General features: G+C 40.8%; 2 protein-coding genes across 2 annotated transcripts; both read left to right on the top strand.

Moving 5' to 3' along the window:
* Nucleotides 1-19,159: 19,159 nt before the first annotated feature.
* Nucleotides 19,160-39,043, top strand: LOC134482342 (uncharacterized). Its single transcript, XM_063275833.1, has 2 exons — nucleotides 19,160-20,405; nucleotides 31,285-39,043. The coding sequence occupies exon 2, from the start codon at nucleotides 31,573-31,575 to the stop codon at nucleotides 38,338-38,340; it is 6,768 nt and encodes a 2,255-aa protein (XP_063131903.1). The 5' UTR covers nucleotides 19,160-20,405; nucleotides 31,285-31,572; the 3' UTR covers nucleotides 38,341-39,043.
* Nucleotides 39,044-60,317: 21,274 nt separating this feature from the next.
* LOC134482341 (uncharacterized) lies at nucleotides 60,318-67,046 on the top strand. The gene is made up of 2 exons (XM_063275832.1): nucleotides 60,318-60,656; nucleotides 65,381-67,046. The coding sequence occupies exons 1-2, from the start codon at nucleotides 60,459-60,461 to the stop codon at nucleotides 66,716-66,718; spliced, it is 1,536 nt and encodes a 511-aa protein (XP_063131902.1). The 5' UTR covers nucleotides 60,318-60,458; the 3' UTR covers nucleotides 66,719-67,046.
* The last annotated feature ends 5,043 nt before the right edge of the window (nucleotides 67,047-72,089 follow it).

The raw sequence follows: 72,089 nt of genomic DNA, 5'->3' as shown, positions 1-72,089 counted from the left end.
TTGGGGTATATGCCCATGATTGACATAGTTGTGTCTTAAGGTAAAAACTATTTCAAATTTTTTGGAAAAAAAACCCGCCAAATTGCTTTTCAAAAGGGATTTTAGGGGTTGGGAATTTAGCTCAGTGGTAGAGCATTTGCCTAGCAAGCGCAAGGCCCTGGGTTCGGTCCCCAGCTCTGAAAAAAAGAAAAAAAAAAAGAAAAGGGATTTTAATGTCTCTCCCACCAACAATGGAGGAATATTCCCTTTGCTCAATATCCTTGTCAGCATGGCTGTCCCTTGAGGTTTTGATTCTGGCTGCTCTGACTGGTGTAGGATGGACTCAGGGTCCTTCTGATCTGCATTCAGTGATGACTGTAGATGAGCATTTGATGTCTCTCGGCCTCCTGAGCATCCTCGGCTGGGAATGCTTCGTTTACCACTGTACACCATATTCAGATTGGTTTATTGCTGTCTAACTTTTTGGGCTTTTTATATATTTTAACCATTATTTCTCTGTGAAGTGTAAGACTGATGACGATCTTTTCCCAAAATGTAGGCTTCTCTTTTGTCCTTTTGATGGTGTCCTTTGCTTTACAGAGGTTTTTAAGTTTTGTGAGTCCCCATTTATCAATCATTGATCTCAGAGGCTGGGACAGTGGTGTGCTGTTCAGGAAATTGTCTACTGTACCGATGTCCTCAGTATATTGAAGTTTCTGCTTCAATGTCAAGGTCTTTCATCCACATGAACTTGAGTTTTGTGCAGGTTGAGAAATACAGATCTATTTGCATTCTTCTTCATGCAGACATACAGTTACACCTGCACCATTTGTTGAAGAAACTTTCCTATTTTCCCCATTGTGTGGTTTTGCCTTTGTCAAAATCATGTGTTGGTAGGTATGTGTGTTTTTTCTTTGATTTGATTCCATCGGTCAACTTTTTGTTTCTATACTAATTCTATACAGCTTTTGTTATGATTGCTCTGTGATATGTCTTGATATCAGGGATGATGATACCTCCAAAAATTATTTAATTATTCAAGATATCTATCTATCTATCTATCTATCTATCTATCTATCTATCTATCTATCTATCTATCTATGTATCTATCATCTATGTATCTATCATCTATCTATCTATCATCTATGTATCTATCAGCTATCATGGGTTTTTTGTTTTTTAAAAAATTGCTCTTTCAAGGTCTGTAAATAATGGTCTTGCAATTTTGAAGAGAAATGCATTGACTGTGAAGATGCTTTTTGTAAGATGGCCATTTTCACCTTGTTAATCCTATCCATCTGTAGTATAGGAGACCTTTCCATCTTCAGATGTCCTGTTAATTCCTTTTTCAGAGACATAAAGTTTTTGACAGGCAGGTCTTTAAGTAGCTTGATTAGAGTTGTACTGGGCTATTTAATGTTATCTGTGGTTACTGTAAAGGGTTTTGCTTGACTAAATTTTTCTTATCCATTTTAACTGTTGCATGAGGAAGGGCTGCTGGTTATTTGAGTTAATCTTGCATTCAGACACTTTTCTGTAAGGGTTTATCACCTTTGGTGTAGGAGTTCTTTGGTAGATTTTGTGAGGTCTCTTTTGTATGTGGGCAGCTTTGCTTACTCTCTGGTTTTAAGTTTCTCTGCATATAAGTTGTTAGTGTTTATTGGCTGGTTCAGGTATGCAAATTTGATCACTGAGGTCTCTAAGACTTTTAACATGAAGGGGTGCTTGATTTTATCAACGGCTTTATCAGCATCTAATGTGATGACCAAGTGAATTTTTTTGACATCTCCACCCTTGCCAGCTGCAGCTATCCATTCATTTTCATGGCTGTCAAGCCATCTCCCCTGTATCTCCCCAGACCCGATCCTGAAACACTCAGTTGTCTCAAATTTACCCACTCCCACCTAGTTCCTTCCTTCCTCTGCCTCCTCTGAGTATTTTCCGGTATGTTCTAAGTTAGATTCAAAATCCTCTCTTGGTCCTTTCTTCTTCATCTTCTTTTGGTCCTGAGTATAGTATTGATATCCTGTACTTTATTGCTAATATCCACTTAGAAGTGAGTATACGCCATCCATGTCTTTTGGGTCTGGGTTATGTCACTCAGGAAGATATTCTCAAGTTCTATTCATTCACCTGCAAAGGTCATTATGTCTTTGTCTTTAGTAGGTGAATAGTATCCCACATTGTCTTTTTTCATTAAAAAAAAAAAACTTCACCCTTGTCAGTTGCAGATTTCCATTCACTTTCAAGACCATCCATCCATCTCTCCTCTTCCTTACCCACACCTGATTCCAAACCCATCCCATAGCCCTCCGTATCTCTTCTCTATTCAGTTCACTCCCTCCGTCTTCCTCTTAGGACTGCTTTATGCACTCCTTTAAGTGAGATTCAGGCATCCTCACTTGTGCATTCCTTCTTGTGTAGCTTTTCTGAGTCTGTGGATAATAGCATGGTGTCTGTATTTTTGGCCAATAACCATCTATAAGTGAGTACATAACACACATGTCCTGTTTGAACTCCGGAGGATATTCTCAAGTTCCATTGATTTACCTGCAAAATTCATTCTGCCTTTGTTTGTAATAGTGGGATAATATGCCATTTTGAAAGTATACATCACTTTCTTTTTTTTATTAACTTATGTATTTCTTATTTACATTTCAAGTGTTATTCCTTTCCCAGTTTCCAGGCCAAAATCTCCGTAGCCCCTCCCACTCCCCTTCTTTATGGGTGTTCCACTCCCATTCCTCCCCTATTGCCGCCCTCCCCCCAACAATCACGTTCACTGGGGGTTCAGTCTTCGCAGGACCCAGGGCTTCCCCTTCCACTGGTGCTCTTACTAGGCCATTCATTGCTACCTATGAGGTCGGAGTCCAGGGTCAGTCCATGTATAGTCTTTAGGTAGTGGCTTAGTCCCTGGAAGCTCTGGTTGCTTGGCATTGTTGTTCATATGGCATCTCATCCCCTTCAATCTCTTTCAGTCCTTTCTCTGATTCCTTCAACGGGGGTCCTGTTCTCAGTTCAGTGGTTTGCTGCTGGCATTCACCTCTGTATTTGTTGTATTCTGGCTGTGTCTCTCAGGAGAGATCTACATCCGGCTCCAGTCTGCCTACACTTCTTTGCTTCATCCATATTGTCTAATTGGGTGGCTGTATATGTATGGGCCACATGTGGGGCAGGCTCTGAATGGGTGTTACTTCAGTCTCTGTTTTAATCTTTGCCTCTCTATTCCCTGCCATGGGCATTCTTGTTCCCCTTTCAAAGAAGGAGTGAAGTATTCACATTTTGATCATCCATCTTGAGTTTCATGTGTTCTATGCATCTAGGGTAATTCAAGCATTTGGGCTAATATCCACTTATCAATGAGTGGATACCATATGTGTTTTTCTGTGATGGGTTAGCTCACTCAGGATGATATTTTCCAGTTCCAACCATTTCCCTATGAATTTCACAAAGGCATTGTTTTTGATAGCTGAGTAATATTCCATTGTGTAGATGTACCACATTTTCTGTATCCATTCCTCTGTTGAAGGGCATCTGGGTTCTTTCCAGCTTCTGGCTATTATAAATAAGGCTGCTATGAATGTAGTGGAGCACGTGTCTTTTTTATATGTTGGGGCATCTTTTGGGTATATGCCCAAGAGAGGTATAGCTGGATCCTCAGGCAGTTCAATGTCCAATTTTCTGAGGATCCTCCAGACTGATTTCCAGATTGGTTGTACCAGTCGGCAATCCCACCAACAATGGAGGAGTGTTCCTCTTTCTCTGCATCCTTGCCAGCATCTGCTGTCACCTGACTTTTTGATCTTAGCCATTCTCACTGGTGTGAGGTGAAATCTCAGGGTTGTTTTGATTTGCATTTCCATTATGACTAAAGATGTTGAGCATTTCTTTAGGTGTTTCTCAGCCATTCGGCATTCCTCAGCTGTGAATTCTTTGTTTAGCTCTGAACCCCATTTTTTAATAGGGTTATTTGTCTCCCTTCGGTCTAACTTCTTGAGTTCTTTGTTTATTTTGGATATAAGGCCTCTATCTGTTGTAGGATTGGTAAAGATCTTTTCCCAATCTGTTGGTTGCCGATTTGTCGAACCACAGTGTCCTTTGCCTTACAGAAGCTTTGCAGTTTTATGAGATCCCATTTGTCGATTCTTGATCTTAGAGCATAAGCCATTGGTGTTTTGTTCAGGAAATTTTTTCCAGTGCCCATGTGTTCCAGATGCTTCCCTAGTTTTTCTTCTATTAGTTTGAGTGTGTCTGGTTTGATGTGGAGGTCGTTGATCCACTTGGACTTAAACTTTGTACAGGGTGATAAGCATGGATCAATCTGCATTCTTCTACATGTTGACCTCCAGTTCAACCAGCACCATTTGCTGAAAATGCTATCTTTTTTCCATTGGATGGTTTTGGCTCCTTTGTCAAAAATCAAGTGACCATAGGTGTGTGGGTTCATTTCTGGGTCTTCAATTCTATTCCTTTGGTCTATCTGTCTGTCTGTGTACCAATACCATGCAGTTTTTATCAGTATTGCTCTGTAATACTGCTTGAGTTCAGGGATAGTGATTCCCCCTGAAGTCCTTTTATTGTTGAGGATAGCTTTAGCTATCCTGGGTTTTTGGTTATTCCAGATGAATTTGCAAATTGTTCTGTCTAACTCTTTGAAGAATTGGATTGTTATTTTGATGGGGATTGCATTGAATCTGTAGATCGCTTTTGGTAAGATGACCATTTTTACTATATTAATCCTGCCAATCCATGAGCATGGGAGATCTTTCCATCTTCTGAGGTCTTCTTCAATTTCTTTCTTCAGAGTCTTGAAGTTCTTATTGTACAGATCTTTTACTTGCTTGGTTAAAGTCACGCCGAGGTACTTTATATTATTTGGGTCTATTATGAAGGGTGTCGTTTCCCTAATTTCTTTCTCAGTTGTTTCTCTTTTGTGTAGAGGAAGGCTACTGATTTATTTGAGTTAATTTTATGTCCAGCCACTTTACTGAAGTTGTTTATTAGCTTTAGTAGTTCTCTGGTGGAACTTTTGGGATCACTTAAATGTACTATCATATCATCTGCAAATAGTGATATTTTGACTTCTTCTATTCCAATCTGTATCCCCTTGACCTCCTTTTTTTGTCTGATTGCTCTGGCTAGAACTTCAAGAACTGTATTGAATAAGTAGGGAGAGAGTGGGCAGCCTTGTCTAGTCCCTGATTTTAGTGGGATTGCTTCAAGTTTCTCTCCACTTATTTTAATGTTAGCAATTGGTTTGCTGTATATGGCTTTTACTATGTTTAGGTATGGGCCTTGAATACCTTTCTTTCCAGGACTTTTATCATGAAGGGGTGTTGAATTTTGTCAAATGCTTTCTCAGCATCTAATGAAATGATCATGTGGTTCTGTTCTTTCAGTTTGTTTATATGATGGATCACGTTGATGGTTTTCCGTATATTAAACCATCCCTGCATGCCTGGGATGAAGCCTACTTGATCATGGTGGATGATTGTTTTGATGTGCTCTTGGATTTGGTTTGCCAGAATTTTATTGAGTATTTTTGCGTCTATATTCATAAGGGAAATTGGTCTAAGTTCTCTTTCTGTGTTGGGTCTGTGTGTGGTTTGGGTATAAGAGTAATTGTGGCTTCATAGAAGGAATTTGGTAGTGCTCCATCTGTTTTAATTTTGTGGAATAGTTTGGATAGTATTGGTATGAGGCCTTGTATGAAGGTCTGATAGAATTCTGCACTGAACCCGTCTGGACCTGGGCTCTTTTTTGTTGGGAGACCTTTAATGACTGCTACTATTTCCTTAGGAGTTATGGGGTTGTTTAACTGGTTTATCTGTTCCTGATTTAACTTCGGTACCTGGTATCTGTCTAGCAAATTGTCCATTTCCTGCAGATTTTCAAGTTTTGTTGAACGTAGGCTTTTATAGTAAGATCTGATGATTTTTTGAATTTCGTCTGAATCTGTAGTTATGTCTCCCTTTTCATTTCTGATTTTGTTAATTTGGAAACACTCTCTGTGTCCTCTAGTTGGTCTGGCTAAGGGTTTATCTATCTTAATGATTGTCTCAAAGAACCATCTTTTGGTTCTGTTGATTCTTTCTATGGTCCATTTGTTTCTACTTGGCTGATTTCAGCTCTGAGTTTGATTATTTCCTGCCTTCTACTCCTCCTGGGTGTATTTGCTTCTTTTTGTTCTAGAGCTTTTAGGTGTGCTGTCAAGCTGGTGACATATGCTGTTTCCTGTTTCTTTCTGCAGGCACTCAGAGCTATGGGTTTTCCTCTTAGCACAGCTTTCATTGTGTCCCATAAGTTTGGGTATGTTGTACCTTCGATTTCATTAAATCTAAGAAGTCTCTATTTTCTTTCTTTATTTCTTCCTTAACTAGGTTATCATTGAGTAGAGCATTGTTCAACTTCCACGTATATGTGGGCATTCTTCCATTATTGTTATTGAAGACCAGATTTAGGCCGTGGTCGTCTGATAGCACCCATGGGATTATTTCTATCTTTCTGTACCTGTTGAGGCCTGTTTTTTGACCAAATATATGGTCAATTTTGGAGAAAGTACCATGAGGACCCGAGAAGAATGTATATCCTTTTGCTTTAGGATAGAATGTTCTATAAATATCTGTTAAGTCTATTTGGTTCATGATTTCTCTTAGTCTGTCTACGTCTCTGTTTAATTAGTGTTTCCATGATCTGTCCATTGATGAGAGTGGGGTGTGGAAATCTCCTACTATTATTGTGTGAGGTGCAATGTGTGTTTTGAGCTTTAGTAAGGTTTCCTTTACGTATGTAGGTGCCCTTGTATTTGGGGCATAGATATTTAGGATTGAGAGTTCATCTTGGTGGATTTTTCCTTTGATGAATATGAAGTGTCCTTCCTTATCTTTTTTGATGACGTTTAGTTGGAAATTGATTTTATTTGATATTAGAATGGCTACTCCAGCTTGCTTCTTCAGACCATTTGCTTGGAAAGTTGATTTCCAGCCTTTCACTCTGAGGTAGAGTCTGTCTTTGTCTCTGAGGTGTGTTTCCTGTAGGGAATGCAGGGTCCTCATTGCATATCCAGTGTGTTAATCTGTGTATTTTTATTGGGGAGTTGAGGCCATTGATGTTGAGAGATATTCAGGAATAGTGATTATTGCTTCCTGTTATGTTCATATTTGGATGTGAGGTTATGTTTGTGTGCTTTTCTTCTTTTTGTTTTGTTTCCAAGACGATTTGTTTCTTGCTTTTTCTAGGGTGTAGCTTGCCTTCTTATGTTGGGCTTTACCATTTATTATCCTTTGTAGTGCTGGATTTGTAGAAAGATATTGTGTAAATTTGGTTTTGTCCTGGAATATCTTGGTTTCTCCATCTATGTTAATTGAGAGTTTTGCAGGATAAAGTAACCTGGGCTGGCATTTGTGTTCTCTTAAGGTCTGTAGGCCATCTGTCCAGGACCTTTTGGCTTTCACAGTTTCTGGTGTGATTCTGATAGGTCTGCCTTTATGTTACTTGACCTTTTTCCCTTACTGCTTTTAATATTCTTTATTTTGTGTGTTTGGTCTTTTGACTATTATGTGACGGGAGCTGTTTCTTTTCTGGTCCAATCTATTTGGAGTTCTCTAGGCTTCGTGTATGCTTATGGGTATCTCTTCCTTTAGGTTAGGGAAGTTTTCTTCTATGATTTTGTTGAAGATATTTACTGGTCCTTTGAGCTGGGAGTCTTCACTCTCTTCTATACCTATATCCTTAGGTTTGATCTTCTCATTGAATCCTGGATTTCCTGTATGTTTTGGACCAGTAGCTTTTTCTGCTTTACATTATCTTTCACAGTTGAGTCGATAGTTTTCTATAGAATCTTCTGCTCCTGAGATTCTCTCTTCTATCTCTTGTATTCTGTTGGTGAAGCTCGTATCTACAGCTCCTTGTCTCTTCTTTTGGTTTTCTATATTCAGGGTTGTTTCCATGTGTTCTTTCTTGATTGATTCTATTTCCATTTTTAATTCCTTCAAGTGTTTGTGTTTTCCTGGAATCCTTTCAGGGATTTTTGTGATTCCTCTCTGTAGGCTTCTACTTGTTTATGTTTTCCTGCGTTTCTCTAAGGGAGTTCTTCATGTCTTTCTTGAAGTCCTCCAGCATCGATCAAATATGATTTTGAAACTAGATCTTGCTTTTCTGGTGTGTTTGGATATTCCGTGTTTGCTTTGGTTGGAGAATTGGGATCCGATGATGTCATGTAGTCTTGGTTTCTGTTGCTAGGGTTCCTGTGCTTGCCTCTCGCCATCAGATTATCTCTAGTGTTTCTTTGTTCTGCTATTTCTGACAGTGGCTAGACTGTCCTATAAGCCTGTGTGTCAGGAGTGCTGTAGACCTGTTTTCCTGTTTTCTTTCAGCCAGTTATGGGAACAGAGTGTTCTGCTTTGGGGCGTGTAGTTTTTCCTATCTACAGGTCTTCAGCTGTTCCTGTGGGCCTGTGCCCTGAATTCACCAGGCAGGTCACTTGGAGCAGAAAAGTTGGTCTTACCTGTGGTCCCAAGGCTCAAGATTGCTCGTGGGGTGTTGCTAATGATCTCTCCTCAGGGGCAGCAACCAGGCGGACCTGCGCTGCCCTTTCCGGGAGCCCTCCGTGCACCAGAGTCCCAGATGGCGTTTGGTGTTTTCCTCTGGAGTCAGAAATGTGGGCAGAGTGCAGTCTCTTCTGGTTTACCAGTCGTGTCTGCCTCTCTGACGGTTTAGCTCTCCCTCTCCCAGGATTTGGGTGCAGAGAACCGTTTATCTGGCTGGTCCCTTCAGGTTCCTGCGGTGTCTCAGACGCAGTGGACCTGCTGCTCCTGTGCCCTTATCTACGGGAACCCAGAGACCGTTTCCTCTTGGGCCAGGGATATGGGCAGGGGTGGGCAGTGTTGGTGGTCTCTTCTGCTCTGCAGTCTCAGGAGTGCCCACCTGTCCGGGCGGTGAGCTCTGTCTCCCACGGGGTTTGGGAGCAGTGAGCTGGAGGCAGGGAGCACGAGATTCGGACTCCCGCTAAAAACTGGAAGTGTCCGGTCCTCCCACGGGGTTTGGGAGCCATACATCACTTTCTTTATTCATTGTTCAGTAGAGGCACATCCAGGTTGTTTCCAGATTCTGGTTAGTATGAACAAAGCTACTATGAACATAGTTTGACAAGTGGTTCTTTGGTACAGTGTGACATCTTTATGACTACACACCCAGGAGCGTTATAGCTGGCCCTTGAGGTAGAACAGTTTTTTTCTCTCAGTTTTGTGAGAAACCACCCAATTGATTTCCAAAGTTGTTGTTCAAAGTTTCACGTCCATCAGTGATGGATTAGTGTTCCCTTTGCTCCACAACCTGCCAGCATTCACTCTCACTTGAGTTTTTCATCTTTGCTTTTGTGATGGGTGTCAAATGACATGTCAGAGTGGTTTTGAGTAAGCAGCTCTTGGTTTTGTTCATTCTTTGTATTGTTTCCCATGTTTCTATGTTTAATTTTCATACCATCTTCTCTTGAGCGTGTATGCTTCTGTTTTTATTTTTAATATTGCATATGTGCTGATTAGCTGCTATTATGAAATCTCTCCATTTCTTTTGAAGGGACATAGTGTTATGAACTTTCCTTTTGCACTGCTTTTATTGTGTTCCCTAAGTTTGTATGATTTGTGCCTTCACTTTCATTGAATTCTAGAAAGACTTTTCTTCTTTCAACAGTGGTCACTTAGCATAGAGTTGTTCAGTTTCCATGAGATTGTAGGCTTTCCATTGTTTTTGTTGTTGACATAGTCCAACTTTAGTCCATGGTGACCTTATCAGACACAAAAGCATTTTGGTGTTCTTTTGTTGTTGTTGTTTTTGTATTTTCTTGTATCTGTTGTAGATCTGTATCTGTACATGTTCAATTTTGGAGAAGGTTCCATGAGGTACTGAGAAGATACATATTTTTTTATTTGAGTGACAGCTTCTATAGATATATGTTGTTGTAAAAATATTAAAATAAAAAAGTAAAAGTTGTCTTTTACCCCGCTAGGTCCGCACCTCGGTGCCCCAAGATATCTGCTAGATATCTTGGCGGAAACACAGCCCAGCCGCACATTTTCCTACACTCAAACCCTCACATAAAAGAACACACAACACAATAATCTTTGATCCAATTGGTAAGGTATAGTTGCCACTTAAACATACAAGGCCTGGTACCATCCATCCCTTAGGAAGATTGATAACAACCTGTAAATACACAGAGCAGAATCTTAACATCACCTGCCATGGCTCCTCCCCCCTCTCTCTCCTCTTCTCTGTGTTAATCCCCTTCTCTTCCTTCAAGCTTCTCTCCTGCCCATCCTTGCTTCTCCTCCAGTGTCAGGTCTCCTACTATCCTGTACCTGCCCCTCACCTGTATTTTACAAATTCAATGGGGAGGTGGTTCTGGTGAAGTCATCTGAGTTCTGAGTATGTGACTAGGCAGCTGTCCTTGGGGCAGTGGAATTAGCATCAAAATACAGAAACTTCAGGGCAAACCACCACAGATATCTGTTAGGTCCATTTGATTCATGTCATCTACTAGTTGCATTACATTTCAGTTTAGTTTCTCTTTTGGTGACATGCCTGTTGGTCATTAACGTGATAATATGTAGGTGATGTCCCCTACTATTAATGTGTGGAATTGGAGGTGTGGTTTAAGCTTTAACAAAATTAGTAAATGTTTCTTTTGTAAAGGAGGATGCACTTGTATCGCAAGCATTGATGTTTAGAATTGAAGCACCATCTTGTTGGATTTTCCTTTGATTTATATGCAGTGTCCTTTCCCATCTCTTTTAATTATTTCTCATTGAAAGTCTATTTTACCAGATATTAGATTGGCTGCTGCAGCTTGACTCTTGGGTCCATTTGCTTTACAGACCTTTTGTCCAGTCCTTTATTCTGTGGCAGTGATTATCTTTGTGGCTGAGTTGCATTTCTATATGCAACAGAAGCATAGATTCTGTTTATGCATCTACTCTCTTAGACTATGTCTTTTTATTTGGTAAGTGAATCTGTTCCTGTTCAGAGATATTAATAATTAATGATTGCTTTTACTTGGTATTTTGATTTTGGTTTGCATGTGTTTCTCTTGGTTGGTTTTACTATGCGATTATTAGTTTCTCGTGTTTCATTGAGTTCAGTTACTCTCCTTGTCTTGGAGTTTTGCTTGTAGCATCCTGATTAGTGATGGGTTAGTAGAAAGATATAGTTTGCGTTTGGTTTTGTCACAGAATAGCTTTTTACTCCATCTTGAGTAAAATTGATTGAAAATTTTGCTAAGTATTGTAGTCTGGGCTGACAGCTATAGTCTCTTAGGGTCTGTAAGACATCTCTCTGGCTCTTCTGGCTTTTAATTCTCTGTTGAGAAGTTTGGTATAATTCTGATTGTTCTGTCTTTATATGTAATATGTTACTTGCCTCTTTCTCCTTGTGGCTTTTTAATTTTCTCTCTTTGTTTTGGGGATTTAATGTTTTGGTTATTATGTAGCTGGAGGATTTATTTTCTGACACAGTAAACTCTTATTTGTACTGTAAGCTTCTTGTGTGTATGTAGGCATCTTTTTCTTGAGGTTTGGGATGTTTTCTTCTATGATGTTGTTGAAGATATTTTCTGGGCCTTTCATCTGGGAATCTTCTTCTCCTGTTCCTATTTTTCTTAAGTTTGGCCCTGATTCCACATCCAGCCTATCAGGCTGTGCCTTTTTAATGGGGAAGATGAGTTCACTGATATTGAGAGATATTAACAACAAATGAGTGTTAATTCCTGCCATTCTCATTTTGTGAATGAGTGATTATTATTTATTTTTGTTAACACCAATCAATTTGGTGTTCTGTAAGGTTCCTCTAAGTTTATAGGCATTCTTCCTTTATGTTGTATAAATTTCCTTCTATGATTTTGTTGAACATGTGTTCTCATCTTTGGAGCTGGTACTCTCTTCACTTTTGAACAATTCCTATTATCCTTAGTACAAAATTTCACAGTGTCTCAGACTACCTGAATATTTTGAGTCAGTAACTTTTTAGGTGATATTTTCTTTGGTTGACGTATTAATTTCTTTGAGTATATCATGTATGCCTGAGATCATCTCTTCCAATTCTTTTATTGTGTTGGCTGTGCTTCTGTTCTTGTTCTCTTTTGGAGTATTTCTGTCTCCAAGGTTCCATCATTTTGGGTTGCCTTTATTGCTTCTTTAATCATTTGCAGGTGTTGACATATTTTATTCATTTTGCTCACCTGTTTGATTGTATTTTCCTGTATATTTTAAGGGATTTGATAATTTCTCCTTTAAATTCCTCTATCATATTCATAAGATTGGATTCAATGTCATTTTATTGTGTTTTGATTTTATTCGCATATCCAGGTCTTGATGTAGTAGGATAGCTGGGCTCCAGGTGTGTTATATTGTTTTGTTCTTGTTGAGTGTATTCTCATGCTGGCCTTTAGCCAACTCTTTATCCATGGGTGTTTACTGGTGCAAGAGTCATGAAGTGGGCTCTGGGTTTTTCTCTTTTTAGGGGTTAGGTTAAGATATGGTCTCACTAAATTGTAGCTTTCTTTGTCTAAGGAATCACAGTGATCCATATGCTTTTGCTTCCTCAGTGTTGGGATTCATGTTGTGCGCCACCAGACCCAATCTGTTATTCTTTCAAGAATCATTAGCCCAGAGTAAAAGGAATCACAGTTGATTGTTTTTATACTGGTAAGGATTGGGTTTTCTGTCATTCTGAGAGAGTTCAGTTAGGATCATCACAATTGTTCACGGGTATTTATTTCTAGACATTGATGTTTGATAAATTACTGCCATCTTTGATTTGAAATATACAGGGAATGGATTGGTTCTAAGTGACGTAATTGGCTACAAATGAATATTTACTCTAGAGTACTCAATAGATTGTTCTCATAGACATTGATACTAAAAATGAGTTTCATAATTTTATTTGTAATATTCTTCTATACTTGTAATAATACACATTTTGTTTTTATTTTCAGAAGTCTTGTTTTTTAAAGATGAAAGGCCTTTGTCCTGGTAAGGCTTAACAGTACATTAGTACTAGAGGAGTGCAAAGATAAAAAGCAAATTCTTTTTGGGTATACTTTGAGACTTGTGTCTTACAGGTCCCACAGTATTCTGAATATAATTTTAGCCTAAAATTTGTTCAGTGTACTTTATATGAATGTGAAAAGTATGCTCACAAGTATGCCATTTCCAAGAAAAAACTATGCAGTTTTTAAAAAGAGCCTGCTAGGATTAACTCTGCAAGTTAATGTCCACTTAAGATTCTTCAGCTTTTCAAAGCCTTACTAAATTGTATTTGTGGACTAAGACCCACACTCATAGTTATCATTTCAGGCATTCATCTCTCTGACACGGTACATAATGTGGGATGATTCTCAGTTGTCAGTCATTACTACAAGATGGCAAGCATTTCTTTCCTCCTTTGACACCAGCTATGAAGGCAAAGGAACTTTTTGTCAGGTGTAGCATATATCATATATCTTAGAAGAAACCCATGAGTTGCAGTCCATCCAATGAAAGGCTGAGATTCCATGAAGGTGGATATTAACATTTCTCACTTTACATTTATAGGTTGTTATGGCTATTCTTAAGGGATGGATATATACTGGTTTGTGTGTGTCTAGATGAACTAACTATATCTTACCTAAGTGGGTGGTTTATGTCCTTATCAATTGGTTGTAAGTTGATTGTGCAAATGTATTGTTCATTAAGTAATTAACATATGACTCTGGGTTACAGTTGCTGGGTTACAGTTTGTTGAGTCATGACTTCACTGGATTGTTGGGAGTGTGAGAAGAGTCTGTGACAGGAAGCGGTGCTAGGCTATGGAATGCTTGGGGCTAGCTTGGCATGTGGCCACACTAGCATGGCCCACAGAACAACCCGCTATGGAGACAGTGTGTGAAAATGGATGACAGAGAAACATCTAGAGCATGTGATTGCACCTGGCATGGGAACTCATGGGAACCAGTCATTCACCTTTTAATTATTCCACAAGACCCATGTCTTCCTGAAAGCTCCACCCATCAAATATCCATTCATATGATCAGTTTTCCACAGGAATGGATCCTTTGAATCTCAATAGATTAGCTGAATGTATAGAACTAAGTGACCATGTGACTATTATTTATCTCTCTATAAAGGAGGTTTTTGCCTTCCATATCAGTTGGACATGAACATACAGGTGAAGGCCCATCCATTCCTGTCCAGGATGCTAGGTTAGACACTGGTTTGGTAGAAAATTAAAAGGTGTATTTCAAGCTCATTCTGTGCTCATTAGGATTAATTACCTCCACAAGAGAGGACAATTATGTTGTTCTCTTTATTTGGGCTCTGCATCAGGAAATCATTTTATAAATACTATCACATGACTTATTCCCTCCATGTTTAAGATTCCCTAAATCATACAAGCTAATGTCAAAATCAAGATTCAAACTTTTCCATACTAAAACTGTTCAAAGACTCCTTGCAAAATACGCATGTTAACTTATACTTGGAAGTGCAAACAGTTTCACAGTCTCAATGCAATTAGTCTTATTGTTCTTTGTTTCTGTTATTACCTTATTATGTTCATAAAAATGGATAAATGGCACAGAAACAGGCAGATTGTGACTTCGGGATTCATTCATGCGTGTGTTAAGAAGGAGCAGCTTGAACATTACAAATGCAGTGGTGGGTTTTGAAGAGCTCTAGCAGCAACAGAAATCTATTTGATGTTCGACAAGCAAACCACTTGGGTGGTACCATCATAGATAGTGAAATATTCACAAAGTATCATGGGAATAGGTGCCTTACTGCATCAGGGGCAAAGACTGTTATGATTAATGTAGTCAGGGGACTAATTCCATTGCATCTATAGATTAAAAATATCACTCGGTATAGCTATGAGAGCAAAAGCTAGAGAGGTGGTTGTGTGTATATATGTATCTGTATAATGGTTTCATTGGGCTAATTTTTGGGCCTAATTTCCTTCCCTTTCTTCTACATGGGGAAAAGTTGGAAGTAAAGTATTCCCAGACATACTCAACTGGTTAAAGAACAAATGAATAGCTTTTTAAAACAATTTATAATGTAATATAAGTTAGAAAATCAAGCAAGAAGTAATCCAATGCATTGGATTAATGTTTAGTATGAATATTAACATAACATTCTTAAAATACACCACAGTGGAGTAAGACCACCAGGACAGCTAAAATCCATTTTGAAAAACTCTAACCGGCATAATTCAGGTAAGATTAAGTGTAAGTCCTCTACTGATTCTACCCTAACTATAGAAAGAACTTTGTTTGTGCTAGGAAAGTAAGGAAATCAAATATGAATATATTTATATCCATTCTTCACTTCCTGGCAACCATTTTTAGAATTCAGATTTACTTAAGATATTGTTTCTAAGAAATTTCTTTTTTTCTTTTAAAGTTGTTTTATGTATTTGCATTCTTTTTATTGAATTACAGTTTATTTCTTTACACAACTTTTCCATAGGCATTCTAGACATCAATCCAGTGGTTGGCTGTCTCTGCGTCTGTCTTAGTCAGCTTCTGGTAGAGCCTCTTAGCGGACAGCCATGCTAGGCTCCTGTTTGCCAGCACAACATGGCATCAGTAATAGTATCAGGGTTTGGTGCCTATGCATGGGATAGATCCCAAGTTGGGCCGGTCACTGGACAGCCTTTCCTTTCCTCTCTGCTCCATTTTTTACCCTGTATTTCTTTTTTTTTTCTTTTTTTTCCTTTTTTCTTTTATGGGATTTTTAAAAATTTATACAACCACCAAACTAGATAAGATGGATGAAGCAAAGAAGTGCAGGCCGACAGGAACCGGATGTAGATCTCTCCTGAGAGGCAAAGCCAGACTACAGCAAATACATAGGCAAATGCCATCATTAAACCACTGAACTGAGGACGGGACCCCCGTTGAAGGAATCAGAGAAAGGACTGAAGGAGCTTGAAGGGGCTTGAGACCCCATATGAACAACAATGCCAACCAACCAGAGCTTCTAAGAAATTTCAAATTCAAATTATATCATCTGCAATGCTACTATATTCAAATCGAACTACTGATGCATGTAGTGACCTTTGATAAAAAAAAAAAAACTATTCCATGATTTGTGTCCTCTCTAGACACATAGCAGCAAGTTGACTTTGATATAAAATACATTTTTATTTCAGGTTTTAGCTTATATACTATATATATGATTATTGCTACATGTCATAGGTGTCAGTGTGTGAAAATATGATCATATTAAAAAGCAAACCAAAAACAGTATTCAATTAATTTCATTATGTTTTGGAGACTAAATATCATTAGCATAATCTGGAATTTTTCCCTCCATAATATTTCAATCATACTTATTTTATAATTCACAGATTATCTTATAGTTATTTTTAGTTGTCTTCCATTTAATGTGAATATCTTGATATTATAAATATCTGGCTCACTCAGGAACCTTTGGAGAAGTGAATGGTGTGTGAGATTTGTAGGTAGTGCTGGGGAATGAAAACTGATATTCTTAGCATTCAATGAAAGCAGCCTCCATATGGGCTACTCTGACAGCACCTTTTCCCTGTAGTCCTATTAATTAGCAAAAGATATAGTGATACTTGATTTATATGCTGCAAGACATAATTTCCAGTAAAAACAACATTGACACAGTAGATGGAAGGTTGAAAAACCACATCATTCTCCAGTACACAGCACTGAATGATCCCTTGATTGAGTCTGAATAAGATTAGATTCCAACAGGGGGAGAAGCACCACAGAATTTATCCTTTCAGCAACCTACACCACAGCATCTCTCATACCTACTGTGCATTTGGAGAGAGCCAGCCAGAGAATAGTGTAGAGGAACCTAAATGACCCTCTTCACATAACCCTGAGAGAAACAGAATTATCATAATGTGGGTGTCTTTTTTTAAAATGTATTTCAGCACTGGAGTTTTGTTTCTGTTGTCGAGGACTGAAAGAGGCCCCACACATGCTGAGCATACGGTCCACCATAGAGACATTTTCTCAGCCCATTTGTTGATAGGACAAAAACTTGCTCTGGTCATGGGCAATGCCAAGGGGTGTGCAGTGGAGTTTTACATACTGTAAAGGAAATGAACTAGGGTTGTTCATTCTCTGAAGCATGTTTCGAGGGCAGGCTTTATCCAGAGAGTGAAACATGAGACACACTATGGTTTATATGTGGAAATATATTTTTAAAATGTTTTATGTAAGATTGCTGCTCTATCTGCAAGTTTCTTTCATGCTTCTCTCTGGAGTAATAATTCATGTTGCATAACTACTAAGGAAGTCTTTCCAGTTGCTCTTGCCATGGCCAGCAATGGAAGTTGATGTTGAACTTCTTTTTGCTGGAAATGAGCTAGGGGTCAATGCTAGATCTGAGGGCCCTTAACATCTTCTTCAGAAGATCTCGACTACAGTAACACACTGATCTCTCAAGAGCTTTGTCACACTTGCAGCTGGAAACACTTTGTAAAGGTCTTTGGGTCTCCTATATTTGACTATGCTGCAACGACAGTCACCAGAGACTGTGCTTCCCGGTGGTAGCAATGAATGTTCCCCTACAGTGAAGGAAGTTCAAGTCGACCTTTGTAGCAGCCCCTTTCACTGCTGTACGAGATGAGCATGCTCACCTAGAGCGCTGCAAACATCCCTAGTCCAGAGGCAGAAAGCAGCAGTGGCAACATGACGCTGTCCTTTTAACCCTTCACTATGGGACAACAGTTCAGGCTAAGATGATAATTTCTGTGTCTGATAGTGATCAGGATCATAGGTAATTTGCACAACAATTTTTATAAGTAGTAACTTTTGATGAAATTTTCTCTTTGTCTTTAAAATATACTAGGAAATGGGAAGAAAGGTTTTTGCATATATTTATTATTTACCAATAATTATTCACTTTAAAGGCTTTTCATAAATGGTGCCAAAGGATATAGGGTCACAAATATTAGCCTTTGTACTTATTGTCATGTTTCCTATAGTTGTTTTGTGACAAATTTTGCTTCCCTCTTTAGAAGCTGGTAAGAGACTTACAGGAACATCACCATGGTAAGAATGTGTGCATTTTACAATTAATCTGTAAAAAGTATAATGTTCAGAACCTGACATTCTCTTTGCCTCTGTGTACTCCGATTTCAGCTTCTTTATTTCTTCTATAATCACAAGCTGAACAATTATCTCCCACACAGCATGAGTTATGGACAAACATCCTTAGGAAGGGAGATGATTCAGTGGATAAAGTGCTTGCCATGAGTCTGTGAGAATGGAAGTTTGGATTCTCAGAATCCACATGAGGTCTTGAGGATCTCATGTGCATCTGAATCCTGGGGCACTTATGGTGAGGCAGGAGGTGGTGAGAGAGAATCCCCTGAAGTTTACTGGCTAGTTTGCCTGGGTTTCTTATTCATGAAGAAGGGATTGAGCCACAAAACCAAGGTTGGAAGAATGTTGCATGCTGTTATTCTAAAGGCTCCCTGACAAGCCCTCCTTTCTTGTTCCTAGGTGTGTGAATGTGGATAATGTCAGCTCTACCTCCTCTGTGAAGGTAAAATTCTTCTTTGTGAATTTAATTTTCTTATGAATTTTGTTACAATTCAGCAATAGTGTAACTATCCCAGTTTTATATGGAAAGATTGCTCAAGGGAGTCCACATTGTAGATGTGGAGATTTCTACAAACTGCAAGTGAGCAGTAAGTCCTTGTGGGTAGTGGTGGCCAATAAGAGAATGGACTCAAAAGACATAGTGAGTGGAAGACTGAGCGCAGTCCTCGTACAATAGAAGATGTCTGATGTTTGACAAGTATTGTTTGCAGAAATGAGTACATGTTCGACTGATTTTAAAATGTGACTGTTACTAGACCATAATATTTCTTTTTTAAAAAATTTTTATTAGATATATTTCTTTACTTACTTTTCCAATGTTTTTCCCCTTCCTGGTTTCCGGTCCATGAGCCCCCATCCCTTCCCCCTCACCCTCTCCCATATCGGTTTTCCTGGGCTGGAGAGATGGCTCAGTGGTTAAGAGCACTGACTGAAAGAACCAAAAAAAAAAAAAAACCAAAAAAAAAGGAGCACTGATTGCTCTTCCAGAGGTCTTGATGAATCCAATTCACAGCAACCACATGTTGACTGACGACCATCTATAATGAGATATGATGATCTCTCCTGGTGTGTCTGATGATAACTACTGTATACTTATATATAATAAGTACTTCTTAGTAAGTCCAGACATTTCTATAATCCATGAATCTCCTAAGTGACTTTACCCTCAGGAAAATGCATGCAATTTTTATCTACCTTTGGACACTGCTATTTTAGGATCCTGTATGAGAGCATCTCCTTGGTTTCTCTATTTCATGTGTATTTACACTAAGGAGAAATTGTGGCTATGTAGCAGTTTGTAATATGTTCATCAAGTTTGTCTTATGAGAATAGAGCATTTTCTATTTGATTCTATGAGGGTATGTTGAAAGCTCTTCATCTAGAAAAACAACAAGTGTTTTTCCCAATTATCCAGCATTTTTAGATGCAGGGAGTCAATTACTGTATATTTCCATTTAAGTTCTTCTTTATGGATTTTAAAATAATATAAACTTATATTCTTTGTGCCACATTCAAACAGTTAAAATATTGTAGTGCTTTACTTAGATATTTCCATATCCAGTCTGAGGCTGCTTTATCACTGTGAGCTGCTCCAGGTTAAGAAACCTGTTTCTATATAACCTATAGCCCTATAGTGAGGGGCTGTGTGAATGAAGAGTGGCAATTTAATGATTTTTGAATGTGACTCAGTGGACAATTGTGTTTCTATAAAGCAGTTTCACCGGTTCTATGGTATGGACAGTGCTAGCAATTAAATTGCCATTTATTTGTAAATGAAAACTGTGCATTTTGTGATTCCCCACAATGGAAGAGGAAGACTGTTAGAAGGGGCCTCATTAATATTAATAATCATCTTAAACTAGAAGCAGAATAATTGACTGATAATGAATTAAGCTTAGTCTCAACAAGAACAAGGTCAAGTTTGTCAGTTAATGATTTTCTCTTAATCTAGGCTAGCATAAATATTTTAACTTCTTGATGGTATCCTATTAAGTTGTAAATAGGCATATAAGAAGATATTTTATATTTAATAATTTTGATTTTCATGTGTCAATATCCTGTAATTCCTAAAGAACATTGTTGATGTGAAAGCATGCATCCTAAAAGAATAGAGTTAATTTCAAGACCAAATAAAAAGTAAACTCTCTTCTCTGCATTGCAGGGAGAATCGGGAAGAAAATTCCATATAATACCTAAGAAGATCCAAAATATTTTTAGAAAATCTGGAGTTTATGTGTCTTCTCGGGTAGACCCAATTCTTGAAGTATGGGAAGAAAATACATCTGCAACAGTAATCCCCACTGATGTGAGAAGTAACCTATTTCCTTTTGTGAAGGGGAGTGATGGGTGTTTGTGCCTATGCCTTCCTAGTGCAAGTAGTGAACGAGTAGAGAAAGATGAGCCTTGAGCATTCCCTTCACACTCTCCATATCCTCACTCCTTGCCAGTCACTGCATTAGGCATTGCTTCTCAACCTTCCTAACGCTGTGACCTTTAATACAGTTCCTCATGCTGTGGTGATTCCCAACCATACAACTGTTATGTTGCTACTGCATCAGTGTCAGATTGATAATATCATCAACTGTAATGTCGTATTGGTATTTTCAGAAGGTCTTTGCCAACCTGTGTGAGACTGTTCTATGCCTTCCTCCAATAGGGTATGACAGACAGGTTGAGAATCACTGTCATAAAATGTAATAATAGTAAATTAGACTATGGAAACAGAAGAAAAAACAGAAAATGAGCATGTTTTTAACTCACTGAGGAGAAGTCATAAAAATACAGAAACCAAATAGTACATGCTCCTGGAAATAGGTACAGTCAACATGAAAGCGACCACCATAGTTGTGCTTCATTTACTTTGGATTGACTGACTTTATGTGTGTGAATGTTTTGCGTGTATTCTGTCTGTATACCATGTGCGTGTGCTTCCCACAAAAATCAGAAGAGGTCATTTCATCCTTTGTTCTTGTTGTTCCAGAATTTTGTCAACCAATATTATGTGTTTTACAAAGCAAAGCCAGGTGTCCTGGAGGAGCAATGAATGTTTTAAACTCCTCAGCCCCTTTTCCAGCACACAGATTTAATATGTTTGATAGGCAAAAAGATTAAAATTATCATCAGGGGAAATAAGAAGTCAGTCTTCTGATATTTCTTAACTTCCTGGACAGGACCTCAGCATTCTGGTTTTACCCATTGAAGTCCAAAGTACTTATAGGCGGGGTGCCCACAACAGGAGGCTGGGTATGTTGGTATACACAGTTAATTCATGAACTCATAAATCAGGCAGGATGGTCTCTGTCAGTTCAAGGACATTCTGTACTTAATTTATTTGGGGAGTAGGAGAATGTAAGTTGAATTGTAGGTATCAAAAGATAACTTGTAGGAATCAATCTTTCCCTTCCTCTGTTTCCAGTCTCAGGTATCAAATTCAAGTTGTCAGTCAGGCTGCCAAGTAGGTTTATCACATTGGTAGTATGATTTACACTTTGGTTAGCATTAACAGACAAACAGTAGATAAACTCTGCATGTGTGTGTGGGGGGGGTTATTTAACATTAACACAAATGCTAAGCAGTGCATGGGAGGATCAGACAAAGAGATGGGAGTTCATGTGATTGAACACTTGGCCACTGATGGGAGATTGTTTAACTTTCGGGGTCTGGCCTTGCTAGCAGAAGGTTTTCAGTGGTAGATTTTAATGGCTATGACTACTTGTGGTACCAGTACTGTGTTATCTGCTTCCCGGTCTACCAGCATGTGAGAACCAACAATGTACTGCCAAAAGTCAGGCCTCCCTGTTCCTTCCTTGAAATAAGTGACTGGTTTTCCCCATCAGATATTTTGTCACAGAAAGTACAGAAACAAATTCAAAAGTAACAGCCATCTTTCCTGTTTAAATCCCCTTTCAGAAGTTACAAAGCAAGCAGAAGGGTGTGTCTGCTGATCTTACACACACTACTTACTCCTTACTCCACTGCATACTGTCAACACGTAGCTAACTACCTTCCTCTAGACCTCTAATTTCATCATTAGGAAAGAGGAAGTTCAGATATAATTATTACACATAATGGAATCATTAGAAAATGTAATTTACAGAAACCAAACTCAAATGCTCTTCGTTTATGCCTAGATCAATTTGGTTTCCAATTAACTACTACAGGTGATGAACCTGAGTAATTTTTATTCTAGGAAGAACTTAGCAAAGACATAGAACTCAGGTACTTTAATAAACAGAAATTCACTCGGCAATCACCTTCTATTGCAGTGAAAAGTCATTAGAATTTTCTAAACTAAAATTTCTAATGCAAACACATTTTATCCTAACTAGAATTTTATGATGCTATGGAATGTACAAATAATTGTGATGAATATAGTAACTAAATTTTATATGCCCATGATTAGAATACAATCCACAATATCATTACAGCAGTGGGATCTTACAGAGACAACTAAGACAAAGGTAGTTTCCATTCTTCCAAGGAATAAATGTCACTGAAGTAAAACTAAACATCATTTCTGATGTTAAATTTGAGTAAAACCAAACGAACACAAGACTTCCCACAAGACTACATGGGAAATGCAGTGTAATGAGTATAAAATAAAAAAATGAAAGACCTTAGCTAGTTAATACCAGTTCTCTACCCCATGCTAGCGGAATACCAGGTATAAGTCATTATAAACAAGTACAGCCAGCAGGATTTACAATGACACAGGCACATTTCAAAGGTGATGCCTAGTTTGGCTGAAAGAAAAAGATCACATGAATGAGAAATTCACACTTACTACATTTCATTTTTATTCTAAACGGCTATACACCAATCTTTCTCCTTTTATTTTAAAAGCAGTAAATATATATACATATATATACATATATACATATACTTGCATATATATGCATGTATACACATCTTCTCACGTACACATATGTAGTTACAAATACATACATGCGTATAAGTGCACACACATGTGTATATGCATATTTGCCAGCCAGATGGTTCAATGGGGTAGTGATAAGTAGTCTGGTAACACATTGCATATGAAAACATGACTATGTGTGTAACATACCCCATGGTTTGCTATATTCAAGTCTGTCTTTCTCAGGAAATCCAAGGAACTTAAATTCTCTCATGATCCATTTTAATAGTGTGAACACTAAGAGGAAATGCATGCTTCTTCAACATTATTCTTTGATCAACAGTCCTCCTTCACCTGTTCTGTTGAATCTTCTCTGTGATATATTGCTTGTTGATGCAGAGAATGTTTGACGTGTCAGTTTTGCAAGTAAGAAACGTAAATCATCCTCAAACCTGGCACTGAAAGTCAAAAGTAGACTGCCATGTTATGGGTTTCCCTGAGGTGTAAGGAAGAACAAACATGTGAAGATCTTATTTCTTATGCAGTATGAGTCAATGAGGCTTCCCATTTACAATGCAGCATCAAACCCATTCACAAGCCCAACTTCCTGAATTTATCTATTTAAATCAACGAGTGTTCCGGGCATCCTATCTAAGCTAGCTTTATGGAATTTGATAACACATTTTGTGACCAAATCCCCTGGGTAACACCACTTCACAGCTTTGAATGAATCCTTCAGACTCTGTTAAATACACTCTTATTGTAACTAGCTGATGCTTATGTTAGTCACTTTCTATAGTTGTAAAAAATATCATGGGAAAGAAAATGTTTAGAAGAAAGAGATGGTGTGAAGTGGGTCTCTTGGTTAAATTGGATACAGAAATCACCATCATGATTCAGGCAGACAAGCATGACGATGAAGCAGCAGCTGAGAGATCACATCTTGACCTACACAGGAAAGAGAGAACTTAGTGGAAATGACACCAGTCTATTGAAATCTTTTTTTTTATTAACTTGAGTATTTCTTATTTACATTTCGAATGTTATTCCCTTTCCTGGTTTCTAGGCCAACATCCCCCTAATCCCTCCCCCTCCCCTTCTTTATGGGTGTTCCCCTCCCCATCCTCCCCCCATTGCTGCCCTCCCCCCAACAATCACGTTCACTGGGGGTTCAGTCTTAGCAGGACCAAGGGCTTCCCCTTCCACTGGTGATCTTACTAGAATATTTATTGCTACCTATGAGGTCAGAGTCCAGGGTCAGTCCATGTATAGTCTTTAGGTAGTGGCTTAGTCCCTGGAAGCTCTGGTTGCTTGGCATTGTTGTTCATAAGGGGTCTCGAGCTCCTTCGAGCTCTTCGAGTTCTTTTTCTGATTCCTTCAACGGGGGTCCCGTTCTCAGTTCAGTGGTTTGCTGCTGGCATTCGGCTATGTATTTGCTGTATTCTGGCTGTGTCTCTCAGGAGAGATCTACATCCGTATCCTGACGGCATGCACTTCATCGCTTTATCCATATTGTCTAATTGGGTGGCTGTATATGATTGGGCCACATGTGGGGCAGGCTCTGAATGGGTGTTCCTTCTGTGTCTGTTTTAATCTTTGCCTCTCTATTCCCTGCCAAGGGTATTCTTGTTCCCCTTTTAAAGAAGGAGTGAAGCATTCACATTTTGATCATCCGTCTTGAGTTTCATTTGTTCTATGCATCTAGGGTAATTCAAGCATTTGGGCTAATAGCCACTTATCAATGAGTGCATACCATGTGTGTTTTTCTGTGATTGGGTTGCCTCACTCAGGATGATATTTTCCAGTTGCAGCCATTTGCCTACGAATTTCATAAAGTTATTGTTTTTGATAGCTGAGTAATATTCCATTGTGTAGATGTACCATATTTTCTGTGTCCATTCCTCTGTTGAAGGGCATCTGGGTTCTTTCCAGCTTCTGGCTATTATAAATAAGGCTGCTATGAACATAGTGGAGCACGTGTCTTTTTTATATGTCGGGGCAACTTTTGGGTATGTGCCCAAGAGAGGTATAGCTGGATCCTCAGGCAGTTCAATGTCCAATTTTCTGAGGAACCTCCAGACTGATTTCCAGAATGGTTGCACCAGTCTGCTTTCCCACCAACAATGGAGGAGTGTTCCCCTTTCTCCACATCCTCGCCAGCATTTGCTGTCACCTGAGTTTTTGATCTTACCCATTCTCACTGGTGTGAGGTGAAATCTCAGGGTTGTTTTGATTTGCATTTCCATTATGACTAAAGATGTTGAACATTACTTTAGATGTTTCTCAGCCATTTCGCCTTCCTCAGCTGTGAATTCTTTGTTTAGCTCTGAACCCCATTTTTTAATAGGGTTATTTGTCTCGCTGCGGGCTAACTTCTTGAGTTCTTTGTATATTTTGGATATAAGGCCTCTATCTGTTGTAGGATTGGTAAAGATCTTTTCCCAATCTGTTGGTGGCCGTTTTGTCCTACCCACAGTGTCCTTTGCCTTACAGAAGCTTTGCAGTTTTATGAGATCCCATTTGTCGATTCTTGATCTTAGAGCATAAGCCATTGGTGTTTTGTTCAGGAAATTTTTTCCAGTGCCCATGTGTTCCAGATGCTTCCCTAGTTTTTCTTCTATTAGTTTGAGTGTATCTGGTTTGATGTGGAGGTCCTTGATCCACTTGGACTTAAGCTTTGTACAGGGTGATAAGCATGGATCGATCTGCATTCTTCTACATGTTGACCTCCAGTTGAACCAGCACCATTTGCTGAAAATGCTATCTTTTTTCCATTGGATGGTTTTGGCTCCTTTGTCAAAAATCAAGTGCCCATAGGTGTGTGGGTTCATTTCTGGGTCTTCAATTCTGTTTCATTGGTCTATCTGTCTGTCTCTGTTCCAATACCATGCAGTTTTTATCATTATTGCTCTGTAATAGTGCTTGAGTTCAGGGATAGTGATTCCTCCTGAAGTCCTTTTATTGTTGAGGATAGTTTTAGCTATCTTGGGCTTTTTGTTGATGAATTTGCAAATTGTTCTTTCTAACTCTTTGAAGAAATGGATTGGTATTTTGATGGGGATTGCATTGAATCTGTAGATTGCTTTCGGTAAGATGGCCATTTTTACTATATTAATCCTGCCAATCCATGAGCATGGAAGATCTTTCCATCTTCTGAGGTCTTCTTCAATTTCTTTCTTCAGAGTCTTGAAGTTCTTATTGTACAGATCTTTTACTTGCTTGGATAAAGTCACACCGAGGTACTTTATATTATTTGGATCTATTATGAAGGGTGTTATTTCCCTAATTTCTTTCTCAGCTTTTTCTCTTTTGTGTAGAGGAAGGCTACTGATTTATTTGAGTTAATTTTATACCCAACCACTTTGCTGAAGTTGTTTATCAGCTTTTGTAGTTCTCTGGTGGAACTTTTGGGATCACTTAAATGTACTATCATATCATCTGCAAATAGTGATATTTTGACTTCTTCTTTTCCCATCTGTATCCCCTTGACCTCCATTTGTTGTCTGATTGCTCTGGCTAGAACTTCAAGAACTATATTGAATAAGTAGGGAGAGAGTGGGCAGCCTTGTCTAGTCCCTGATTTTAGTGGGATTCCTTCAAGTTTCTCTCCATATTGTTTAATGTTAGCAACTGGTTTGCTCTATATGGCTTTTACTATGTTTAGGTATGGGCCTTGAATTCCTATTCTTTCCAGGACTTTTATCATGAAGTGGTGTTGAATTTTGTCAAATGCTTTCTCAGCATCTAATGAAATGATCATGTGGTTCTGTTCTTTCAGTTTGTTTATATAATGGATCACGTTGATGGTTTTCCGTATATTAAACTATCCCTGCATGCCTGGGATGAAGCCTACTTGATCATGGTGGATGATTGTTTTGATGTGTTCTTGGATTTGGTTTGCCAGATATTTATTGAGTATTCTTGTGTCGATATTCATAAGGGAAATTGTTCTGAGGTTCTCTTTCTTTGTTGGGTCTTTGTGTGGTTTAGGTATAAGAGTAATTGTGGCTTCATAGAAGGAATTCGGTAGTGCTCCGTTTGTTTCATTTTTGTGGAATAGTTTGGAGAATATTGGTATGAGGTCTTCTATGAAGGTCTGATAGAATTCTGCACTGAATCCGTCTGGACCTGGGCCCTTTTTGGTTGGGAGACCTTTAATGACTGCTTCCATTTCCTTAGGAGTTATGGGGTTGTTTATCTGGTTTATATGTTCCTGATTTAACTTTGGTACCTGGTATCTGTCTAGGAAATTGTCCATTTCCTGCAGATTTTCAAGTTTTGTTGAATACAGGCTTTTATACTAAGATGTGATGATTTTTTGAATTTCGTCTGAATCTGTAGTTATGTCTCCCTTTTCATTTCTGATTTTGTTAATTTGGACACACTCTCTGTGTCCTCTAGTTAGTCTGGCTAAGGGTTTATCTATCTTAATGATTGTCTCAAAGAACCATCTCTTGGTTCTGTTGATTCTTTCTATGGTCCATTTGTTTCTACTTGGCTGATTTCAGCTCTGAGTTTGATTATTTCCTGCATTCTACTCCTCCTGGGTGTGTTTGCTTCTTTTTGTTCTAGAGCGTTTAGGGGTGTTGTCAAGCTGCTGACATATGCTCTTTCCTCTTTCTTTCTGCAGGCACTCAGCGTTATGAGTTTCCTCATAGCACAGCTTTCATTGTGTCCCATAAGTTTGGGTATGTTGTACCTTCGTTTTCATTAAATTCTAAGCAATCTTTAATTTCTTTCTTTATTTCTTCCTTGACCTGGTTATCATTGAATAGAGCATTGTTTTATTTCCACGTATATGTGGACATTCTTCCATTATTGTTATTGAAGACCAACTTTAGGCCATGGTGGTCTGATAAGATGCATGGGATTATTTCTATCTTTCTGTACCTGTTGAGGCCCGTTTTTTGACCAATTATATGGTCAATTTTGGAGAAAGTACCATGAGGAGCTGAGAAGAAGGTATATCCTTTTGCTTTAGGATAGAATGTTCTATAAATATCCGTTAAGTCCATTTGGCTCATGAATTCTCTTAATCTGTCTAGGTCTCTGTTTAATTTCTATTTCCATGATCTGTCCATTGATGAGAGTGGGGTGTTGAAATCTCCTACCATCATTGTGTGAGGTGCAATGTGTGTTTTGAGCTTTAGTAAGGTTTCTTTTATGTATGTAGGTGCCCTTGTATTTGGGGCATAGATATTTAGGATTGAGAGTTCATCTTGGTGGATTTTTCCTTTGATGAATATAAAGTGTCCTTCCTTATCTTTTTTGATGACTTTTGGTTGAAAATTGATTTTATTTGACATTAGAATGGCTACTCCAGCTTGCTTCTTCTGACCATTTGCTTGGAAAGTTGTTTTCCAGCATTTCACTCTGAGGTAGTGTCTGTCTTTGTCTCTGAGGTGTGTTTCCTGTAGGCAGCAGAATGCAGGGTCCTCGTTGCGTATCCAGTTTGTTAATCTATGTCTTTTCATTGGGGAGTTGAGGCCATTGATGTTGAGAGATATTAAGGAATAGTGATTATTGCTTCCTGTTATATTCATATTTGGATATGAGGTTATGTTTGTGCACTTTTCTTCTCTTTGTTTTGTTGCCAAGACGATTAGTTTCTTGCTTCGTCTAGGGTATCTCTTGCCTCCTTATGTTGGGCTTTACCATTTATTATCCTTTGTAGTGCTGGATTTGTAGAAAGATATTGTGTAAATTTGGTTTTGTCATGGAATATCTTGGTTTCTTCATCTATGTTAATTGAGAGTTTTGCAGGATGCAGTAACCTGGGCTGGCATTTGTGTTCTCTTAGGTTCTGTATGACATCTGTCCAGGATCTTCTGGATTTTATAGTTTCTGGCGAAAAGTCTGTATGATTCTGATAGGTCTGCCTTTATATTACTTGATCTTTTTCCCTTACTGCTTTTAATATTCTTTCTTTATTTTGTGCGTTTGGTGTTTTGACTATTATGTGACGGGAGCTGTTTCTTTTCTGGTCCAATCTATTTGGAGTTCTGTAGGCTTCTTGTATGCTTATGGGTATCTCTTTCTTTAGGTTAGGGAAGATTTCTTCTATGATTTTGTTGAAGATATTTACTGGTCCTTTGAGCTGGGAGTCTTCACTCTCTTCTATACCTATTATCCTTAGGTTTGATCTTCTCATTGAGTCCTGGATTTCCTGTATGTTTTGGACCAGTAGCTTTTTCCGCTTTACATTATCTTTGACTGTTGAGTTGATGATTTCTATGGAATCTTCTGCTCCTGAGATTCTCTCTTCAATATCTTGTATTCTGTTGGTGAAGCTCGTATCTACAGCTCCTTGTCTCTTCTTTAGGTTTTGTATTTCCAGGGTTGTTTCCATGTGTTCTTTCTTGATTGCTTCTATTTCCATTTTCAATTCCTTCAACTGTTTGATTGTGTTTTCCTGGAATTCTTTCAGGGATTTTTGTGACTCCTCTCTATGGGCTTCTACTTGTTTATTTATGTTTTCCTGGAATTCTTTCAGGGATTTTTGCGATTCCTCTCTGTCGGCTTCTACTTGTTCTCTAAGGGAGTTATTCACGTCTTTCTGGAAGTTCTCCAGCATCATGATCAAATATGACTTTGAAACTAGATCTTGCTTTTCTTGTGTGTTTGGATATTTTGTGTTTGCTTTGGTGGGAGAATTGGGCTCCGATGATGCCATGTAGTCTTGGTTTCTGTTGCTTGGGTTCCTGTGCTTGCCTCTCGCCATCAGATTATCTCTAGTGTTACTTTGTTCTGCTATTTCTGACAGTGGCTAGACTGTCCTATATGCCTGTTTTTCAGGAGTGCTGTAGACCTCTTTTCCTGTTTTCTTTCAGCCAGTTATGGGAACAGAGTGTTCTGCTTTGGGGCGTGTAGTTTTTCCTATCTACAGGTCTTCAGCTGTTCCTGTGGGCCTGTGCCCTGAATTCACCAGGCAGGTCACTTGGAGCAGAAAAGTTGGTCTTACCTGTGATCCGGAGGCTCAAGGTTGCTCATGGGGTGTTGCTTATGAGCTCTCCGCGGCGGCAGCCACCAGGAAGTTCTGACCGCCCTTTCCGGGAGCTTCTGTGCACCAGGGTTCCAGATGGCGTTTGGTGTTTTCCTCTGGAGTCAGTAATGTGTGCAGAGTGCAGTCTCTTCTGGTTTCCCAGGCATGTCTGCCTCTCTGAAGGTTTAGCTCTCCCTCCCACAGGATTTGGGTGTAGAGAACTGTTTATATGGTCAGTCCCTTCAGGTTCTGGCGGTGTCTCAGATGCCAAAAGAAAGCACTGTTGTTCTACTCTGTTTCCAGCTCTGTCTCTCTATTGAAATCTTAAACCTCATCCTGGCAACAGTTTTACTACAAAACAGCCCCACCACCTACTCCTTTTGAAAATAATTCAGCGCTCTGCACAGCAAGCATAATGTGAGCCTATGGGGCTGTTGACATTCAAGCCACCACAGAGGTGCTGGATGAGGTCTTAATATACATCCTGTAAGTGTAGCAATAGTCATGATGTTACAGAATAGTTGACGATACTGTGCCCTCCTCCCAGATTGCGTTGTTTACTTATAAACAAATTTCTACTAATTGCTGTGGTTCAGCCTTTGCACAGACCTTTAATCTCTCAAACTGGAATGTAGACATTTCCTTAGTACCCACCCTTAATGCTAAGTAATCAATGTAACCTTAGTTTATAGAATGAAGCACCTCGTTTAAAAGTGATGCTTAATTGCATGAAAGAGAAGGTGATTATCCAGAGAAAGATTTGGTATAAAGAATATTCCCATCTCTCTCACGAAGGAATAAGAAAAGTGGCTACTTGAGGGGTAGTGCAGCAGAAAGTACAAAAAGACGGGGGGAGAGAGAGAGAGAGAGAGAGGGAGGACGGAGGGAGGGGCGGAGGGAGGGAGGTGGCCTTTTTACTTGGAGAGTTTTAGAGAGAAACAGTGCAGAATGAACCATAGAATATGAAGGAAAGAGAATATTACAAAATCACTATTTAGAGGAAGAGTAGAGCAAAACATCAGAGGCCAAGAGTCACATTTTGTCCTTTCTATTTATATATTTCCATCTTACAAGGAAAAATGACTTCAGGTAGCAAAGAGCAGAAGAAATCTAAGTATAAACCTAAAGAGATCCACAGTAAAGACTTTGAAAAACTCTGGGCCAATTACTCAAGCAGACAGGAAGCAGACTTCACTGAATGTCACTGAATGTCGTGCTAACTTTCGACAGAATACACAAATAGTTTGGGGACTATGAATCCAGGTTCTGACATTATCAGAAGGGTGATAGAATGAATAAAATCAGTAAATTTTCAATCAAAAGTATCACTGCTAATTTTCGTTTTAGGATGAAAAATATAAAACAGATAATTTCTATGCGGTGTCTTCTGAGCATAGAAATTCTATTCCTAAGGCTACTGCTGATCGTGAAGCTTCCACCTCTACTGCTGACAGCCTGGATGCTGCCGAGCCTGACCCAACAAATTCTACAAATGCTACTGACTGTCTGGCTGCTCTTGAGCGTGAGCTGACTAATTCCAACAACACTGCTGACTGTCTGGCTGACCTTGAGCCTGATCCGACGATTTCTACCAATGCCGCTGACTTTCAGGCTGCTGTTGCACCAGAGCCAACTATGTCCACCCACCCTGCTGACTGTCTGCCTGATGTGGAACCAGAGCCAACTATGTCCACCCACCCTGCTGACACTCTGGCTGCTCTTGAGCCTGAGCTGACTACTTTCAACAACACTGCTGACTGTCTGGCTGACCTTGAGCCTGATCCGACGATTTCTACCAATGCCGCTGACTTTCAGGCTGCTGTTGCACCAGAGCCTGCTATGTCCACCAACCCTGCTGACAGTATGGCAGCTGTTGAGCCTGATCCGACTATGTCCACCCACCCTGCTGACATTCTGACTGCTGATGAGCCTGAACATAATAATTCTACCAAAGCTGCTGACTGTCTGGCTGACTTTGAGCCTGAGCCAAACATGTCCACCCACCCTGCTGACAGTCTGCCTGATGTGGAACCAGAGCCAACTATGTCCACTCACCCTGCTGACACTCTGGCTGCTCTTGAGCCTGAGCTGACCAATTTCAACAACACTGCTGACTGTCTGGCTGACCTTGAGCCTGATCCGACTATTTCTACCAATGCCGCTGACATTCAGGCTGCTGTTGCACCAGAGCCAGCTATGTCCACCCACCCTGCTGACTGTCTGCCTGATGTGGAACCAGAGCCAACTATGTCCACCCACCCTGCTGACACTCTGGCTGCTCTTGAGCCTGAGCTGACTAATTCCAACAACACTGCTGACTGTCTGGCTGACCTTGAGCCTGATCCGACTATTTCTACCAATGCCGCTGACTGTCGGGCTGCTGTTGCACCAGAGCCCGCTATGTCCACCAACCCTGCTGACAGTATGGCAGCTGTTGAGCCTGAGCCGACTATGTCCACTCACCCTGCTGACATTCTGACTGCTGACGAGCCTGAACATAATACTTCTACCAAAGCTGCTGACTGTCGGGCTGACCTTGAGCCTGAGCCAAACATGTCCACCCACCCTGCTGACAGTCTGCCTGATGTGGAACCAGAGCCAACTATGTCCACCCACCCTGCTGACACTCTGGCTGCTCTTGAGCCTGAGCTGACCAATTTCAACAACACTGCTGACTGTCTGGCTGACCTTGAGCCTGATCCGACTATTTCTACCAATGCCGCTGACTTTCAGGCTGCTGTTGCACCAGAGCCAACTATGTCCACCTACCCTGCTGACTGTCTGCCAGATGTGGAACCAGAGCCAACTATGTCCACCCACCCTGCTGACACTCTGGCTGCTCTTGAGCCTGAGCTGACTAATTTCAACAACACTGCTGACTGTCTGGCTGACCTTGAGCCTGATCCGACTATTTCTACCAATGCCGCTGACTGTCGGGCTGCTGTTGCACCAGAGCCCGCTATGTCCACCAACCCTGCTGACAGTATGGCAGCTGTTGAGCCTGAGCCGACTATGTCCACCCACCCTGCTGACATTCTGACTGCTGACGAGCCTGCACATAATACTTCTACCAAAGGTGCTGACTGTCTGGCTGACCTTGAGCCTGAGCCAAACATGTCCACCCACCCTGCTGACAGTCTGCCTGATGTGGAACCAGAGCCAACTATGTCCAATCACCCTGCTGACACACTGGCTGCTCTTGAGCCTGAGTCGACTAAATCCTCCAATGCTGCTGACTGTCTGGCCTATGTTGAGCCAGAGCCAGCTATGTCCACCCACCATGCCGACAGTCTGGCTGCTCTTGAGCATGAGCTGTCTCATGCCAACAAAGATGCTGACTGTCTGGCTTCTCTCAAGGCTGAGCTGATTAATTCCACCAATGCTACTGATTGTCTGGCTTCTGTTGGGACTGAGACAACCATGTCCACCCAGCCTACTGACAATTTGGCAGCTGTTGAGCCTGAACATAATTCCACCAATACTGCTGACCGTAAGGACTCTGTTGAACAAGAGCCATCTAAGCCCACCTACCGTGCCGACAGCCTGGCTGCTCTTGAGCATGAGCTGACTAATTCCAACAACACTGCTGACTGTCTGGCTTCTCAGAAGGCTGAGTCAATTGATTCTACCAATGCTACTGATTGTTTGGCTTCTGTTGGGACTGAGACAACTATGTCCACCCACCCGGCTGACAATATGGCTACTGATGAGCTTGAGGCTACACATTCCACCAATGCTGCTTACTTTCTGGCGGCTCTTGAGCCCCAGTCGACTAATTCCTCCAATGCTGCTGATATTCTGGCTTCTGTTGGGTCTGAGACAACCATGTCTACCCACCTTGCTGATATTCCTATTGCTCATGAGCCTGACTATAATGATTCTACCAATGCTGCTGACAGTCTGGACTCCGTTGAGCCAGAGCCAGCTATGTCCACCCACCGTGCCGACAGTCTGGCTGCTCTTGAGCATGAGCTGTCTCATGCCAACAAAGCTGCTGACTGTCTGGCTTCTCTCAAGGCTGAGCCAACCATGTCCACCCAGCCTGCTGACAGTGCGGCAGCTGTTGAGCCTGAGCCTACAATTTCCACCAGAGCTGCTGATTTTCTGGCTACTGTTCTGCCAGAGCTAACTAGGTCAAACCACCCTGCTGACTGTCTGGACTCTGTTCAGCCTGAGTCATCTATGTCCACACACCCTGCTGATAATATGGCTACTGATGAGCTTGAGCCTACAAATTCGACCAACGCTGCTTACTGTCTGGCTGCTCTTGAGCCTGAGTCGACTAAATCCTCCAATGCTGCTGACTGTCTGGCCTATGTTGAGCCAGAGCCAGGTATGTCCACCCACCGTGCCGACAGTCTGGCTGCTCTTGAGCATGAGCTGTCTCATGCCAACAAAGATGCTGACTGCCTGCCTTCTCTCAAGACTGAGCTGATTAATTCCATCAATGCTACTGATTGTCTGGCTTCTTTTGGGACTGAGACAACCATGTCCACCCAGCCTACTGACAGTGTGGCAGCTGTTGAGCCTGAACATAATAGTTCCACCAATGCTGCTGATGGTCTGGGCTCTGTTGAACAAGAGCCAGCTAATCCCACCCACCATTCCAACAGTCTGGCTGCTCTTGAGCATGAGCTGACTAATTCCAACAACACTGCTGACTGTCTGGCTTCTCAGAAGGCTGAGTCAATTGATTCTACCAATGCTACTGATTGTTTGGCTTCTGTTGGGACTGAGACAACTATGTCCACCCACCCTGCTGACAATATGGCTATGGATGAGCTTGAGCCTACACATTCCACCAATGCTGCTTACTTTCTGGCCGCTCTTGAGCCCCAGTCGACTAATTCCTCCAATACTGCTGATATTCTGGCTTCTGTTGGGTCTGAGACAACCATGTCTACCCACCTTGCTGATATTCCTATTGCTCATGAGCCTGACTATAATGATTCTACCAATGCTGCTGACAGTCTGGACTCCGTTGAGCCAGAGCCAGCTATGTCCACCCACCGTGCCGACAGTCTGGCTGCTCTTGAGCATGAGCTGTCTCATGCCAACAAAGCTGCTGACTGTCTGGCTTCTCTCAAGGCTGAGCCAACCATGTCCACCCAGCCTGCTGACAGTGCGGCAGCTGTTGAGCCTGAGCCTACAATTTCCACCAGAGCTGCTGATTTTCTGGCTACTGTTCTGCCAGAGCTAACTAGGTCAAACCACCCTGCTGACTGTCTGGACTCTGTTCAGCCTGAGTCATCTATGTCCACACACCCTGCTGATAATATGGCTACTGATGAGCTTGAGCCTACAAATTCGACCAACGCTGCTTACTGTCTGGCTGCTCTTGAGCCTGAGTCGACTAAATCCTCCAATGCTGCTGACTGTCTGGCCTATGTTGAGCCAGAGCCAGGTATGTCCACCCACCGTGCCGACAGTCTGGCTGCTCTTGAGCATGAGCTGTCTCATGCCAACAAAGATGCTGACTGCCTGCCTTCTCTCAAGACTGAGCTGATTAATTCCATCAATGCTACTGATTGTCTGGCTTCTTTTGGGACTGAGACAACCATGTCCACCCAGCCTACTGACAGTGTGGCAGCTGTTGAGCCTGAACATAATAGTTCCACCAATGCTGCTGATGGTCTGGGCTCTGTTGAACAAGAGCCAGCTAATCCCACCCACCGTTCCAACAGTCTGGCTGCTCTTGAGCATGAGCTGACTAATTCCAACAACACTGCTGACTGTCTGGCTTCTCAGAAGGCTGAGTCAATTGATTCTACCAATGCTACTGATTGTTTGGCTTCTGTTGGGACTGAGACAACTATGTCCACCCACCCTGCTGACAATATGGCTATGGATGAGCTTGAGCCTACACATTCCACCAATGCTGCTTACTTTCTGGCCGCTCTTGAGCCCCAGTCGACTAATTCCTCCAATACTGCTGATATTCTGGCTTCTGTTGGGTCTGAGACAACCATGTCTACCCACCTTGCTGATATTCCTATTGCTCATGAGCCTGACTATAATGATTCTACCAATGCTGCTGACAGTCTGGACTCCGTTGAGCCAGAGCCAGCTATGTCCACCCACCATGCCGACAGTCTGGCTGCTCTTGAGCATGAGCTGTCTCATGCCAACAAAGCTGCTGACTGTCTGGCTTCTCTCAAGGCTGAGCCAACCATGTCCACCCAGCCTGCTGACAGTTCGGCAGCTGTTGAGCCTGAGCCTACAATTTCCACCAGAGCTGCTGATTTTCTGGCTACTGTTCTGCCAGAGCTAACTAGGTCAAACCACCCTGCTGACTGTCTGGACTCTGTTCAGCCTGAGTCATCTATGTCCACACACCCTGCTGATAATATGGCTACTGATGAGCTTGAGCCTACAAATTCGACCAACGCTGCTTACTGTCTGGCTGCTCTTGAGCCTAAGTCGACTAAATCCTCCAATTCTGCTGACTGTCTGGCCTATGTTGAGCCAGAGCCAGGTATGTCCACCCACCGTGCCGACAGTCTGGCTGCTCTTGAGCATGAGCTGTCTCATGTCAACAAAGATGCTGACTGTCTGGCTTCTCTCAAGGCTGAGCTGATTAATTCCATCAATGCTACTGATTGTCTGGCTTCTGTTGGGACTGAGACAACCATGTCCACCCAGCCTACTGACAGTTTGGCAGCTGTTGAGCCTGAACATAATTCCACCAATGCTGCTGACGGTCTGGACTCTGTTGAACAAGAGCCAGCTAAGCCCACCCACCGTGCCGACAGTCTGGCTGCTCTTGAGCATGAGCTGACTAATTCCAACAACACTGCTGACTGTCTGGCTTCTCAGAAGGCTGAGTCAATTGATTCTACTAATGCTTCTGATTGTTTGGCTTCTGTTGGGACTGAGACAACTATGTCCACCCACCCTGCTGACAATATGGCTACTGATGAGCTTGAGCCTACACATTCCACCAATGCTGCTTACTGTCTGGCTGCTCTTGAGCCTGAGTCGACTAAATCCTCCAGTGCTGCTGACTGCCTGGCCTATGTTGAGCCAGAGCCAGCTATGTCCACCCACCGTGCCGACAGTCTGGCTGCTCTTGAGCATGAGCTGTCTCATGCCAACAAAGATGCTGGCTGTCTGGCTTCTCTCAAGGCTGAGCTGATTAATTCCACCAATGCTACTGATTGTCTGGCTTCTGTTGGGACTGAGACAACCATGTCCACCCAGCCTGCTGACAGTTTGGCAGCTGTTGAGCCTGAACATAATAATTCTACCAATGCTGCTGACGGTCTGGACTCTATTGAACAAGAGCCAGCTATGCCCACCCCCCGTTCCGACAGTCTGGCTGCTCTTGAGCATGAGCTGTCTCATGCCAATAAAGCTGCTGACTGTCTGGCTTCTCTCAAGGCTGAGCCAACCATGTCCACCCAGCCTGCTGACACTTTGGCATCTGTTGAGCCTGAGCCTACTTTTTCCACCAAAGCTGCTGATTGTCTGGCTACTGTTCAGCCTGAGCTAACTAGGTCAAACCACCCTGCTGAATGTCTGGATTCTGTTCAGCCTGAGTCATCTATGTCCCCACACCCTGCTGACAGTTTGGTAGCTATTGAGCCTGAACTGACTAATTCCACCAAAGCTGCTGACTGTCTGGACTCTGCTGAGCCAGAGCCAACTGTGGCCACCCACCATGCTGACATTCTGACTGCTGTTGAGCCTGAACATACTAATTGCTCCAGTACTGCTGACTGTCTGCCTGCTGTTCAGCCTGAGTCCAGTATGTCCACCCACCCTGCTGACAGTATGGCTGCTATTGATGCTGAGCCTACAGATCCTGCCATTGTTGCTGACTGTCTGGCTGCTCTTGAACCTCGGCTGTCTGTTACATGTGCTGCTGACAGTAGTGTGTTAGTTGAGAGTCATGACTCAGGACCAGCTAGTCACATTGGATTGGATTATGTAGTTGATTTACCTCTTTACAAGGAGAGTACAAGGTACAAACCCCATGCTGACCCAGAGCCCACTCCTGGTTCCTGCACTTGTTATTCCCTTGACTCCATTCAAATGACTAACCTGACTCTTTTGATATCCCTTAGTGAAGAAGAAATATTTGATTCTGCTACTTCAGATGAGGAATCTTCTTTTACTCCTGACGTAGAAGAAGGTCTGCCTGCTACTCAGGGTGCTGAGGATATTTTTCATGCTTCCGCACGAGCTGAACCAATAAACCACAGCTTGATCCTTCTCAGGGAGAGTGGATATCTTCGGGCAACAGAGATACCACGCATACCTTTTTTGCTCTTCATATGGCTTATATCCTCACTCTTATCCATCATAACATGGATGAAAATCCAAATTCAACAAGCATGGCATGAAGAAAATGGCCAAGGAGCTCCCACTAAGAAGAGAGTCGGACCAGGTAAGTTAAACTAAAATAGTAGCTTAAAATAGATTAAGATTGTTTTACTAGAAACCTAGGTCTCTTTTGTTAATAAATTTCATACTTCTATAGGGCTATTTACGCATAACCTAGAACCTGAAAACTTTATTTTTTCTCAATTTATAGAAAATAATTTTCATAATGTAACAAATCCAGTTTAGAGAAATACAACTGACCAGGTAATATTTTTTCCTACTTGGATGTTTCCTATTCTAGAATGAGGAGATTATTGTCACTTCCAGTGAAAACATGTGTTTCCTGAATGACTAAGCCGGGAAAACTTCCTGTTAAATGTTATTGTCTATTTATCGCTGTCATTCTGAACTCTGACTTCTGAAGTTAGCATAGCCTTTGACCGCAACATTCCAAAAGAAGCAACTTCTGAGATTAAAAATAACAAGAGAAGCATCCACCTTCTCACTGTTTCTCTCTACACTGATATGTCTACATTGATATCTACATGATAATGACACTGATGTTGTTGATGCTGGGCATGACAATATCACCAGAGATGTGCCTGATGATACTGTTAATAATTCTTCTTTTTCTTCTAGTGGCTGCGGCTCCTGATCCCTAGACCCTTGATGCTCCTCCAGGATCGATTGGAATATCAAAACACAGTCTGTGTGGGAGAATTGATCATATATATAAATTTTAAAATAAAATGTTCAGTCTGATTGTAGACTGAAGTAAAAATTGATTGTTTCATTGGAGTCTCAGTTGTGCCATGTGATGCTTCCTGGAAACTTTTTTCAATTATTTTCAATTTTAATATTTTCAATTTTAATATTTACTTATTTACTTTACATCCTGCTCACTGCCCCCTCCCTGTCAGCCTCTCCCATAATTGTTCCCTTGTGCCCCACTCTCCTTCTCCTCTCAGTGGGTAGGGGCCATTTGGTTATCTTCCCACCCTGGAACATGAAGTCTCTGTGAGACTAATCTAGGACACAATCTAGCTAGAAGAACCTATTCTGCATACAGGCAACATCCTTTAGGATAACCCATGCTGTAATTGTTTGGGACTCACACAAAGATCAAGCTGCACATCTCCTACCTATGTGTGTGGAGGCTTAGGACCAGCCTCTGTATGTTCTTTGGTTGGTGGTTCAGTCTCTAAGAGCCCTAAGAGTCCAGGTCAGGTGATTTGGTTAGTCTTCCTGTGGCATTCTTATCGTCTGAGGGACTGCAATCCTTCCACTTATTTTTCCATGACAGTCTTCAAGATCCATCCAATTTTAGCTGGGAGTGTTCATCTAAGTCAGCTTCTGGGTGAACCCTCTCATGGGACAGCCTATGCTAGACTCTGTCTGCAAGCATAACAGGATATCATTAATAGTGTCAGGGACTGTTGCTTGACAATGCGATGGGTTTCAAGTTGGGTAGGCTGGTGGTTGGCTTTTCCCTCAGTCTCTCCTCCAGCCCTGTTCCTTCATTGACTGTAGACAGGAAAAAAATTGGATTTAAAGTTTTGTGGTTGGGTTGATGTTCGAATTGCTCCAGTGGGCTTGCTGCATAGCTAGAAGAGCCAGTCACCCCAGGCTCTGTATCCCCAAGGCTATGATTCACAACCTCCACTGATTCTTGTGTGCCTCCCCTATCCCATTCTCTGTCTCTCTCTCTGAGGTTGTACCCTCACTCAACACCCTTACAAGTTACAGATCTCCATTCATTATCATGGTTCCCTCCTCCTTCCCACACTGAACCCTGCCTGACCCTATCCCTTTCTATCTCCTTTCTTAATCAGCTCCTTTCATCCATCCATATGCCTTCCATGACCATTCTATATTCTCAAATATCCTTTCTTGTGCCCTTCTTTTTCTACCTTCTTGGGTCTGTAGAGTCTATCATGGGCATCCTGTATTTTATGGGCTGCCTCCTGAGAGGGAGGGGTCATGCTTACCTTCCTTTTCACTGAGCCCCACTGGATTGCATTCCTATTTAGGGCTCCTAGGCATAAGAGGCCTGTATAACTAAAGAGAGCCAATCCTAGGCCTTCTATAAGAAAACATAATCATTGAATTAAGTCATAAATACTTTTCCAATGTTTCTTTTAGAGCCCATCTATTCAGCACTTTAACATGTTTAAGTTAAAGAAATTACATTTTTTTATATCATTAAATTGATTAGATTTATATGTAGAAGATTTTACTGCTGTGCATTTTCTATGCAGTATGTGTGATAGAATTCAGTACTGGTTCCCCTGGAATTGGAGTTACAGATAGTTGTGAGTGACCAGCAATGTGCTAGCAATTAAAACTGAGAGCTCTACAGTCAAAACTAGAACTCTTAACAGCCCATCCATCTCTAAAGGTATATATATATATATATATATATATATATATATATATATATATATATCTCAACATGGTAAATTTTATCATAAAATCTTATGAAATTTCAATACATTGTCTAGTTTATGTAAAAAAAAATTCACTAAGAACATTTTACTCTAATATGACCTGTGTTTGCAGATGGGTCAAAGACATTTTGAATTGGATCTATGACCCTGAACCCCAGTACTCACATTGTGTACATGTGTACATCTTGTTTGTGCATTGATCCACATATGAAAGATAGAGACTGATATTGTCTTTCTCTCACTTTACCCCCCACACGTGGATTACTGTGTTTGGGCCAAAGGACAATGCCACTTGACAGTTCTGTTCTGCTATACTGTGGGTTCTAGGGACTGAATACAGACCATCAACCCTCATTTTCGTTCCACCCCTGGTCCCTCCATTTTGGAGACTGTTCACTCACTCAAATCCCTAGTGTGTTTGATTTTCTGTCTTGGAGCAAAATTATCTTCATACTTGCAGGAAAGTAAGCTTTGGGGATCCCATTATACCCACATCTGCAATGAGGTTTTCAGGACAAGTGTTTTGCCAATTGAGTTTTACCAAGCACCCCAGTCTCTATCCCTTATTTCCTATTTTTAGGCTGTACTAGCTTAGGAAGGAGAACCAGTAGCACAGTAGTAGACATTCCATTGTCCACATGCTTCTTGATCATCTTGTAGTTCTAAAGGCTTAATTAATTAGTCTTTAAGCTGCAGTTTCATATAAATAATAAATTATGCATTCTAATTCCAAAATATTCCTCTGTTTATTGAACATATTCTTTAAATACTCCGACTTGATGAACTGGAATTTTTCATTCTGTCAGTCCATTTACTCCCCACATGTAACTTCCCACATGTACTGTGTAGAATCCCCATTCTACTATTTCTCAAGATTGTCCCATTCTTACACCTTTTTGTTTCTTTAGCCAGTCAAGATCCTTACACTTCATAAATTTAAATATTATGAAATGAACCCTGGTCTTTGGGACCCTCATTTCATTTTGCTTAAACCATTTTGAATCTAAAATCCAGGAGCTGGGGTGCCATTGTTTCTCACCTCATAGTGATATTTACCAATTTTGGTGTAAGTCCAGGCACACACTGACCATTTTACCATAAAGCGTGAAGTCCTGCTTTGCTACCTTTTAGTCCCTGTGTTACCATTGATACTGTATCTATTACCTAAGAAGCATGTTGTGATCCTGATGGAAGCAAATACAGAAACATTACTCCTGGGCATAAAAAATGAAATTTGGAAATGAAAAAAAAATCAAAGTACTAGTGACTGGGGGTTTCCTTGTTCATTTGTTGGTAAGAATTTACATAGATACACGTGGTCTGAAAACTGCATCAGTGGGTCATGTCTACATTGTGTCAATCATCCAGCCTAAGACCCACAGCCTGTCACTCATCCACAAGACACACAGCTTATCAAAAAATCTGTCCGCAAACCCTCCATAGTCTGTCAATTATCCATAGGGAAATCCCACAGCCTGGCAATCATCAATAAGAATTGCCTAAGTCCTGTCAATCATCCACTGGAAACCTCCTTGTCCTGTCAGTCATCTACAAGCAACTCTCAACTCTCTGTCATCCAGAAGAAATTTTCACAGCCTGTCAATCACGCATAAAAAATAGCCATAGTCTGTTAATCATCCACAGGTCATGTCCACAAGCTTACATACAAACCTTACATGGAGATCTGTAACTTGTAAGAGTGTTGAGTGAGGGTACAACCTCAGAGAGAGAGACAGAGAATGGGATAGGGGAGGCACACAAGAATCAGTGGAGGTTATGAATCATAGCCTTGGGGATACAGAACCTGGGGTGACTGGCTCTTCTAGCTACACAGCAAGCCCACTGGAGCAATTCGAACATCGACCCAACCACAAAACTTTACATCCAATTTTTTTCCTGTCTACAGTCAATGAAGGAACAGGGCTGGAGTGTAGAGGGCCGCAATAACATTCGCCACCACAAGATGGCGCGGGCCTCCGCCGCGCCAGCCGACTTCCTTTCAGGAAGTTAACTGTGTGTGCATGTGCAAGAGTGCCTTCGTGCCAGGTCTTTGCCCACTCCGGGGTGTGCCTAATGAGATCTTGGGTAAGCGACCAATCAGGTGTGGATGTGCCGCGCTAGGGTGTATATAAGCCGCGCCCTGCCGGCGTCCCGGGCCTCTCCTTAAGATTCAAAAAATGTTTAGCTGCAGTAAGAATTCGTGTGTTCCCATGTATTCTTGCTGGCGAGCTCACGCGGGACACTGGAGGAGAGACTGAGGGAAAAGCCAACCACTAGCCTACCCAACTTGAAACCCATCACATTGTCAAGCAACAGTCCCTGACACTATTAATGATATCCTGTTATGCTTGCAGACAGAGTCTAGCATAGGCTGTCCCATGAGAGGGTTCACCCAGAAGCTGACTTAGATGAACACTCCCAGCTAAAATTGGATGGATCTTGAAGACTGTCATGGAAAAATAAGTGGAAGGATTGCAGTCCCTCAGACGATAAGAACGCCACAGGAAGACTAACAAAATCAACTGACCTGGACTGTTAGGGCTCTTAGAGACTGAACCACCAACCAAAGAACATACAGAGGCTGGTCCTAAGCCTCAACACACATAGGTAGGAGATGTGCAGCTTGATCTTTGTGTGAGTCCCAAACAATTACAGCATGGGTTATCCTAAAGGATGTTGCCTGTATGCAGAATAGGTTCTTTTTTTTTTTTTTTATTAACTTGAGTATTTCTTATATACATTTCGAGTGTTATTCCCTTTCCTGGTATCCGGGCAAGCATCCCCCTCCCCCCTCCCCTTCCTTATGGGTGTTCCCCTCCCAACCTTCCCCCCATTGCCGCCCTCCCCCCACCAGTCTAGTTCACTGGGGGTTCAGTCTTAGCAGGACCCAGGGCTTCCCCTTCCACTGGTGCTCTTACTAGGATATTCATTGCTACCTCTCCCTTCCCTACCATCTTAGTGTTGTTTTTGATGGTGACAATTACTTAAGTATGAATATTAAAATGATATTAAATGATTTGAAAAATTCAGAGACAAATATTTAGAAAGCTTATGACACAGGAAATACGGAGACTGTTCCAACACAACAAAAGAACAGCAGTACCAGGATTACTACATAGTTCAGTAGTTCAGTTCGTGAGTCATGAACCAAGACAAAGAATAAGCTAGATCAGCTGTTGGTCCACTTCAGTATTTTTTATTTTGACACAGTTTGCCACTGAATTAAAGGTCATGTGTGTCATTGGCAAATGTTCTACCATGAATAAACACCCCCAGTCCCTGAGTCTGAAATTTTATAATTTCTGACTCTAAAAATGACAGCATAAGCCACATGTTTAGAATTATACATACATAATCACAGGTAATAAATAGTGTTTCCTAATGATCTGTTTGAGTTTTGAAATGTCCAATGCAGCAGAAAACTACCTTTTGCTAGGAGGTTTTCTGTAAACTTTCATCCTGTAATGAACCAGCAATGTTCTTGATACTGCAGTCCAAGACATTTTTTTGTCATATTTCAGATGGAGCTTTCAATGTGGATATATAAATAGTTCATTTCCTTCCACATATTCTGGTATTGTAGAATTATAAATCTTGTCCTAGACTTTGTTAATGTTTAGCTCTACAAAATGATCTTACAAAGCTATATTCCTTTCCATATGAAATAAAATTGTTTATGCTGAAATTCCCTGTTTAGTACACATGTTTACCTATTGTTTATGTTGAGCCATTATTTCCAGACAACAGATCTGTGCTTTAAGGTGAGCCTTTCTAGAGAGAGCTCACTCTCATTTCAAAACTTTAATGCTCTTTGAAATATTTAATTTTATTTTTTCTTATTCACTTTACATCAAACTCACTGACCCTGTCTCAGTCTCCCTATTCTACAGTCCTTTCCGGTTCCCCTTCCCCTTTACCTCTGAGCAGTCATGGATCCCCTATATATCCCCACACCCAGGCACTTCAAGTCTCTGCAAGGGTAGACACTTCCTCTCTCTCCAAGGTCAGACAAGGCAGCTCAGCTAGAAGGAGGTATCCCATGTATAAGGAACAGCTTTTTGATAGGCCCCATCCCAGTTGACTGGGACCTATATGAAAATCCAGCTACTCTTCTGCTACATATGAGTGGGAAGGTGTGAGTCCAGCCCGTGTATGTTCTGTGGTTGGTGGTTCAGGCTCTGAGAGCCCCAGGTGTCCAGGTTATTTCACTCTGTTGTTTGTCCTCTGGAGTTCTTATCTCCTTGCAGACCTGGAATCTTTCCTCCTAGTGTTCCCTAAGAGTCTACTGCCATACATCCCTGAGCAAGGCAAATCTTGTCATTAGAGTTTTTAAGTGGGAGGAAGGGAGGGAGGGAGGGAGGGAGGGAGGGAGGGAGGGAGGGAGGAAGGGAGGGAAAGAGGGAAAGATTGTGTGTATGCTTTCTCGAGCCTTTTAGTTTGTGCTCTATTTAAAACTTAACCATGCCTCATGTTTTCTCTTGTGAAATTCGGGAGGATACCAGTCAATAATCATAATCATTTGCTGAAAAATGAATTAAAGATTATTTGCCTAGACCTGTAGTTCCATGAATTACATCCCAGACTGTGGGAGGTAGGAGACACATAGACCTTTGTGAGTTAAGTCCAACATGGTCTATGGGGTGGGTTTCAGACCAGCATGGCTACATAGTGAGATCCGGTTTCAAAAAAGAATGTTTGTAAACATCTAAACTAAGACACAGGGGACTCAAATATAAAGGGCTTCAAATGCTCGCTAAATGTTTTTCTTATGAATAGTACGATAACCATAACTTTAAAATCTATGCCACAGTGCAAGAAGACCAGCACATAAAAAAAAAGTGAAGCATGTCAGATTTAACAAAGGTAAGATTTTTATATCATATATAAATTTACTATATTGTAGCTGGTCTTATTCACCCTAGATAAAATAGTGCAGACATTTTAGCTCCTCTCCTACTGTGACCACACAAGGCAGCCCAGCTAGCAGAAAGGAATCCAAATGTGAACAGAATGTGAACCTGCCCTCACTTCAGTAAACCAGGAGTCCACATGAAGAGCACATGAAGCTGCACGTCTGCTACCTGTGAATATGGGGTCTATGTGCAGCCTTGCGTGCTCTTTGATTGGTGGTTCAGTCCCTGTGAGCCCTCATGGTCCCCTGTTGGTTAATCTGTAGGTTTTCTTGTTGTGTTTCTGAACCTTCAATGGCACTGTCCTCCTTTGAATTCAATATCCTTCACCCAACTCTTTCACAAGACGCCCCAACCTCCACCTGATATTTATTTGGCTGTGGGTGTGCACATCTGTTTCTATCCAGGGCTTGATGAAGACTCTCAGAACAATTAGCCAAGGCTTCTGTCTGCAAGCATAGCAAAATATCATTAATGGAGTCAAAGATTGGCTCTCTTCCACAGGGTGGGTCTCAAGTTGGTCCAGTTATTGGTTTGGTATCTCCTTAATGTCCGTTCCATTTTAACCTGCCTATCTTGCTGGTAGGATAAATTTTGGGTTGATGTTTTTCTGAGTGCTTTGGTGTTCTCCTCCTTCTCCTGGAAGTCTCCCCTGTGTACAGAAGATGACCACTGAAAGCTGCATATCACCTGCTGCTAGTAGGCTCCGCGAGTCTCAGCTCCATAGATAGACTGCTAAGAGCCCCCATGGTTCCTGGTCTTTGTTTCACGACAGAGATGCCTCTCCACTGGTATCTTCTGTCCCAGCTCCCACACCACACCTGCTCTGCACCTTAGTTCCCCTCCCCATCTCCCACAAATTTCCCTCCCTCAATCGAATCCTGATATCTATTTCATTTTCTCTCCTGAGTGAAATTCACGCATCTTCCCTTGGGCCCTCATTACTTAGCTTCTTTAGGTCTGTGCACTGTGGCCTGGTTATTCTGTAATTTATGGCTGCTAAGGTCCTCACCTTTAAGTGAGTACATACCATGCCTGTCCTTCTCGGTTTCAGTTACCTCATCCATTATGATGTTTGCCAATCCCATCCATTCTTAATTTTTAGAAAAAAAACTGTCAAGTTCCTTTTCAAAGGGGGTTGTAAATGTGTCCTCCCACCAACAATGGAGGAGTGTTTCCTTTGCTCAATATCCTTGCCAGCATGTGCTGTCACTTGTGTTTTCTATTTTAGCCATTCTGACTGGGGTAGGATGGAATCTAAGAGTTCTTTTTATTTGCATTCAGTGATGACTGAAGACTGAACATTTACTATTTCTCTGCCTCCTGAGATTCCTCTGTTGAGAATTCTCCATCTACCACTTTACCTCACTTTCCAATTGGTTTATTGGTGTCTAACTCCTTGGGTTTTTATATATAATTTGACCATTATTTCTCTTTCAAGTGCAGGACTGGTGAAGATCTTTTCCCAATGCGTAGGCTTCTGTTTTGTCCTTTAATGGTTTCCTTTGCTTTACAGAAGGTTTTCAGTTTCATGAGTCCCCATTTATCAGTTGTTGGTCTTAGAGGCTGGGACATTGGTGTTCTGTTTAGGAAATTGTCTACTGTATTAATGTTCCAAGGATATTAATGTTTCTGCTTCAATGCTGAGGTCTTTCATCCATGTGAACTTGAGTTTTGTGCAGGGTGATAAATACTCATCTATTTGCATTCTTCTTCATGCAGACATCCAGTTACACCTGCATCATTTGTTGAAGATACTTTCATTTTTCCCCCATTGTATGGTTTTGCCTTCTTTGTCATAATCATGTGTTGGTAGATATGTGTGTCTTTTCTTTGATTTGATTCCACCTATCAACTTTTTGTTTCTGTACTAATTCTATACAACTTTTGTTATGATTGCTTTGTGATATGTCTTGAGATCAGGGATGGTGTTACCTCCAAGAATTATTTTATTATTCAAGATCTATATCTATATCGATATCTAACTCTATCTATCTATCTATCTATCTATCTATCTATCTATCTATCTATCTATGTCTTAGCGATCTTGGGTTTTTTTTTTTTGAAAGAATTGCTCTTTCAAGGTCTGTAAATAACTGTCTTGCAATTTTGATGGGAAGTGCAGTGAATGTGATGATGCTTTTTATAAGATGGCCATTTTCACCTTGTTAATCCTATCCATCTGTAGCATAGGAGACCTTTCCATCTTCAGATGTCCTGTTAATTCCTTTTTCAGAGACATAATGTTTTTGACAGACAGGACTTTAAGTAGCTTGATTAGAGTTGTACTGGGCTATTTAATGTTCCCTGTGGTTACTGTGAAGGGTTTTGCTTGGCTAAATTTTTTCTTATCTCTTTTAACTATTGTATGAGGGAGGGCTGCTGGTTTCGGAGTTAATCTTGTATCCAGACACTTTTCTGTAAGGGTTTATCACCTTTGGTGTAGGTGTACTTTGGTAGATTTTGCGAGGTCTCCTTTGTATGTGGGCAGCTTTGCTTACTCTCTGGTTTTAAGTTTCTCTGCATTTAAGTTGTTATTGTCTATTGGCTGGTTTAGGTATGCAAATTTGATCACTGAGGTCTCTAAGACTTTTAACATGAAGGGGTGTTTGTTTTTATATGGCTTTATCAGCATCTAATGTGATGATCAAGTAAAATTTTTCCATAACCCCACCCCTACCAGCTGCAGCTATCCATTCATTTTCATGGCTGTCAAGCCATCTCCTCTGTATCTCCCCAGACCCGATCCTGAAACACTCAATTGTCCCAAATTTACCCACTCCCATCTAGTTCCTTCCTTCCTCTGCCTCCTCTGACTATTTTACAGTATGTTCTAAGTTAGATTCAAAATCCTCTCTTGGTTCTTTCTTGCTCATCTTCTTTTGGTCCTGAGTATAGTAGTGATATCCTGTACTTTATTGCTAATATCCACTTAGAAGTGAGTATACACCATCCATGTCTTTTGGGTCTGGGTTATGTCACTCAGGAAGATACTCTCAAGTTCTATTCATTCACCAGCAAAATTCATTATCTTTGTCCTTAGTAGGTGAATGGTATCCCACATTGTCTTTTTTCATTTTAAAAATTTATTTTTTTAAGATTTATTTTATTTATATGAGTACACTGTAGCTGTCTTCAGACACACAGAAGAGGGCATCGGATCCCATTTCAGATGGTTATGAGCCACAATGTGGATGCTGGGAATCGAACTCAGGACCTCTGGAAGAGCAGACAGTGCTCTTAACTGCTGAGCCAACTCTCCAGCCCATAGCAGCCTTATTTATAATAGCCAGAAGCTGGAAAGAACCCAGATGCCCTTCAACAGAGGAATGGATACAGAAAATGTGGTACATCTACACAATGGAATATTACTTACCTATCAAAAACAATGCCTTTATGAAATTCAAGGGGCAAATGGTTGGACCTGGAAAATATCATCCTGAGTGAGGTAACCCAATCACAGAAAAACACACATGGTATGCACTCATTGATAAGTGGCTATTAACCCAAATGCTTGAATTACCCTAGATGCCTAGAACACATGAAACTCAAGACGGATGATCAAAATGTGAATGCTTCACTCCTTCTTTAAAAGGGGAACAAGAATACCCTTGGCAGGGAATAGAGAGGCAAAGATTAAAAGAGAGACAGAAGGAACACCCATTCAGAGCCTGCCCCACATGTGGCCCATACATATACAGCCACCAAATTAAACAAGAGGGATGAAGCAAAGAAGTGCAGGCCGACAGGCGCTGGATGTAGATCTCTCCTGAGAGACACAGCCAGAATACAGCAAATACAGAGGCGAATGCCAGCAGCAAACCACTGAACTGAGAATAGGACCCTTATTGAAGGAATCAGAGAAAGAACTGGAAGAGCTTGAAGGTGCTCGAGACCCCATATGAACAACAATGCCAAGCAACCAGAGCTTCCAGGGACTAAGCCACTACCTAAAGACTATACATGGACTGACCCTGGACTCTGACCTCATGGGTAGCATTGAATATCCTAGTAAGATCACCAGTGTAAGGGGAAGCCCTGGGTTCTGCTAAGACTGAACCCCCAGTAAACGTGATTGTTGGGGGGAGGGCGGCAATGGGGGGAGGATGGTGAGGGGAACACCCATAAAGAAGGGGAGGAGGAGGGGTTAGGGGGATGTTGGCCCGGATACCGGGAAAGGGAATAACATTCGAAATGTAAGTAAGAAATACTCAAGTTAATAAAAAAAAAAAAGTATGTGTACATGTGACCTATGAAGCCAGAAGTAGTCATTCTCATAGAGTTGGAGTAAGAGTTTTAGAGACGGGACTGAGAACTGAACTGTAGTCCTCTGGAAGAGCACCACGTGTGCTTAAATGCTGACCCATATCTCAGGTCTATAAATTATTATTCTTACTTAATATAATTTTTCTTTACTTATTCACTTTAAATTCAGCTCATCGATTGTCTCCTGGTCACTCCTTTTACACAATCCTTCCTCCATCTCCCACTCCTTCTCCCCTGAGTGGGTAGGAGACTTGCACTTGACGTGTCTGCAAGGCTAGGTGCTTCCTTTCCCATTGAGTCCCGACGAATCAGCCGAGTTAGAACAACATATCCCAAGGATATGCAATAGCTTTTGGGATAGCCCTCGCTCCAGTTCTTTGGACCCACATGATGACCAAGATGCATGTCTGCTATGTAGGTCGGGGAGGCCTAGGCCCAGCCCATGTATGTACTTTGGTTGGTGGTCCCTAGCCTAAGAGCCTCAAGGGTCCTGGTTAGTTTACTCTGTTGGTTTTCCTGTGGAATTGCTATCCCATTTTGGGTACTCAGTACTTTCCTGTATTCTTCCACATAGATTCCCATGTTCCCTCCACTGTTTGGCTGTGGGTATCTGTATCTATGTGTCCAAGTGAGATGCTGGATGGAGCCTCTCAGATGACAGCTTGCTCATGCCTGCAAACATTAAAGAATATCATTAATAATGTCAGGGATTGGTACCTGCTCATGAGATTGGTCTCAATTTGGGCTGCTCTTGGTTGGCCATACTCTCAGTCTCTGCTCTAACCTTGGACTTGCAATATTTTTGGTAGACAAAATAAATTATGGGTGCCATATCCCCAACGTGGTCAGTCACAGCTAAGGTCATCCCAGTTTTTTCTTGGGTGCCTCAATGATTCTAGGTCTCTGTCTCATCAGAGATGCCCCCTGCTCTTCACCCTTGTCAGTTGCAGATTTCCATTCATTTTCAGAACCTTCCACCCATCACTCCTCTTCCTTCCCCACACCTGATTCTGAACCCCTCCCTACCCCTCTGTATCTCTTCTCTATCCAGTTCACTCCCTCCGACTTCCTCTTAGGACTGCTTTGTACACTCATTTAAGTGAGATTCAGGCATCCTCACTTGTGCATTCCTTCTTGTGTAGCTTTTCTGAGTCTGTGGATAGTTCTATGGTACCTGCACTTTTTGGCCAATAACCATCTATAAGTGAGTACATACCACACATGTCCTGTTGGGACTCAGGATGATGTTCTCACGTTCCATTGCTTTGACTGTATAATTCATGCTGCCCTTGTTCTTAATGGCTGCATAGTATGCCATCGTGTAGGTACACATCTTTTCCTTTATCCATTGTTCAGTAGAGGGACATCTAGGTTGTTTCCAGTTTCTGGTTGGTATGAGCAAAGCTACTAGAACATAGTTTAAGATGTGGTTCTTTGGTATCGTGTGACATCTTTCTGACTACACCCAGGAGAGTTATAGCTGGCCCTGGAGGTAGAACTATTCTCAGTTTTCTGAGAAACCACCCAATTGATATCCAGTTATTGTTGACACCCACCAGTGATGGAGTAGACTTCCCTTTGCTCCACATCCTGCCAGCATTTACTCTCACTTGAGTTTGTCACCTTGTTTTGTGATGGGTGTCAAATCACATGTTAGTGGGTTTGAGTAAGCAGCCCTTGGTTTTGTTCTCTGTATTGTTTGCCATGTTTCTATGTTTAATTTTCATACCATCTTCTCTTGAGCCTGTTTGCTTCTTTTTTTCAATATTTCAGATTTGATGTTTAGCTGCTTTTATGAAATCGCTCCATTTTATGAAGGGACATAGTGCTATGAACTTTCCTTTTGCACTGCTTTTATTGTGTTCCCTAAGTTGGGATGTTTTGTGCCTTCATTTTCATTGAATTCTAGAAAGTCTTCGATTTCTTCTTGCACCAGTGGTCACCGAGCATAGCATTGTTCAGTTTCTATCAGATTGTATGCTTTCTGTTGTTTTCTTGTTGATGTAGTCCAGCTTTAGTCCATGGTGACCTTATTAGATGCAAGAGTTTTTTGGGGGGATTGTTGTTGGTTCTTTTTTTCCCTTTTCTTTTATCTGTTGATGTAGATCTGTATCTATATATGTTCAATTTTGGAGAACATTCCATGAGATGCTGAGACGGTACATATTTTTTATTTGTGTGAAAGGTTCTGTAGATATCTGTTAGGTCCATTTGGTACATGCCATCTATGAGTTGCATAATTTTTCAGTTTAGTTTCTCTTTTGGTGACATGTCCTTTGGTCATAATAGTGATAATATGTAGTTGATGCCCCCTACTCTTAATTTGTGAGGTTTGAGGTGTGGTTTAAGCTTTAGCCAAATTAGTAAATGTTTCTTTTATGAAGCAGGATGCCCTTGCATCTCAGGCATTGTTCAGAATTGAGACATCATGTTGGTGTATTTTCCTTTGATTTGTATGCAGTGTCCTTTCCCATCTCTTTTGATTATTTCTGATCGAAGGTCTATTTTACCAGTTATTAGATTGACTGCTTCAGCTTGTGTCTTGGGTCCATTTGCTTTTCAGTCCTTTGGTTCAGCCCTTTATTTTGTGGTAGTTTTTATCTTTGTGGCTGAGTTCCGTTTCGATATGCAACAGAACGATAGATTCTGTTTATACATCTGCTCTCTTAGACCCTGTCTTTTTGTTTGGCAAGTGAATCTGTTCCTGTTCAGAGGTATTAATGACTAACGATTGCTTTTACTTATTATTTTGATGTTGGTTTGCATGTCTTTCTCTTCTATTGGTTTTGCTGTGTGATTATTAATTTCTTCTGTTTTGTTGAGTTCAGTTACTCTACTTGTCTTGGAGTTTTGCTTGTAGCATCCCTGGTAGGTATGGATTAGTAGAAAGATATAGTTTGTATTTGGTTTTGTCACAAAATATCTTTTTACTCCATGTATGTTGTTTGAAAATTTTGTTAAGTTTTGTAGTCTGGGCTACAGTTGTAGTCTCTTAGGGTCTAGAAGACATCTCATTGGCACTTCTGGCTTTTAATTCTCTGTTGAGAAGTTCGGTATATTTCTGATTGGTTTGCCTTTATATGTAATATGTTACTTGCCTCTTTCTCCTTGCCGCTTTTTAATTTTCTCTCTTTTTTGGTGGATTTACTGTTTTGGTTATTATGTAGCTGGAGGATTTTCTTTTCTGGCACAATAAAGTATTATTTGTACTTTAAGCTTCTTGTGTGTAGATAGGCATCTTTTTCTTGAAGTTTGGGATGTTTTCTTCTATGATGTTGTTGAGGATATTTTCTGTGCCTTTACTCTGGGAAACTTCTTCCATTCCTATTTTTCATAGATTTGGTCCTAATTTCACATCCTGCTTGTCAGGCTGTGTCTTTTTAGTGGGGAAGATGAGTTCACTTATATTGAGAGATATTAATAGCCAATGAGTGTTAATTCCTACCATTCTCGTTTTGTGAAGAGATTATTATGTGTTGGGAACACTAATCAATTTGGTGTTCTGTGAGGTTCTTTTATGTTCATAAGCATTCTTTCTTTACGTTGTATAAATTATCTTCTATGATTTTGCTGAACATATGTTCTCATCCTTGGAGCTCGTACTCTCCACTTTTGCTCATGGCTATTATTCTTAGTAGGAAATTTCACAGTGTCTCAGACTACCTGAACATTTTGGGTCAGTCATTTTTTTAGGTAACCTTTTCTTTGGATGATGTATTAATTTCTTAAAGTATATATTCTATGCCTGAGATCATCTCTTCCAATTCTTTTATTGTGTTGGCTGTGCTTCTGTTCTTGTTCTCTTTTGTAGATTTTCCATCTCCAAGGTTCCATCAGTTTGTTTCCTTTATTTCTTTTTTTTATCATTTGCAGGTATTGACATGTTTTATTCATTTTTCACCTGTTTGATTATATTTTCCTGTACATTTTAAGGGATTTATTAATTTCTCCTTTAAATTCCTCTATCATATCAATAAGATTGGTTTCAAAGTAATTTCATTGTGCTTTGATTGTGTTAGGATATCCAGGTCTTGCTGTAGTAGGATATCTGGGCTCAGGATGTGTCATGTTGATTTGGCTCTTGTTGAATGTATTCTCATGCTGGCCCTCAGCCAACTGTTTATCCCTGGGTGCTTTTCAGGTGCAGTGTCCTGAGGAGGGCTCTGGGTTTTTCTCTTTTTACGGGTGAAGTTGAGACATTGTCTCACTAAATTGTAGTTCTGTTTGTCTAAGGAATCACAGTGATCAATGTGTTTTTGCTTCCTCAGTGTTGGTATTCATGTTATGCACCACCAGACCCAATCTGTTATTCTTTCCAGAATCATTAGCCCAGAGTAAAAAGAATCACAGTTGATTATATTCATACTGGTAAGGATTGGGCTTTCTGTCATTCTGAGAGAGTTCAGTTAGGATCGTCGCAATTGTTTACGGCTATTTATTTCTAGACATTAATGTTTGATAAATTGCTGTCATCCTTGATTTGAAATATATAGGGAATGGATTGGTTCTAAGTGAAGTAATTGGCTACAAATGAATATTTACTCTAGAATACTCTCTAGATTGCTCTTATAGACATTGATACTAATAATGAGTCTGATTATTCGTAATATTCTTCTATACTTGTAATAATACATTCTTTGTTTTTATTTTCAGAAGTATTTGTTTTTAACGATGAAAGGCCTTTGTCCCGGTAAGGTTTAACAATACATTAATACTAGAGAAATGCAAAGATAATAAGTAAATTATTTTGGGTATACTTTGAGACTTGTGTCTTACAGGTCCCACAATATTCTGAATATAATTTTAGGTTGAAAACTTGTTCAGTGTATTTCATAAGAAAATGAAAATTATACTCACCCACCATTTCCAAGAACAAACTATACAGTTTTTAAAAAGAGCCTGCTAGGATTAACTGTGCAAGTTAGTGTCTACTTAAGATTCTTTGGCTTTTCAAAGCCTTACTAAATACTTGTGCACTAAGACCCACACTCATAGTTATCATTTCAGTCATTCATCTTGTCTGACATGTTACATAATTTGGAATGATTCTCAGTCAGTCATTACTAGAGGATGGCAACAATTTCTTTCCTCCTTTGGCACCAGCTATGAATGCAAAGGTGTAGCATATATCATAGATGTTGGAAGACACCCATGAGTTGCAGTCCATCCAATGACAGGCTGAGAGAATTTGAAGGTGGATGTTAAGAATTCTCTCTGTACATTTATTGGGTGTTATGGTTATTCTGAAGGGATGGATATGTACAGGATTTTGTGTGTCTAGATGAACAAACTATATCTTATCTTGGTGGGCGGTTTATGTCCTTATAAGTTAGTTATGAGTTAATTGTGCGAATGTATTGTTCATTAAGTAATTAACATATGACTCTGGTTGCTGGGTTACAGTTTGTTGAGTCATGACTTCACTGGGTTGTTGGGAGTGTGAGAAGAGTCTGTGACAGGAAGCCGTGCTAGGCTATAGAATGCTTGGGGCTAGCTTGACATTTGGCCACACTAGCATGGCCCACGGAACGTGATGTGGGTTTCAGGTTGGGAACAACCCTTTATGGAGACAGTGTGTGAAAATGGAGGACAGAGAAACATCTAGAGCATGTGATTCCACCTGGCATGGGAACTCGAGGGAATCATTCACCTTTTAATTATTCCACAAGTCCCATGTCTTCCTGAAAGTTCCACCCGTCAATTATCCATTCATATGATCTGCTTTCCACAGTAACAGATCCTTTGAATCTCAATAGGTTAGCTGAATGTATAGAACTAAATGACCATGTGACAATTATTTATCTCTGTATAAAAGGGGTTTTTGCCTTCCACATCAGTTGGACATGAACATACAGGTGAAGGCCCATCCATTCCTGTCCAGGATGCTAGGTTAGACACTGGTTTGGTAGAAAATTAAAAGGTGTATTTCAAGCTAATTCTGTGCTCATTAAGAGTAATTACCTCCACAAGAGAAGACAATTATGTTGTTCTCTTTATTTGGGCTCTACATCAGGAAAACATTTTATAAATACTATCAAATGACTTATTTCCTCCATGTTTAAAATTTCCTAAATCATACAAGCTAATGTCAAAAATCAAGATTCAAACTTTTCCATACTAAAACTGTTCAAAGACTCCTTGCAAAATATGCATTTTAACTTATACTTGGAAGTGCAAACAGTTTCACAGTCTCAATGCGCTTAGTCTTATTGTTCTTTTTTTCTGTTATTACCTTCTTATGTTCATAAAAACGCATAAATGGCACAGAAGCAGGCATATTGTGACTTCAGGATTCATTCATGCATGAGTTAAGAAGGAGCAGCTTGAACATTACAAAAGCAGTGGTGGGTTTTGAAGAGTTCTAGCAGCAACAGAAATCTATTTGATGTTCGACAAGCAAACCACTTGGGTGATACCATCATAGATAGTGAAATATTCACAAAGTATCATGGGAAAAGGTGCTTTGTTGCATCAGGGGCAGAGACTGTTATGATTAATGTAGTCAGGGGACTAATTCCATTGCATCTACAGATTAAAAATATCACTTGGTATAGCTATGAGAGCAAAAGCTGGAAAGGTGTGTGTGTGTGTGTGTGTGTGTGTGTGTGTGTGTGTGTGTGTGTAACTGTGTAATGGTTTCATTTGTGTTGCTAAATTCCTTCCCTTTTTTCCACATGGGGAAAAGTTGAAAGGAAAGTATTCCCAGACTTGTAATGTAATATAAGTTAGGAAATCAAACAAGAAGTAATTCAATGCATTGGATTAATGTTTAATATGAATATTAACATAACATTCTTAAAATACCCCACAGTCGAGTAAGATCACCAAGACAGCTAAAATCCATTCTGAAAACATCTATCCAGCATAATTCAGGTAAGATTAAGTGTAAGTCCTCTACTGATTCTACCCTTACTATAAAAAGAATAAGGAAATCAAATACGAATATATTTATATTCTTTGTTCACTTGCTGGCAACCATTTTTAGACTATAGATTTATTAAGGTATTGTTTCTAAGAAATGTCAAATTCAAATTATACCGTCTGATGTGTTAGCTTCTTCAAATTGAACTACTCATGCGTGTAGTGTCTTATGATACAAAAAATACACTATTCCATGATTTGTGTCTTCTCTAGACACATAGCAGTAAGTTGACTTTGTAATAAAATACATTTTTATTTCAGTTTTTTATATATAATATATATATGATTAATGCTACGTATTATAGGTGTTAGTGTCTGTAAAATATGATAAGGTTAAAAAACAAACCAAAACAATATTCAATTACTTTCATTATGTTTTGGAGACTAAATGTTTTTAGCATAATCTGGAATTTTTCCCTTCATAATATTTCAATCATACTTATTTGATAATTCATAGATTATCTTATAGTTATTTTTAGATGTCTTCCATTTAATGTAAATATCTTGATATTATAAATATCTGGCTCACTCAGGAACCCTTGGAGAAGTGAATAGTGTGTGAGATTTGTAGGTAGTGCTGGGGAATAAAAACTGATATTCTTAGCATTCAATGAAAGCGGCCTCCATATGGGCTACTCTGACAGCACCTTTTCCCTGTAGTCCTATTAATTAGCAAAAGATATAGTGCTACTTGATTTATATGCTGCAAGACAAAATTTCCAGTAAAAACAACATTGACACAGTAGATGGAAGGTTGAAAAACCACATCATTCTCCAGTACACAGCACTGAATGATCCCTTGATTGAGTCTGAATAAGATTAGATTCCAACAGTGGGAGAAGCACCACAGAATTTATCCTTTCAGCAACCTACACCACAGCATCTCTCATACCTACTGTGCCTTTGGAGAGAGCCAGCCAGAGAATAGTGTAGAGGAACCTAAATGACCCTCTTCACATAACCCTGAGGGAAACAGAATTATCATAATGTGGGTGTCTTTTTTAAAAATGTATTTCAGCACTGGAGTTTTGTTTGTGTTGTCGAGGACTGAAAGAGGCCCCACACATGCTGAGCATACGGTCCACCATAGAGACATTTTCTCAGCCCATTTGTTGATAGGAAAAAACTTGCTCTGGTCATGGGCAATGCCAAGGGGTGTGCAGTGGAGTTTTACATACTGTAAAGGAAATGAACTAGGGTTGTTCATTCTCTGAAGCATGTTTCGAGGGCAGGCTTTATCCAGAGAGTGAAACTTGAGACACACTATGGTTTATATGTGGAAATATATTTTAAAAATGTTTTATGTGAGATTGCTGCTCTATCTGCAAGTTTCTTTCATGCTTCTCTCTCTGGAGTAATAATTCATGTTGCATAACTACTAAGGAAGTCTTTCCAGTTGCTCTTGCCATGGCCGGCAATGGAAGTTGATGTTGAACTTCTTTTTGCTGGAAATGAGCTAGGGATCAATGCTAGATCTGAGGGCCCTTAACATCTTCTTCAGAAGATCTCGACTACAGTAACACACTGATCTCTCAAGAGCTTTGTCACACTTGCAGCTGGAAATGTTTTGTAAAGGTCTTTGGGTCTCCTATATTTGACTGTCCTGCAATGACAGTCACCAGAGACTGTGCTTCCCGGTGGTAGCAATGAATGTTCCTCCACAGTGAAGGAAGTTCAAGTCGACCTTTGTAGCAGCCCCTTTCACTGCTGTACCAGATGAGCATGCTCACTTAGAGCTCTGCAAACATCCCTAGTCCAGAGGCAAAAAGCAGCAGTGGCAACATGACGCTGTCCTTTTAACCCTTCACTATGGGACAACAGTTCAGGCTAAGATGGTAATTTCTGTGTCTGATAGTGATCAGGATCATAGGTAATTTGCACAACAATTTTTATAAGTAGTAACTTTTGATGAAATTTTCTCTTTGTCTTTAAAATATACTAGGAAATGGGAAGGAAGGTTTTTGCATATATTTATTATTTACCAATAATTATTCACTTTAAAAGCTTTTCATAAATGGTGCCAAAAGATATAGGGTCACAAATATTAGCCTTTGCACTTATTGTCATGTTTCCTATAGTTGTTTAGTGACAAATTTTGCTTCCCTATTTAGAAGCTGGTATGCAACCTACAGGAAGATCACCGTGGTAAGAATGTGTGCATTGTACAATACATTAATCTGTAAAAAGTATAGTGTTCAGAACATGACACTGTCTTTGTCTCTGTGTACAACGATTTCAGCTTCTTTATTTCTTCTATAATCACAAGCTAAACAATTATTTGTAGAGCAAACCATGTTCAAACTACTAGACCTATCTCCCACGCAGCATGAGATATGGACAAACATCCTTAGGTAGGGAGATGATTCAGTGGATAAAGTGCTTGCCATGAGTCTGTGAGAATAGAAGTTTGGATTCTCAGAATCCACATGAAGTCTGATGATCTCACGTGCATCTGAATCCTGGGGCACTTATGATGAGGCAGGAGGTGGTGACAGAGAATCCCCTGAAGTTTACTGGCTAGTTTGCCTGGGTTTCTTATTCACGAAGAAGGGATTGAGCCACAAAACTGAGGTTGGAAGAATGTTGCATGCTGTTATTCTAAAGGCTCCCTGACAAGCCCTCCTTTGTTGTTCCTAGGTGTGTGAATGTGGATAATGTCAGCTCTACCTCCTCTGTGAAGGTAAAATGCTTCTTTGTGAAATTAATTTTCTTATGAATTTTGTTATAATTCAGCAATAGTGTAACTGGGATCAGTTTTATATGGAAAGATTGCTCAAGGGAGTCTACATTGTAGATGTGGAGATTTCTACAAACTGCAAGTGAGCAGTAAGTCCTTGTGGGTAGTGGTGGCCAATAAGAGAATGGACTCAAAAGACATAGTGAGTGGAAGATTGAGCACAGTCCTTGTACAATAGAAGATGTCTGATGTTTGACAAGTATTGTTTGCAGAGATGAGTACACATTTGACTGATTTTAAAATGTGACTGTTACTAGACCATAATATTTCTTTTTTAAAAATTCTTTATTAGATATATTTCTTTACTTTTCCAATGTTTTTCCCCTTCCCGGTTTCCTGTCCATGAGCCCCCATCCCTTCCCCCTCACCCTCTCCCATATGGGTTTTCCTGGGCTGGAGAGATGGCTCAGTGGTTAAGAGCACTGACTGCTCTTCCAGAGGTCTTGATGAATCCAATTCCCAGCAACCACATGGTGGCTCACAACCATCTATAATGAGATCTGATGATCTCTCCTGGTGTGTCTGAAGACAGCTACAGTGTACTTATATATAATAAGTACTTCTTAGTAAGTCCAGACATTTCTATAATCCAGGAATCTCCTAAGTGACTTGACCCTCAGGAAAATGCATGCAACTTTTTTCATCTTTATTAACTTGGGTATTTCTTATTTAGATTTCGATTCTTATTCTGTTTTCGGGTTTTTGGCCAACATCTCCCTAAACCCTCCCCATCCCCCTAGCCCCTCCCTGTCGCCTTCTCTTTGTGTGTTCCCCTCCCCATCCTCCCCCCATTACCGTCCTCCTCTGCTAAGTTGTAAGTAGGCATATTAGAAGATATTTTATATTTAATAATGAATTTTAATTTTCATGTGTCAATATCCTGTAATTCCTAAGTAATAAAGTTGATTTAAAAGCATGCATCCTAAAAGAAAAGAGTTAATTTCGGGACCAAATAAAAAGTTAACTGTCCCCTCTGCATTGCAGGGAGAATCAGGGAGAAAGATCCACATAAAACCTAAGAAGAGCCAGAACAGTTTTAGAAAATCTGGAGTTTATGTGTCTTCTCGGGTAGCCCCAATTCTTGAAGTATGGGAAGAAAATACATCTGCAACGGTAATCCCCACTGATGTGAGAAGTAACCTATTTCCTTTTGTGAAGGGGAGTGATGGGTGGTTGTGCCTATGTCTTCCTAGTGCAAGTAGTGAACGAGTAGAGAAAGATCAGCCTTGAGCATTCCCTTCACACTCTCCATATCCTCACTCCTTGCCAGTCACTGCATTAGGCAGTGCTTCTCAACCTTCCTAATGCTGTGACCTTTAATACAGTTCCTCATGCTGTGGTGATTCCCAACCATACAACTGTTTTGTTGCTACTGCATCAGTGTCAGATTGATAATATCATCAACTGTAATGTCGTATTGGTATTTTCAGAAGGTCTTTGCCAACCTGTGTGAGACTGTTCTATGCCCTCCTCCAATAGGGTATGACAGACAGGTTGAGAATCACTGTCATAAAATGTTATAATAGTAAATTAGACTATGGAAACAGAAGAAAAAACAGAAAATGAGCATGTTTTTAACTCACTGAGGAGAAGTCATAAAAATACAGAAACCAAATAGTACATGCTCCTGGAAATAGGTACAGTCAATATGAAAGCGACCACCATAGTTCTGTTTCATTTACTTTGGATTGACTGACTTTATGTGTGTGAATGTTTTGCGTGTATTCTGTCTGTATACTATGTGCGTGTGCTGCCCACAAAAATCAGAAGAGGTCATTTCATCCTTTGTTCTTGTTGTTCCAGAACTTTGTCAGCCAATATTATGTGTTTTACAAAGCAAAGCCAGGTGTCCTGGAGGAGCAATGAATGTTTTAAACTCCTCAGCCCCTTTTCCAGCACACAGATTTAATATGTTTGATAGGCAAAAAGATTAAAATTATCATCAGGGGAAATAAGAAGTCAGTCTTCTGATATTTCTTAACTTCCTGGACAGGACCTCAGCATTCTGGTTTTACCCATTGAAGTCCAAAGTACTTATAGGCAGGGTGCCCACAACAGGTGGCTGGGTATGTTGGTGTACACAGTTAATTCACGAACTCATAAAGCAGGCAGGGTGGTCTCTGTCAGTTCAAGGACGTCCTGTTCTTAATTTATTTGGGGAGTAGGAGAATGTAAGTTGAATTGTGGGTATCAAAAGATAACTTGTATGAATCAATCTTTCCCTTCCTCTGTTTCCAGTCTCAGGTATCAAATTCAAGTTATCAGTCAGGCTGCCAAGTAGGTTTATCACATTTGTAGCATGATTTACACTTTGGTTAGCCTTAACAGACAGACAGTAGATAAACTCTGCATGTGTGTGTGTGTGGGGGGGGTTATTTAACATTAACACAAATGCTAAGCAGTGCATGGGAGGATCAGACAAAGAGATGGGAGTTCATGTGTTTGAACACTTGGCCACTGTTTGGGAGATTGTTTAACTTTTGGGGTGTGGCCTCGCTAGCAGAAGGTTTTCAGTGGTAGATTTTAATGGCTGTGACTACTTGTGGTACCAGTACTGTGTTATCTGCTTCCCGGTCTACCAGCCTGTGAGAACCAATAATGTACTGCCAAAAGTCAGGCCTCCCTGTTCCTTCCTTGAAATAAGTGACTGGTTTTCCCCATCAGATATTTTGTCACAGAAAGTACAGAAACAAATTCAAAAGTAACAGCCATCTTTCCTGTTTAAATCCCCTTTCAGAAGTTACAAAGCAAGCAGAAGGGTGTGTCTGCTGATCTTACACACACTACTTACTCCTTACTCCACTGCATACTGTCAACACGTAGCTAATTACCTTCCTCTAGACCTCTAATTTCATCATTAGGAAAGAGGAAGTTCAGATATAATTATTACACATAATGGAATCATTAGAAACTGTAAATTTATAGAAACCAAACTCAAATGCTCTTCCTTTATGCCTAGATCAATTTGGTTTCCAATTAACTACTACAGGTGATGAACCTGAGTAATTTTTATTCTAGGAAGAACTTAGCAAAGACATGGAACTCAGGTACATTTTATTTTTATTTTTATTTTTTTCTTTATTAACTTGAGTATTTCTTATTTACATTTCGATTGTTATTCCCTTTCCCAATTTCCAGGCCAACGTCCCCCTAGCCCCTCCCCCCTGTTCCCCTCCCCATCCTCCTCCCATTACCTCCCTCCCCCTAACAATCTTGTTCACTGGGAGTTCAGTCTTAGCAGGACTAAGGGCTTCCCCTTCCACTGGTGCTCTTACTAGGATATTCATTGCTACCTATGAGGTCAGAGTCCAGGGTCAGTCCATGTATAGTCTTTGGGTAGTGGCTTAGTCCCTGGAAGCTCTGGTTGCTTGGCATTGTTGTTCATATGGGATCTCAAGCCCCTTCATGCTCTTCCAGTCCTTTCTCTGATTCTTTCAACGGGGGTCCCGTTCTCAGTTCAGTGGTTTCATGTTGGCATTCGCCTATGTATTTGCTGTATTCTGGCTGTGTCTCTCAGGAGAGATCTACATTCGGCTCCTGTCGGCCTGTACTTCTTTACTTCATCCATCTTGTCTAACTGGATGGCTGTATATGTGTGGGCCACATGTGGGGCAGGCTCTGAATGGGTGTTCTTTCTGCTTCTGTTTTAAACTTTGCCTCTCTATTCCCTGCCAAGGATATTCTTGTTCCCCTTTTAAAGAAGGAGTGAAGCATTCACATTTTGATCATCCATCTTGAGTTTCATTTGTTCTAGGCATCTAGGGTAATTCAAGCATTTGGTCTAATAGCCACTTATCAATGAGTGCATGCCATGTGTGTTTTTCTGTGATTGGGTTACCTCACTCAGGATGATATTTTCCAGTTCCAACCATTTGCCTATGAATTTCATAAAGTCATTGTTTTTGATAACTGAGTAATATTCCATTGTGTAGATGTACCACATTTTCTGTATCCATTCCTCTGTTGAAGGGCATCTGGGTTCTTTCCAGCTTCTGGCTATTATAAATAAGGCTGCTATGAACATAGTGGAGCACGTGTCTTTTTATAAGTTGGGGCATCTTTTGGGTATATGCCCAAGAGAGATATAGCTGGGTCCTCGGGTAGTTCAATGTCCAATTTTCTGAGGAACCTCCAGACTGATTTCCAGAATGGTTGTACCAGTCTGCAATCCCACCACATCCTTGCCAGCATTTGCTGTCACCTGAGTTTTTGATCTTAGCCATTCTCACTGGTGTGAGATGAAATCACAGGGTTGTTTTGATTTGCATTTCCCTTATGACTAAAGATGTTGAACATTTCTTTAGGTGTTTCCAAGCCATTCAGCATTCCCCAGCTGTGAATTCTTTGCTTCGCTCTGAACCCCATTTTTATTAGGGTTATTTGTCTCCCTGCGGTCTAACTTCTTGAGTTCTTTGTCTATTTTGGATATAAGGCCTCTATCTGTTGTAGGATTGGTAAAGATGTTTTCCCAATCTGTTGGTTGCCGTTTTGTCCTAACAACAGTGTCCTTTGCCTTACAGAAGCTTTCCAGTTTTATGAGATCCTGTTTGTCCATTCTTGAACTTAGAGCATAAGCCATTGGTGTTTTGTTCAGGAAATTTTCTCCAGTGCCCATGTGTTCCAGATGCTTCCTCACTTTTTCTTCTGTTGTTTGAGTGTATCTGGTTTGATGTGGAGGTCCTTGATCCACTTGGACTTAAGCTTTGTACAGGGTGATAAGCATCGGTCGATCTGCATTCCTCTACATGTTGACCTTCTGTTGAACTGCACCATTTGCTGAAAATGCTATGTTTTTTTCTATTGGATGGTTTTGTCTCCTTTGTCAAAAATCAAGTGCCCATAGGTGTGTGGGTTCATTTCTGGGTCTTCAATTCTAGTCCATTGGTCTATCTGTCTCTGTACCAATACCATGCAGTTTTTATCACTATTACTCTGCAATACTGCTTGAGTTCAGGGATAGTGATTCCCCCTGAAGTCCTTTTATTGTTGAGGATAGTTTTAGCTATCCTGGGTTTTTTGATATTCCAGAGGAATTTGCAAAATGTTCTAACTCTGTGAAGAATTGGATTGGTATTTTGATGGGGATTGCATTGAATCTGTAGATCACTTTTGGTAAAATGGCCATTTTTACTATATTAATCCTGCCAATCCATGAGCGTGGGAGATCTGTCCATCTACTGAGGTCTTCTTAAATTTCTTTCTTCAGAGACTTGAAGTTCTTATTGTACAGATCTTTTACTTGCTTGGTTAAAGTCACACTGAGGTACTTTATATTCTTTGGGACTATTATGAAGGGTGTCGTTTCCCTAATTTCTTTCTCTGCTTGTTTCTCTTTTGTGTAGAGGAAGGCTACTGATTTATTTGAGTTAATTTTATACCCAGCCACTTTGCTGAAGTTTTTTAATCAGGTGTAGTAGTTCTCTGGTGGAACTTTTGGGATGAACCATAGAATATGAAGGAGAGAGAATATTACAAATTTGCTATTTAGAGGAGAAGCAGAGCAAAACATCAGAGGCCAAGAAACACATTTTGTCACTTCTTTTTATATATTTCCATCTTAAAAAGTACCATGACTTTAGATCCCAAAGAGCAGAATAGTGGTAAGTTTAAACCTAAGTATGTCCACATTAAAGATTTTTAAAGACTCTGGGCCGTTTACTCATCCTGAAAGGAAGCAGACGTTACTGAATATCATTGAATGTAGTGCTAAATATCAACAGAATACAGAAATAGTTTGGGGACTATAAATCAAGGTCCTGACATTATCAGAAGGGTGATGAAATGAATAAAATCAGTGAATTTTAAATCAAAAATAACAATGATAATTTTCCTTATAGGATGAAAAAACTAAAATGGAAAATTTCCATTCCGTGCCTTCTGAGGCTGCTGCTGATGTTGGACCTTCCACTTCTACTGCTGACAGCCTGAATGCTGCTGAGCCTGCGCAGACTAAGTCCACCAAGAAGGCTGCCAGTCTGACTGCAGTTGAGCCTGAGCCAACTAAGTCCACCATTGCCGCTGACAGTCTGACTGCAGTTGAGCCTGCGCAGACTAAGTCCACCATTGCCACTGACAGTCTGACTGCAGTTGAGCCTGCACTGACTAAGTCCACCAAGGATGCTGCCAGTCTGACTGCAGCTGAGCCTGCGCAGACTAAGTCCACCAAGGATGCTGCCAGTCTGACTGCAGCTGAGCCTGCGCCGACTAAGTCCACCAATGCCGCTGACAGTCTGACTGCAGTTGAGCCTGTGCCGACTAAGTCCACCAATGCCGCTGACAGTCTGACTGCAGTTGAGCCTGTGCCGACTAAGTCTACCATTGCCGCTGACAGTCTGATTGCAGCTGAGCCTGTGCCGACTAAGTCCACCATTGCCGCTGACAGTCTGACTGCAGTTGAGCCTATGCCGACTAAGTCCACCACTGCCGCTGACAGTCTGACTGCAGTTGAGCCTGCGCCGACTAAGTCCACCACTGCTGCTGCCAGTCTGACTGCAGCTGAGCCTGCGCCGACTAAGTCCACCACTGCCGCTGACGGTCTGACTGCAGATGAGCCTGCGCCGACTAAGTCCACCACTGCCGCTGACGGTCTGACTGCAGATGAGCCCGAGCTGTCCCTTACATATGCTGCTGACAGTACTGTGTCAGGTGACTCAGGACCAGCTAGTCACATTGGATTGGATTATGTAGTTGATTTACCTCTTTACAAGGAGAGTACAAGGTACAAACCCCATGCTGACCCAGAGCCCACTCCTGGTTCCTGCACTTGTTATTCCCTTGATTCCATTCAAATGACTAACCTGACTCTTTTGATATCCTTTAGTGAAGAAGAAATATTTTATACTGCTTCTTCAGATGAGGAATCTTCTTTTATTCCTGACATAGAAGAAGGTCTGCCTGCTACTCAGGCACCTGTTGATAATTTTGATGCTTCTGCGTCAGCTGAACCAATAAACCACAGCATGAACCCTCTCAGGGTGGGTGGATATCTTCGGGCACCAGCGATAGCACACATCCCCTTTTTGCCTTTTATATGGCTGGTATCCTCACTTTTCTCTGTCATAACATGGATGAAAATCCAAATTCAACATGCATGGCATGAAGAAAATGGCCAAGGAGCTCCCACTGACAAAAAAGTTGGATCAGGTAAGTTAGACAAAAATAGTAGCTTAAAATAGATGAATTTTTTTCCCTTGAAACCTAGGTCTGTTTTGTTAATAAATTTCATGCTTCTATAGGGTTATTCATGAATAACCTAGAACCTGAAAATTTTTTTTCAATTTATATATTTTCAGTAACGTGATAAATCCAGTTTGGACAAATACAAGTGACATGTAAAACTGTTTTCTGATTGGTTGTTTTCTAGTCTAGAATGAGGAGATTATGGTCACTCCCAGTGAAGACCTTGTGTTTCCTGAATGACTAAGCAGGGGTAACTTCCTGTTAAATGTTATTGTCTATTTAATGCTGTCATTCTGAACTCTGACTTCTGAGGTTAGCATAGCCTTTGACCGCAACATTCCAAAAAAAGCAACTTCTGAGATTAAAAATAACAAGAGAAGCATCCACCTTCTCACTGTTTCTCACTACGTTGATCCCGATGATAATGACACTGATGTTGTTGATGCTGGGCATGACAATATCACCAGTGATGTGCCTGATGATGCTGTTGATAATTCTTGTTTTTCTTCTAGTGGCTGCGGCTCCTGATCCCTAGACCCTTGATGTTCCTCCAGGATCGATTGGAATGCCACAGCAGTCTGTGTGGGAGAATTGATCATATATATAAATTGTAGAGTTAAAGGTATAATGTGATAGTAGACTGAAGTAAAAATTTATTGTTTCACTGGAGACTCAGTTGTGCCATGTGATGCTTCCTAGAAAAAATGTTCAATTATTTTCAATTTTATTTTTTACTTGTTTACTTTACATCCTGCTCACTGCCCCCTCCCTGTCAGCCTCTCCCACAATCCTTCCCTTGCGCCCCGCCTCCTTCCCCTCTGAGTGGGTAGGGGCCACTTGGTTATCTTCCCACCCTGGAACATGAAGTCTCTGTGAGACTATGCCCTTCCTCTCCCACTGAGTCCAGACAAGGCCGTCTAGATAGAAGGACATATCCCGCATACGGGCAACAGCTTTAAGGATAGTCCCTGCTGCAGTTTTTTTGGGACTCACATGCAGATCGAGGTCCATATGTGCTACCTATGTGTGTGGAGGCTTAGGACCAGCCTCTGTATATTCTTTGGTTGGTGGATCAGTCTCTAAGAGCCCTAAGAGTCCAGGTCAATCGATTTTGTTAGTCTTCCTGTTGCGTTCTTATCTTCTGAGGGACTGCAATCCTTCTACTTTTTCTTCCATAAGAGTCTTCAAGATCCATCCAATTTTAGCTGTGGGTGTGTACATCTAAGTCAGCTGCTGGGTGCAACCTCTCCAGACAGCCTGTGCTAGACTCTGTCTGCTAGCATAACAGGGTATCATTCAGAGTCAGGGACTGTCGCTTGTTCAAGGGATCAGTTTCAAGTTGGGTGGGTTATTGGTTGGCTGTTCCCTCAGTCTCTCCTCCAGCCCTATTCCTTCATTTCCTGTAGACAGGAAAAAATTTGGATTTAAAGTTTTGTGGTTGGGTCGATGTTCCAGTTGCTCCACTGGGCTTCCTGTATAGCGAGAAGAGCCAGGATCCCCATGCTCTGTATCCCCAGTGCAGTGAGTCAAAAGCTCCAGTGATTCTTGTTGCCTCCCCTACCTCAGTCTCTGTCTCTCTCTGAGGTCGCCTCCTCACTCACCACCCCTATCTGTTGCAGATTTCCATTCATTATCATGGTTCCCTCCCCCTCCCTACACTGGACCCTCAGTGACCCTATTCCTTCCTTTCTCCTTTCCCAACTGGTTCCCTTCATCCATATGCCTTCCATGACCCTTCCATATTCTCAATTATCCTTTCTTGTGCCCTTCTTTTGTTCAGTCTTCTTGGATCTGTGGAGTGTAGCACTGGGCATCCTTTATTTTATAGGCTTCTTACTGAGAGGGGAGAGGTCATGCTTAGCTTCCTTTTCACTGAGCCCCACTGGATTGCATACCTACTTTAGGCTCCTAGGCATATGAGAGCTGCGTACCTGAAGACAGCAGCTCATAGGCCTTCTGTACGGAAAACAGAAACATTGAGTTAGTTTATCAATTCTTTTCCATGGTCTCCTTTAGAGCCCGTTATTGGGCACATGTTTTAGGTCAAGAAGTTAATACATTTTATTTTCTTTGTCTATCATTAAATTGATTAGATTTATATGTAGGAGTTTTTACTGCTGTGCGTTTTCTATGCAGTATGTGTGATAGAACCCAGTGCTGGTTCCCCTGGAACTGGATTTACAGATGGTTGGTTTTGAGTGGCCAGCGATGTGCTAGCAATTAAAACTGAGTGCTCTACAAACAAAACTAGAACTCTTAACTGCGTCTCCATCTCTCTAGGCCATATGTGTGTATGTATGTGTGTGTGTGTGTGTGTATGTATATGTATATGTATATGTATGTTAATATTATACAACATGGTAAATTTCACCATAAGATAAATTTTTATCATGAAACTTCAATAAATTTTCTAGTATCGTGCAAAAATTTTCACCAAGAGATATTTACACCAATATGACTTGTGCTTGCAGATGGGTCAAACAAAGACATTTTGAATTGGATCTATAACCCTGAACCCCAGTATAAGCCTTGTGTACATCTTGTGTGTGCATTGATCCACATGTGAAGGATAGAGACTGATATTGTCTTCCTCTCGATTTCCTGTACCCCACTCACATGTGTAATTGTGTGGGTCAAAGGACAATGCCACTCTACAGTTCTGTTCCGCCACATTGTGGGTTCTAGGGACTGAACTCAGGCCATCATCCCTCTGTATGGGTTCCACCCCTGGTCCCTCAGTTCTGGGGACATGTTCATTCACTCAAATCCTAGTGTCTTGGAGCACACTGATCTTCATCCTTGCAGGAAAGCAAGTTTTGGGGATCCCCTTATTTCCACATCTGCAGTGAGGTTTTCAGGAAACGTGTTTTACCAAACACCTCAGGCTCTAATCCTTATTTCCTATTGTTAGGCTGTACTAGGTTATGAAGGAGAACCATAGCACAGTAGTAGATATTCCATAATCCACATGCTTCTTGATAATTTTGTAGATCTAAAGGCCTTTAGTCTTTAAGTTACAGTTTCATATAAATAATAAATTCTGAATTAGAATTCCAAGATCTTCCTGTTTATTGAATATTTTCTTTAAATACACTGACTTGTCCTACTGTAGTTTTTCATTCTGTCAGTCCATTTACTCCCCACATGTAACTTAGATGTGTACTGAGTACAATACACATTCTACTATCTCTCAAAATCGTCCCATTCTTAACCTTTTTGTTTCTGTGCCCAGTCTCAGAGTCTGTAAATCATTCATAGGTAATGTCAACAGCCTGTGAATCAACCCCAAGAAACACATACCAACTCTGCCACTTCTCTAAAGGACAAGCCTACAGTCTGTCAGTCATTCATAAGAAATGACTACACCCTGACCATCATTCATAAGAAACACCCAACGCGAATCACTATCCCTGAACTCAAGCAGTATTACAGAGCAATAGTGATAAAAACTGCATGGTATTGGTACAGAGACAGACAGATAGACCAATGGAATAGAATTGAAGACCCAGAAATGAACCCACACACTTATGGTCACTTGATTTTTGACAAAGGAGCCAAAACCATCCAATGGAAAAAAGATAGCATTTTCAGCAAATGGTGCTGGTTCAACTGGAGGTCAACATGTAGAAGAATGCAGATTGATCCATGCTTATCACCCTGTACAAAGCTTAAGTCCAAGTGGATCAAGGACCTCTACATCAAAGCAGATACACTCAAGCTAATAGAAGAAAAACTAGGGCAGCATCTGGAACACATGGGCACTGGAAAAAATTTCCTGAACAAAACACCAATGGCTTATGCTCTAAGATCAAGAATCGACAAATGGGATCTCATAAAACTGCAAAGCTTCTGTAAGGCAAAGGACACTGTGGTTAGGACAAAACGGCAACCAACAGATTGGGAAAAGATCTTTACCAATCCTACAACAGATAGAGGGCTTATATCCAAAATAGACAAAGAACTCAAGAAGTTAGACCGCAGGGAGACAAATAACCCTATTAAAAAATGGGGTTCAGAGCTAAACAAAGAATTCACAGCTGAGGAATGCCGAATGGCTGAGAAACACCTAAAGAAATGTTCAACATCTTTAGTCATAAGGGAAATGCAAATCAAAACAACCCTGAGATTTCACCTCACACCAGTGAGAATGGCTAAGATAAAAAACTCAGGTGATAGCAGATGCTGGCGAGGATGTGGAGAAAGAGGAACACTCCTCCATTGTTGGTGGGATTGCAGACTGGTAAAACCATTCTGGAAATCAGTCTGGAGGTTCCTCAGAAAATTGGACATTGAACTGCCTGAGGATCCAGCTATACCTCTCTTGGGCATATACCCAAAAGATGCCTCAACATATAAAAGAGACACGTGCTCCACTATGTTCATCGCAGCCTTATTTATAATAGCCAGAAAATGGAAAGAACCCAGATGCCCTTCAACAGAGGAATGGATACAGAAAATGTGGTACATCTACACAATGGAATATTACTCAGCTATCAAAAACAACGAGTTTATGAAATTCGTAGGCAAATGGTTGGAACTGGAAAATATCATCCTGAGTGAGCTAACCCAATCACAGAAAGACATACATGGTATGCACTCATTGATAAGTGGCTATTAGCCCAAATGCTTGAATTACCCTAGATCCCTAGAACAAAGGAAACTCAAGACGGATGATCAAAATGTGAATGCTTCACTCCTTCTTTAAATGAGGAAAAAGAATACCCTTGGCAGGGAAGGGAGAGGCAAAGATTAAAACAGAGACTGAAGGAACACCCATTCAGAGCCTGCCCCACATGTGGCCCATACATATACAGCCACCCAATTAGACAAGATGGATGAAGCAAAGAAGTGCAGACCGACAGGAGACGGATGTAGATCGCTCCTGAGAGACACAGCCAGAATACAGCAAATATAGAGGCGAATGCCAGCAGCAAACCACTGAACTGAGAATAGGTCCCCTATTGAAGGAATCAGAGAAAGAACTGGAAGAGCTTGAAGGGGCTCGAGACCCCAAAAGTACAACAATGCCAAGCAACCAGAGCTTCCAGGGACTAAGCCACTACCTAAAGACTATACATGGACTGACCCTGGACTCTGACCCCATAGGTAGCAATGAATATCCTAGTAAGAGCACCAGTGGAAGGGGAAACCCTGGGTCCTGCTAAGACTGAACCCCCAGTGAACTAGTCTATGGGGGGAGGGCGGCAATGGGGGGAGGGCTGGGAGGGGAATACCCATAAGGAAGGGGAGGGGGGAGGGGGATGTTTGCCCGGAAACCGGGATAGGGAATAACACTCGAAATGTATATAAGAAATACTCAAGTTAATAAAAAAAAAAAAAGAAAAAAAAGAAAAAAAAAAGAATCGA

Source organism: Rattus norvegicus, chromosome 16 (genome assembly GCF_036323735.1).
Source record: "Rattus norvegicus strain BN/NHsdMcwi chromosome 16, GRCr8, whole genome shotgun sequence".
Lineage (NCBI taxonomy): Eukaryota > Metazoa > Chordata > Mammalia > Rodentia > Muridae > Rattus > Rattus norvegicus.
The sequence above is the reverse complement of the archived record's forward strand: the minus strand, read 5'-3'. Positions and strand labels throughout refer to the sequence as shown.

Excerpts from the sequence above, each read along its gene's own strand:
- LOC134482342 (XM_063275833.1), top strand. The coding sequence starts at position 31,573 with ATGTCCACCCACCCTGCTGACTGTCTGCCTGATGTGGAACCAGAGCCA.
- LOC134482341 (XM_063275832.1), top strand. The coding sequence starts at position 60,459 with ATGCATCCTAAAAGAAAAGAGTTAATTTCGGGACCAAATAAAAAGTTA. Across the intron at positions 60,657-65,380 it reads AAGAAAATACATCTGCAACG|GATGAAAAAACTAAAATGGA; the intron begins GTAATCCCCACT and ends TTTTCCTTATAG.